We start from the raw sequence: 72,089 nt of genomic DNA on the forward strand, positions 1-72,089 counted from the left end.
TATGCAATATTATGAATCATTGTGTGTTCCTCTTATAGTTGGAATGAAGTTATCTGCTCCAAATTGGCCAACATCCCCATCAAAGATAGAAGACATAAGAAGAGTGCCCTACTAGAGTGAAGTGTAAATTTGATGTATGCTATGGACATACTAGACTAGATATTGCCCAAGTAGTGAGAGTTCTTTCCAGATATATGTCTAATCCTCGTAGAGTTAATTGTGATGCAATTAAAAAAGTTTTTAAATATTTACGAGGTACCTACATGTATTCCTTATGCTATCATAATAATTTGATAGGATTTGATATTTCCCTTGATATTCATTGTTATATAGATTTAGATTGGGTAGGTCATGTTGATTGCAAATATTTTTACTTAATTTGGTGGTGCAATCAGTTGGATGAGTAAGTGATAGGTTGTGGTTGCTTTGTACACTACTTAACTTGAGTATATGACAACTACTCATGCTTGTAAATATGTCATTTGACTTAAGATACACTGTTTCTATATCAAAATAAAACAAGGTGTGATGATGGTGTATTGTGATAGTGAGAGTATGATTTGCCCAGCTACAAACCAAGTTTTCATGCTATGACCAAGCACATTGATGTATAATATCATTTTGTTAGAGATACTATTGATGATGGTTGGGTGAAGTTGGTAAAGGTAGAGAATTTAATGAATATTGCATATTCTCTAATTATTGTTGTGAACATAGAGAAGTTTAGATGGTGTTAAAATTCTATGGGCCTCACAACCCATAGCAATTAAATTGGGTGTAGATGTACTCCCTTTTCTCTTGAAAATGCTTGACAAGTGGGAGACTGTTAAGAAAATTTTGTCTCAATCTTGTAATTACATAAAATCATTATTTATAGTAGGTGTATATTTGAGCATAGACTTGTCCATTTTTTTTAAAAAAGCTATGGTTTGGCTAAATAAGCATGCTAGTAAATTTTTGTTGCAAGATCATGTCTTTATTTGAAGATATTAAATATCTCATTTTTGAAAGTTTTAAAATCCATTTTGAATGCATTAGAGGCATTTGTTGCGCCCAAAAGTGGTTATAACTGATGTAGCGATTATGGATTGGTAGAGAACTTCATGGTTGTCAATGGTTTGAATGGTTTGTCAATCAAACTCTCGAATCAAAATTTACGGTCTTTAGAATCTGGGTCTCCTGAAATGGGAGATGTAAAATGTGTTAGACATATAAATGATTTGTAAGGGGGAGTTACACGTGTTTGTATTTGTTTTGGCATATCATAGGTTGCATTTTGGATTGGAGATAAGTCAGATGCCACTTTTTGGGTGGTTTTAGCTCAAGGTTTACATCTCTTATGTATAAGGTGCATAAGATGGAGGTTTCGTGTAAGAGTCTTATAGCTATTGAGTTACCTCTAGATCTATAATTGGTGATACTACTATTAAAAGATTATTCTATAAGTATTATAATCTTATTGATTTTGAAATAATATATTAGGAGGCTTTGGAGTGTAGGATTATTATCTTGAAAAGGTTTTCCCCATGTATATGATTTTGTTGTGGTATGCATGATATTTATGTTTAACTTTTGTAATTGTTACAAAGATCTGAAAAGTTTTTGAATTATCCTTCTCTCAAGATTAGTGTAGGGATTTGTTTTTCTACCTTAGATTCCTTACAAAAAGGAATGTGGTGGCCAATGCACTTTCTGGGAAGCCTACTTTATGTTCATTTTCTATATTTTTTGTTGATTAGAAAGGCTCTTTTGTTGCTAAATGTGCTAAAAATATATTTGTATATAATATTTTGGATGAATTAGTGGAGGATGATAGATACATAGTGATAGATGGGTTGATCTACTAGGAGAAGAAATTTTTCTTAGTGCTAGAATAAAAAATCAAAGAGAAGATTTTAAGGGCTTTCCGTAAAACACCTTAACTATACATCAATGATACTATAAAACATACAAAAAGATCCATGATAAATTTTCATGGAAGGTGATAAATAAGGATGTTCATAGGCATATCAAAGAATGTAGTTTTTTTGATAAAACAAATGGGAACAAAATTTTCCTGCAAGCCTACTTCAACTACTACCAATACCTGAACAAAAGTGGGAAAGCATTTCCATGGACATTATCATCAAAATTCTTAAGGTCCAAGGTAAATCCATATATTAATGAAGTGTGTATATTTATTTCCAATAATTTCAAAGTTTAAGGCACTCCAAGTAGCAGATAGTTTTTTCAACATACTTTTCAAATTGTGTGGGTTGCCAAGAAGCATTGCTAGTTATTAAGATAGTAGATTCCTTAACTCTGTTTTTAGGGATTTTTTTCACTTAGTGGGAACATAGCTCACACCAAGTACAATTTACCATCCAAAAATAGATGGTCAAATAGATATTGTCAACAAGTGGACAGAGAGGTACTTGAGAAATCTTGTATCAGATCAATGAAATGCTTGGGTAAAATGGTTTGACCATGAAGAGTATTGTTATAATAAATAACATCTCATGCTCATTGGTACACCTCCATTTTGAGCTTTTTATGGTCATGATGCACTCCCTTTTTATAATATATTGTATACATATAGTAGAGTACTTGCAATAAGTGGTATTAATCAAAGTTAAGAAATTTTAAAATCATAAAAGATGACTTGTAGCATGCTCAAAATAAAAAAAAGATGCATGCCAACAAGAAGAGAATATTTGAGGTAGGTGTTTGATTTTTTTAAAATTACAACTTTATAGAAATATTTATATTATGAAAAATAAGGTTAAAAACTAAATCCCAAGTACTTTGGGCCCTATAGAATCATCATGAGGATTGGTGAGGTAGCCTATGAGTTGGAGTTTCCTAAAAAAAACGTTAAAAATCATTTTTTTGCACATCTCATTCTTGAATAAAGTTTGTGGACAACAAATTGTGCTACCATAAACCTATGACCTTTGGACGATGAACAAAAACTGATTTCAATTCTTAAAGAAGTCTTGGATGCTAGGGAAAAAAGGTTGAGAAGTCCCTGTTCACTATATAATATTTAATAAAGTGGGAGAAATTTCTAGTTGAGGATTCCACCTAGGAGGGCCCTAAGATACTTGAGCATACTAATTTAAGTTTCTTTCTTAGACAAGCAATCTTTGGGAGGAAGGATTTTTCATGTCCACTTTTAAAAAACAATAAGTTTTGGATTGTTCATTAACCAATCTTATTTTTCTAGGTTAATAGGAAAGATAAAAAATAAATAAGTTGTTTAATATTTAATTTTATCCTAATTATTCACATCCTATAAGATAATGAAGTATTACATTTATCACTACCAATTATAGGGGGTGTTGGAAATTTTTAGAAGCATTTTTATAAACAATTTGAAAGTGGTTTGAGTGGGTAAACTTGAAATTCATTTCCCCTCCCAAATGAGGGCATGAGTTCTTGGGTAGATATATCTTGTAAAATTTATAATTTGGAATTTATTCATTTGAGAGAGATTATTCATGCTACATTGATTGTGTGCTAGGTCACCAGATCACCATTGGACTTACCATGTATGCATGTCCATTTTTAGGCACTCACAATTTACCCTAAGGTCAAACCCTAGGGGTTGTTAAATTAGACAGTTCACCAAAAAAATGAAAATGAAAACAAATACACTTTTTCCAATGAGTTATATAGGCCAATTAATTAAATACCATGGTAACAACTGAAAAATTGGGGGAACATGTAATAGACCAATAAAAGCAACCGTAAACTCAGCTCTATTACTAATTTCCAATCAGAAACAATCAAAGCATGCTAACAAATTCAACATAAAGCATAAATCAATAGTAATGCTAATCCAATGTCGAACTTGAAAGCAAGTGTCTTCTATTTCTCTTCTCCTCCTTTGTGGCATATGATGGCAGTGGTTCTCAAATTCATATAATACCTATAGAGTGGTAGCACGAGTATTTGAAGAATGTGGTTGACCATGATTGAGAATGATGTTGGATTTATAGATTTTTGGAATTTGAATCGACGATCAGGATTGGTTTGACAACAAAAAAATCAATATTGAAAAATCCATGAGACAATGTAGCTGGGAGATGATCACTCAATGTGATTGAATTGATTGACAAGTTAATTGATTTGATTGACTTAGTTAGTGAATATATGAATTAGTCAGAAAAAATGATTTCGTGCTCATTATGGGTAGATAAATCATTATAATTAAATGCTAGTTTAATAAATTAAATGTGAAATAATGGTCCCCATTACTGTGAGAAATATAGGAAAGAATTTCCAGCCAAATGTAGTGTATATTCCACATGTCTTAATACATAAATATACATGCTCATTATGCTTGATATTTGAAATTCTATGTAGACTTTACTATTCAACTCACAATTCACACCATGCAAGTTTGATCTTTGATGAATGGTCCTATTTTGACCAACTGTGCACTTTACTATTCAACTCACTAAAATCTTGTCTTTTTGTTGATAGTTAAATACTCGTAGTATGTGGAAATAAATTGGGAAAATAACTAGATCACAAGGGTGAATCTATGCTAGGTGAACCCCTTGATTAGACTAACTTTATAGTTGTTGAAATGATACAAAATAACATTATTTACTCATGCAAATGCCTTAGAGTGGTTTTATACAAAATGAAGTTTTGTTTAGTGCTCTAAAGTGAAGTGTTTCTAGAACAATACTTCTCTTTAATGCACAATACTTTTGTATATGAATTGGATGTGAATTAATGCACATTGAATAACTTTAAATACCAAGACAAAGATTAATTGTTCAAACAATCGCCAAGTTGACTCATAACAACTAGTGAAATAAATAAGAATCAACAAATCTTGAATTTAAAGTTTTAACTTTTTGAAGTCAATTACATGTGGTGTGGTATTGAACCAAGATCACAAAAACACAAGAAGATGTGTATATGTAGGTAAGATAGGATTGAATACACTAAAGGATGCATAAATGAGAGTGAACAAAGAATTGAAGAAAGAGCTCAACTTTACATAAAAGTACACCATATATTGATCTATAATTATATGAAATCATTACATCAAAATGAGTAAAAAACTAAAGCGAATTAACATGGGTGTACAAATTTCACCATTATAATGACAAAGGTTTAGACACATTATTTCATCTATCTACTTTAATAAGTAGTGCATGTGAATTTCAAATAAAAGTTGCCAAAGTCTTTATCATCATTATAACTACAATATCAATTTTTATGAAAACTTTTTCTTAATAATTTTAAGTATTTCAATTTTTATGATTTAAATTTTATTATGCATCATTTAAATACAATCTAAAAAATGTTATCAAAATTCTAACGATAATCACAATTCTGTATTTATAATTTTTTTTTCTTAATAACTTTTAAGATCTAAATATTTCAAATTTAAATGATTTCTACGTCATTGCACATCATTTAAATATTCTTATATGTATATGTGTATATCTATGTATTTACATATATGTGTGCGCTATACATATCATATATATATGTATATATCACACACACATATACACATATACACATACACATATACACATATATAATCAAATAAATACTGAATATTCATTTAATTAAATGAACAAACACGTATATCTACAATATGTATATGTACATATACACTTGTATGTATAGACATACATATACATATACATATACATATATCACCTCCACTTACAGATTAAATTGACTAAAAAGTCCAAGAATGGTTTCATTTTTTTAAAATTTTTTTTCGTGTCGCCCTGCTTTTTTTGGGGGCTGCGTGTAGATGGTCTATTTATGTCACACTTCCACCCTATCACCATCATGGAGTCCTACCATATTATGAAGTTCAATCAATTATCTTCGTAACATTATAACACACCTTAAAGCATCTATGATAAAGACATTATTACACTTTTATTGATCCACACTCCACCCGATGGACACTTTGTTCAGTACTAAACTAAAATAGCAAGAAAAGCTAAAGTGGGTGTCTAAATCCAAAATACTAAAGCAAAAAAAGCTAAAGTGGGTGTATAAATCCAAAATACTAAAGCAAAAAATTCCTTTCTCACAGAAAACTAAAGCTCCCTCATACAGCAAAGCATCTAACATCATTCCGTGCAATTCTTTTGAATTTTTTTTATACACGTGTCATGAGAATGTCTAGGATTTGAAATTAAAATCCATGATAATCTTATTAAGCAGGGGAATTCTTGTTTCTTGGGTTCTCTGCTGGAAAATATGAAATCAAGAGAGGAATTGAGGTTCATACCACAGAGAGGTGATGATAAATCACCCCTGCTATCTGAAAACGATTTATCTACTGGTTCAATTCAGCTCTCCATTCTCAAGCTGGACAGTACATCATTTAGTAAGTGAAGTTTCTTAACATGTAATTAAAGATTCAAAGAAATCAATCCTTGATCATGGTGTTGTGTTTGTCATCGTCTTGTTGAAGTTTGTTTATGATATGATTCTTTTTCTTAAAACAAATTTGGCAGATGTAAGAGTTAGCACCAGAGCTTCTGTTCATGAACTGAAGAATGCTGTTCAGACGGAGTTTGGTGTATCTCAAAATGAAGAACAAGGCAAGATTCCCTGGTACATCACTTTTTACATCAATCAAACTAGATTGAATGTTTGGTTTTTCGAAGAAAACGCTCTTGGGTGTTTATTTTTGTCAGTTCAATTCTTCTGGGTGTTTGTTTTCGGAAAGCAATTGGTTCTGGGTGTTTACGTTTTATCAAAAGGAATGTTCTCTGTTCAGGTTGAAATTATAGTTTTTCGGTTCTTATTGTCTTAGGGGTATTGTGTGGGGGAACTTTTGCTTGACGTACCAGTCTCATAAACTTGTTGATGACAGCATCTTGTTGAGCAGTTTTGGCATCAAAGATAGTGACCAGGTATGCACTAGTTGCCCTTTTTGTTTCGAAGATTTATGTGGATTTTACCTGTTATAAGGCTCAATATTTTGAGTTGGTTTCTATGGTTTTACAACCTTCATGAAATCGAAGAATTATGGCTAATTATATGTCTGGAGTTAGAGTCTTTCGATGTGTTCAATCTTAGTTCTCAACTGCAAAGAGCAGATCTAGGTATATAAATTATGTAGTGCATAGAGGAAATTTCTGATACCACAATTAACTATTTCATGTGCCAGTGAGGCTCAAGGTTCAAATGCTAATCCACTTATGAGCGTCTTAGTTCAAAAGTTGGCCGTGGAGAACTTCTCCAGCTGGGTGAGTCACTCAGAGATTACTCTTAATCGCATGAGGAACTAACCTTTCTTGTAAATGGCAAGCGCCCAATCTCCGTGTACCCACAAGAGCGTTTGCCCTCTTTAATTGTGCATGGCTCAAAATGGAGGACAATGGGTGGCTTTAGGTGATAGCTAGGAGTGGGTTTTCAATACAAAGTACCATGTTTTAAAATTTTAAATAAATACAAGAGATCTAAAAACTGCTGCTAAATGCGTAGCTGAAAATCCTGACGGAATGGACAAGGAGGGTTTGGCAGTCTGTCATATAGGTGTAGACAGGGAACGGCGATCTTCATTTCGTTTTTTCATCTTGTTTTCATTTGTAAAGTGCCATTTACATAATTCAAACCTTAGTCTCCATTTTTCTGTTTGTTAGGAGGCTTAAGTTGGAACCCAATGGATTGGAATAGAAAAGGAACAGCTGGAATCCTTTGCCAGCTGAAAACTAAAAGGGACATTGCCAGCTTGAATCCACTGAAATGTAATCGTGTGACCATCGTTAGATTCTGAACGTGTTAAAAATTAAAATAAATAAGGAAAATTAATATTCATTGCTAAGTTATCTTGCCAGTAGCGTGATTGCCAGTGAGCAGGTGACCAGCAGTGATATACAAAAGTGGTCATTTCATGTGGTCTGCAAGAAGAGTCTGATCCAGGAACAGCGTCATAAATTCACAAGCAAATAAATAATTTGGTACCATGCTTTCATGTTGTAAGTTCATAGAGTTCTTCTCTTTGAGTTGGTTATATGCCAATCTATGGCACCCATCATGCTCAAAAAATTTAATGGTAAAAAGGCTCTTACTTTCACACATAAAAGGAAGAAACAAAATATTCGATACAAAATGAAAGCAGTACACCCCTCAAGCAAAAGATATCAAAATTCACAAACAACCAATTATGTCTACTTGATAAGAATAAAATAAGAAAAGCTACCATAAAAAACTTTCCAGCACAGTGTAACTCCAGCAATACACATCCAAAGAAGTTGCTAATAAGTGGATAGAGAGAGCAGCAAAGACAGTGTGGACTCCCTTATGTGGATTTAGCCAATATATGCAATAATAGGAGATGGTTGTTGCACATTGCCACTGTCTTGGTGTATCCTAACTTAGCATTTCCCACACTTGTATATTGCAAGGGCTATTGTGGGGTACTAGTCACTATATACTTGTGGGTAACACCACGTATTGCATGGAGATCTTCTATGTGATCAGGGTTGGCTTTGGGTTCTATTCTGGACCCTGGATATGTGCTAAGATGGATAAAAACAAGAGTTAGCCTTAGATGGCTGTTTTGACTCCTCATGCAGCATATTCTGGTGCCCTGTAAATACATGGATGGGAACTAATTTATAGTACTTGGTCAGCACAATAGCGAGTGATTGGCTGGTGCAATTGCTAGAGTTCTATTTCCATCTTGCAAGCCAGGAACTCATCTACATGTCAATAGTGGACAGTATTTCATTCATATCAGTGTCAGTGATGACAACATAGTAATAGTAAGTCTTTGAGCGGATACTCTCTCCCATACCGGTTTAAAATTCCAATAGAAATTAAATGACATGATTTTAAAGAATTATTATGCCAACAATGAAAAACCCCCTATGAGAGTCAATTTCTTGCAAACAGGGTGTCACAGAAAGGGATATTAAACACCTTGTCTTGTGCTAGAGAGCCTGAAGCTTAGGGAAATATAAAATATTAATAAATGATGCTACGTTGACTCAGTTTAATCATACAATTAACTAGTGGGCTTGGAAATACCTGTGTTCAAGCCTATGTCATACAAGCAAGGCATGACTCAGGGACCAAGCAAAATGGGATCTTTTGTTTGTTAATTTTAGGATTAGACTGTTAAATTTAGATAGCAATGACAGAAAATCAACACAAAGAACACACAGAACACAAGGGTACCCTGGGAAAACCTCCCTCTTGGAGGTGAAAAACCCAGCAACAAATTCTCAGTTTGTATTATGTCAAAATCAGTAGAAGTCTTACAACTTTGCTACACACTTAAAGCAATATAATCAACAGATGATAATCTGAATTAGAGCACACAGTGAGATGAACAACACTTAGACTTATCTGAAGGATTCCTGCTGTAGGTGATTGCTGATCAGACACGGAAGTGCAGATCCTTCGCTTGGCAGGAGGACAGATTGCTATGGTGATTAGCTAGACATGAAGATGATTCATTGCATCAAAAGACACCTTCGCTATCCCTGAGAGAGAGTTCGATGTCCTTGGATCAGGTCACTTGTTGAAGGTATAAGATCACTGCTTGCAGAAAGAATTCGCTAACCAAGAATGCTGCTCCAGGTTTGCTGATCAATGAAGCTGATCAATCACAGCCTCAAGGAGAAGTTCGCTGCCCCTATACATGCATTTGTTGCCCTAGATAATGCAGTCTTCAATCTTGAATGAAGTTGCTGATGCAGAGGAACCAATTTGCTGATTACAAGATAGTAGTCGCCGATTGTTTGAACAGATGTATTTGATACTTGCAAAAGACTTCAAATATATATGTGTCCAATTCACCTAGACACCTCAGGTCGGCCCTTTCAACTTGGCGCCAAAACATAGGGTTAAATTACAAGTTACAACTATAGGGTCGGACCAATATAAATTCTGAGTTACATGTGATAAGGTCTGCCCTAATTCCATTTACAAGTTACAATGCCCAATATAGGGTTGGACTCATTTGCAAGTTACATTAGTCATTATAGGGTTAGCCCTATTCAAAAGTTACATGGCCCATTATAGGGCCAGACCAAATTACAAGTTACATAATGTGTTTGGGTCCAGCCCAGTACAAGTAATACTTATATTTGATCCGAACTAGCTATTATTTCAACATTGTTTGCTCGTATGGGGTGTGGTTCCCATACTCTTTCTGAATCTTTAGACAAATTTGACATTCACTTTTGGTGATTGGAGAGAGAATTAATGGTTGATCTTCACATTTGGGATGGAGAATTTTGTTTTGGAGAAATTGATTGTTCATGTTAGGCAGGAAGGAGAAGGCAGGAGTGCTAAAGGAGAATTCGGGGTTTAGTTTCGAGGAGGGTTTTACCCCAAGATTCTGTTATGGACATCTTCATTTCCTTGTTGATAAACAGTGATATCGAGGTGGTGATGTTTTTGAATTACTATTGATGCTGCAGCTGGATTTTATCCTTTCTGTTTCCAACAGAAACATATGCAGTGCTTTTGAATGCCAAACCCTCACAGTGATAATGAAAATAGAACACTTCACAATATTATGTACTAATGAATAACAACTATTTCTCATCGTGTCCTCTTGTGTTTTGTTTTATTTCTCTCTGTCTATTCTCAGGTAGTACTGAGCTAGAATTCCGTGAAAACAGACTGTAGGATTGTTGCCAATAAAATGTCAGTGTCTGATTAGAATGGTACCTTCTAATGGATGAAGTTGCCTGGGTCACAAGTTCAAAGTTGGCATAACTACATAAACTTCTATTCAATCATGTTACTTCTTGACAGGGTTTGGGTTCAACCTCCCTGTTTAATTATTTCAAGTTGTTCTTGTCAAACTTCAAGATGTACTTGTGGAATTCAGTTGTGCTTTTTAAAGATGAGTTACTTGCTAATCTATTTTTTTTGTGGCCTCTCTGAGTACTTACTTTGCCTTGTATGATCTAATAGCATAGTAAATTGATTTTACAGCATGAGTGCATAAAATATTAACATTAAATTAACTTAACGAGATGATTCATTGCATTTCAATCTATTGGCTTATAAAGCCATTTCTTGTCCTTTTCCTGTACAACCAGCTTACCTACCCAACAAACTAACTAACCAAACACATTAAACTATTAAATAACAGTTAATATTAATACATATAGAACAAAACACTTTAGGATCACAAGGATCACAAGGATCACAAAAGCCAACAAACCTCCTTCCCCCCACCACATGATCCAAAAGTGGAAAATCCAAAGTTCTGTAGCATCTTTAATCTGACTTACCTTGATACTCTGTAAACTTGATCTCATCTCTTGGTACTGATCAATTTGTGCTAACACTTGTACGTGTTCTCTTGATTCCTCGCTTTTTGTGTCATATTACAGGGTGAGCAACAACCATCAGTCATGTTCATCCAGCGCCTTGCCACTGCTTCCTGCAATCTGAAGATCCATTACCTCTTTCTGACACTATCTAACACAATTATGTCGAAGTCCATCACAACATGCCTGTGACTATCCATACTAAATGCAATGTGAGCAAGATTTGTCATTGCCCAACAACAATGACCATTATCTTGTACCCACAACTCTTAGGTGCATCCACGATGTTAGTTTTCTGAATGTATTGCTTGGCTATTATTCTCCTTCAATAGGGTGCAAAAAACAGTAGCTTTGTTTTTTCTATCCTTAGTTGAGCACATGTCTTCTATTTAGCATGAAAACACTTTTCTCATATTTAGAGGGATTTTAGAGATTAGCTGCTGTTTTTTATTTTTAGAACAAGGTACTTTCTGTCTTTTGCTTTATTGGCATTTTGTTTAGTTTTTTCAGGACAAAGTTTCTTTAACTAAAATTGGCACTCCATCGACATGGGTGTTTGTAAAGCATAGAAGCTTCTCTTATTCTATGAGAAAGACCTAAGGCACACAACTCATTGTAGAGCAAAAATGATAGAAGAGAGCATTTGAGTTTATTGTAATTCGTTTCAGTTTAATAGAAAAAAGATTTTTGAATGTTTACTGTTTAATTCTCAGTAGTGTGTGTTTGCATGTTATCTAAATCATGTTTGTTGTTTTGATTGAATTTTAATTTACAGTTAGGGTTAATTTTATGAGTGCAAAATCTGCTTATCACGGTCTGAGAATCTAACTAGGTATCAAAGAACATTGACTGAAATCTTCCAGATCTGTGTATGGAGTGTGTTGCTACTTGTGAGAGGGAGTTTTCATAGAATTTCAGCACCCTTTCTTAAGTGATTGAAGTGATCTGAAATTGTGAGATTTTGTAGGGGTGATTCCCTATGTGCTCTAGTGATTGGAGTATTGATTTGGACATGTCATAGGTTTCTGAGTTGAATTATTCCTAGTTGATCTATCTGTTTTCAATGTGTTTCAGAAGTTGTAGTCATGACAAGTCTTGGTCTTAGAGAGTGTGGCCGCCTCGAGGGTGCTTCTAACCTTAGGCCTTGGAAGTGGAGATTGCAAATGCTATTGGATGAATGTGATCTTTGAATTTTTTTGTGGAAGCTAAGGTTACATCTTGTTAATACATGGTAGCTTTGGTAAGATAAATGATTGAATGAGAGATAAATGAAGTCTCTCATTCAATCATTTATCCTATCGATAAACTATCAAGAAAACTTCAAGCTATTTCATTTGATAATCATTCCTCTTTTATATATCAAATCTACTTAGTCCATCAATATCGATAATCAGATTATAGCATGGCATATCGGTTTGCATTATAACTGTGATCACCGATGATTATCGGGTTAACCATTTATCCCGATTTATATCGGATATGTTCTCAGCAATAAACAAATAATGATTATCGAGTTGTTATCGGGTGGCGAAGTATGCACCGCTTGATATATATAACCATTAGTTAGTGATCGATATCGGTTAACTTAGACACCGATTGACATCGGTTAATATGCCACGCAAGCACCAACGGGCATACCACGTGAATACCGATTGGCATGAACACTAAGCTACGTGTTGATGTGTATTTTGTACACGACCAAACACAGAATAAAATACCCAGAGGTATCTTATCCTCTCTTGAGTAAAGTCTCCGAATGCTGAAGATATCGCAAAAAAGGATCAATCGGGAAACTTCAAGGTTCTTTTATGTAGGTTCTCTACTCGTGGATAAGCACCAGTGGTTGTTGTGTTTACTGTTTTTCAAGGGGCCTTACGTACTTTCAGAGAAAGCTTGTCCATGTGACTACTTTTCAAATGAGGGAATAGGATTTTCCTAATGCTAACAGGTTTCAAAAAAGATCAAAAGATAAAGGTTTCAAGGAGGCGAGACTAAATTAATCCTAAGAATGACTCAGTGATGATTGGTCTTGACGGGACTCTACCAATTTCAGTATTGCCAAGAGGTTACAACTCCACTGGAATTGGTGCGATCTTCTAAAGGGATTCAATGATTTTCAAATCACTAAAGGGGATAGATACTATCAGTAAGATACATATCAATGCCTCCAACAATGATTGAATTCTTAAACAATCTCGATGTTTCCAGTTGACCACACAGGGCGTTCTTACAATCAGTAAGGAGCTAGTGGTTTGGAATGTGAGTCTTATCAAAGATCAAGCAAAACATTCGTCCTTCAAACTTAAAACTTAAATGCTATTTCTACTAAGAGTGATTCAAGAAGATAAACAACCATGAAAATAGCCACAAGGATTGCAATAAAACACCATAACTTCAATATTTTATTGATCTCATAGCCAAATAAAACAACAATTGTTCAAATTTCTCTCTTCACACCTTATTTCTCTGTTGCTGATATTAAAACTTATTTCTCTCTAACTCTCTAACTTTTTTTCTAACTCTCTAAAATGAAATGAGTGAGGGCATATATAGCACTCTCAAATACAATGAACGGCCTGGATCAAATGAAGATCGATGGCTTAGATTCTGACACCTAAACCCTAATGAGGTTTTGTTACAAAAAAGTCCCCATTTAGATAAACATTATCAATCCATAGCCAATAAGAATTGGCACAAATAATGAGGAGACATAGACCAATAGGAATTAAGTTGCCACATCATTTTATAACAACTTTTCATCTAGAACTTTGTTCCCCTTTCTATGCTCTTTTCTAGCATATTCAATGAATCTGGACGTAATCTTCTCAATCTCAGCAATAGGAATCTCAGGAAGATTCTTCATCCGTTCTTCCAAGTGAAGGACTTGATCAAAAGTTGTGAGAAGGGTCGCCTCCCATCCAGGCTCAAGCTCTTTTGTTTTCTCGATTAGGAACATAGTAGCATGCATCTGATTTCATTGCTCTTCGGTGACTGTGTTCTCCTCTTTGCAAAAGATGATCCTGATCTTGTCTTCCAATTCTTGGACGTCTACATCCATCTCGATCTCAATTCTTCTGTCAAGGATCGTACATAATACCTCAAACACCTTGTCTTGAATAGGGTGGATGGTTTCCTCAACTCGGCCACATCTGGAACTGATATCTTCGAAAAGAACTTCCTTTATCTGGAGCAAAGTTGACCATTGCAGAAGGCTATGGGCTTCTCCATTCATTATCTTCTCTTGCGCTAGAACCTGTCTTGGAGTCCTTATCACTTGCAAGACCGGGATGACAACATCTCTAGTGTGAGCAAATGCATCCACAGTTACCAATAGATCATGGATGATCTCAAGAACTTGGATAGCACGGTGGACCGTCTTCATCATCCTTGTTGCAAATTCCGTAGCCACCTTGTAAGATTCATCAATCCAAGAACTCATGAGTTGGACCAAGCTCTTTACCCTTTCCGCCTCATTTATTGATTCAAGAGGAAGTGCATGCAAAGGAGATATTGCTGGATCCTGTCGTCTCAAAGGTTGATTAAGATGGCTAAAATAATTCCTCCAAGCACTGACCTCCTTTTCTAGTTTCTTATTCTTTTCCATTTCTTCTTTGAGTTTGTCATTAAGTGCTTTCAGTGAATCAGTTGCTTCCTCCATGGCTTGCACAGTGGTAAGTGGACCAAGATCAAATGTTTCCAGATCGTATTCTTCTGCTAGAATCTCATCTTCATACTTGTCCACCACTGGTGTAGCTATCTGCACCTTTCGGGTTCCTGCTTCATCTCTAATTACTTTTGACATCTTGGTGGCCTTCTTCTTTTCAACCTCTTCATGAGAACTTCCTATGAGACTTTCCAAGTCAAATATTTGTTCTTCCTCTTCGACCACAACTACCCTTGTCAGCCTCTCTTTTAGCCAATCTGGAATGGAAGACTTCCTTTCCCTCACTTGTATTTCTTTAGGCAGAGGTCTATCTTCTCTGAAAGGAGATGTTGCTTCATCATCACTCTTCTCTTCTTGTTGTTTGTTAGCACCAACTTGAAGAGATTGACTAGATGCATGCTGAGGTGCCTATCCTTTACCTCGGTTATCATTCTGCACCATGGATTCCATAGACTCATCAATTTCATACACTATCTGCCTTTGATCTTCTCCTTGACTTGCTTCCTTTTTAGGCCTAGAAGATGTGCTTGGTGGACAATCAAGATTCACCTTTTGTTTCTTCTTGGAAGGCTCTCTCTTCTCAGGTCCTTCTTTTCTCTTTGAACCTTTGGAATGAGAAGTATTCTCACTCACACTTGCCTCTCCTTCTTTTGGTCTTGTTTCCAAGGTGAATGTCATGGATACATTATGCTCCTTCAACTTTTGATGCTGTAAGTCCACCCATCTGCGAGTGCAAGATAAAACGGGAGCCATCAAAGCTCTTAGGTCTGAAACCTCTGGCTCATTCCAATCTATCTTCACTTCTTTATCTTCCTTCTCATAGGATGATTGGAGGTATCTACCACTGTCTTAGGCTTGATCGGCTACTCTGTAAATTTTGCATTTCCTGATGAGATCCAAGGGTAATCTGGAATGCATCTTTCTTTTGACCTCTACATCATCCTGGGCATTCATCCAAAAGTCCTCCACTTGAAACTCATGTTTGTACTTCTTCTCGAATGAAATTCTCCCTTGAGGCAAAGGATGTGAATGAATATAGAGATAATTCCTTCTCTGCATCTTCTGCGGCTTGAGTATCAGGACATACTTCAACTGAGTTCCCTAGAAGGATGGGTACGGGAATTCCATTTCCATGCTTGTGTCTTGATGCCTTTGCATAAGCTGCCAACTGCCTAGTCACCTCAAGTAGTATTATCTTGTCTGTAGGATATCTTGGCAACATGTAGGGAGGTGAAGGACATCCATGAACTCTGATGTATGTGAATTTTGGAAATTGAATGAACCATGCACCATGCTTCTTCACGAGCTCCTGCGCGTCCAGAGACAGTCGATTGTGAATCCCTCCTTGCAATGCCCTGGTGATATACATCGTGAAGGTGTCATTGACTAGCTTGTAGTCACTCCTTGGCGGATGATGCAGTTGAACATAAGAATCACAAACTCTTATTTCTTCGGGTCCTCTCCCAACAACTCCTCTGTGCGGTAGCCCTGCGTACTCAAAACTTCTGACTAAGGAATATATAACATATGAACTCATGTGAAATGACTTGGTAGGATTTAGCCTTCTCAATTGCACGTCCAGGTTGTTGCTAATGATTCTAGCCCAATTAAGCATTCCCTTTCGTTGGACGATCACTTGTATGAAGAAGAACATCCACTTGTCAAAGAAGAAAGCTTGAGAAGCACCCGTAACCTGATTGAGCAAGGTTATCAAGTCCTTGAATTCTTCTTGGAAGTCGATTCTGTGCGGTGTATTGGGAATCTTGTTCAAGTGAGGTCGACTTTTGAGCAACCAATTCTTGTTGATGAAGATCAGACAGGAATCAGGATCATCCTTGTAGATAGACCTAGCTCCTTCCAAGCTCTTGTAGATCATGTCTTTATGCTTTGGGAGATGAAAAGCTTCGCTTATAGCTTCCTTTGAAATGTAGGCTAAGATAGTTCCATCCTTGGCTACGTTCGTCCTTGAGTGTGAATCATAGTGCCGGGCACACTTGATCATCAATTCATGACACTTGACTGCAGGAGGGAAACCTACGGCCTTGATGATGCCACTCTCAATTATCTTCTTTGCAACGGGTGACGGTTTGCCAATGTAGGGCGCTTCCCGAAACTTCTTCACATTGAAGTTTCCTAGATTGGTGTCTCCGATATTGCTCCACTTGGACACGATATTGGTTTCCAATTCATCATTCTTCTGATCCTCCTTAATGAGAGCCTGCCGGGTAGTGGATCCACCGGTCTTGGGGGTCGTCATTTGATACCTACACAAAAGCTTAAAGTTAGGGTTCGAGCATAATACCTTAAGGTATGGGATTTAAGTCTTTTCAAGGAATTAACTAAATATTAATTTGAAAATAATGTGATAAATCCTAGAATTATGAATTTTCAAATTAATATTAATTGAGAATTGAAATCAGATTGTACTTAGACTTTCAAAAGATTGCTATGGAAAATCAAACTAAATCTTGAATAAATTTTCAAAAATCTGATTATACATACCTCTTCCTTGATTTTTAGCTATCAACCTTTAAAAAATGAATAAAGGAAAATGAGAATTTGCTGGACAAAGATGCTTGATCTGAATTTTAGACTCCTCCTTTTTGATGATGGCTTCAACCTTCAAACAGCTTCCAGCAAGAAGTTCGCCCTCAACCAGCCTTCAAATATTCTCCAAAATCTGGAAATTAACCTTCAACCAGCTCTTCAATCAAAAAATCTGCCTTCAATGAGCTAAATTTCGCACTTCTACCTCTGCTCTTTAAGTTCGCATGAGAGAAAGTGAATGAATGATTTAAAATTTTCAAAACACACCTTCCCTTTATAGGGTGCTCACCTTATTTTGCCTCCAGGCCGACTTGGTAAATGCTTAAATAAAATAAAATAAAACTCCTCTATAAGCATGGCCGACTTGTTTGCAAAGGCAAAATAATGAATTTTGAACGCTCAAGTGTGATTTTTTAATTTTTTTAAAATTAATTTCAAAGCTAAGGTGGATTCTTCATTTATTTCAAGGCTTAGAAAAATTAATTGATCAATTTATAAGTGCCTCAATTTATGCGAATTTGTCTTAGTCTCCCAAATGTGTTTAATTGGCAAATTTAATGAAAAGATATAGGCTAGCTTAGCGAATGCTAAAGCTTGATCAAGGTTTGATGAATTTTCATTCTCCTTAGGCACTAGAATGTTCATAGTTTAGGTCTCTCCAAGGAGGCTTGTTTGAACTTTTTATCTAGGTTTTGTTCACTTCATTAATCAAAATCCTTACAACCTAGATTTGTCATCACTTCATGCTCTTATCATCATAATTTTGCAATTTGCTTTTGACTTAGTCTAAACAAGGTGAATAATAGGTATCCTCATGGATTTCGCCTTGGACCCTTTGGAAGGGTCAGGAGGATTTTCTTGATTAGGCCTTAAATACCCCATTTTTTTCTCCAAAATCCTCCGGAAGGTGAACATACGCTTGTTTTGGCTTAACAAACCTAGGATTTCAACTTTTTAGCCTTTCATATGGGTAAATTAGGTGAGAATGGGAATTTCGCTCTGGACCCTTTGGAAGGGTCAGGAGCGAAATTCACCCTTTAGGTCACAACTCACCTTTGTTTGATCAACAACCTTCTCTAAGGCAATCTCCAGGGTCCATTCTCAACTTGGCAATCTCAACTTGGCAGTATTGGTTTGATCCTCCCTCACAAGGTCAAAAACGTCAAATTTGCTCAAAACCTAGCCAGGGACAGGACCCATCCAGAATTTCGCTCTGGACCCTTTGGAAGGGTCAGGAGCGAATTTCTTGTTTGCAGCTCATTTCCCATCATTTCATCTTGAATTCACCTCACAAGGCAAGGAAACATCTCTCTTCTCTCAGTCAATCCAATTTTGACTTGATTTTGCAAGGAGAAAAAGGTGATTGAAGGATTTTCGCCCTGGACCCTTTGGAAGGGTCAAGAGCGAATTTCTTCCTCTAGCCCAAAATCATCATTTCTGGAGACAACAATCAACTCAAGGGCAATCTCAAGGGCATCTTTCACCTTGGACTAGGCATGGTTTAGCACAAATTTGAAAGGAATATGTAGATTTTAGGATTTTCGCTTTGGACCCTTTGGAAGGGTCAGGAGCGAAAATCTTGTTTTAGGGTTATTTCTCCATCCTTTCAACTTCAAATCACCTCCAAGACTTAGAACACCTTGCCTCACTCCTCTCTAGGCCATAAAAATCAAAATTTTAACTTGTCTTGCAAAGAAAGTAGGTGGACTTGGGATTTTCGCTCTGGACCCTTTGGAAGGGTCAGGAGCGAAAATCTTGACCTGGCTCAAAAATCATCATTCTTTCAACTTGAAACTTCATTGCAAGGTAGAATCTCATCTTTCTTTGCCCTAGGAACAAGGTTTTAAGCCTAAGAAAGGTCAAAAAGTAGGCTTGTAAGGAATTTCGCTCTAGACCCTTTGGAAGGGTCAGGAGCAAAATTTCCTTTCTTGGCTAAAATCCTTCATTTTCATAGCTACCAAACACTCTCAAAGGCAAGGTCATGTTCATTGTCCTTCTCATCATGCCTTGGACATCAAATTTTCGCCAAATAAAGGAGGAAATGCATCCTAGGGAGATTTTCGCTCTGGACCCTTTGGAAGGGTTAGGAGCGAAAATCAAGATTTGGGCTAAATTCTTCATTTCTCCAATTCAAAACAACCTCAAGAGGCAAAGGCATGCTATCTCACTTCCATCCACACCATAAGAAACCAAGGATTTGACCTCCTCCAATGAAAAATAAGTGTTTTTAGGAATTTTGCTCAGGAGCAAAATTCATCTTTTGGTCCAAAATCCTTCACATTTCAATGCTTCCAAACATTTCCAAAGGCTACAAGATGTCCATCCTTCCTTTCAAGATACCCTGCAAATCAAAATTTAGTCAAACTAGGGAGGAAATGAGCTTTAAGAGGATTTTCGCTCTAGACCCTTTGGAAGGGTCAGGAGCGAAAATCTCATTCTAGGCTTGATCACTCACTTTTCCAACTTCAAACCACATCACGAAGCATACTTAGATCATTTTCCACCTAAGGACAAGGTTTCAAGCTCAAACAAGGTAGCAAATGAAGTTTATGATGAATTTCGCTTTGGACCCTTTGGAAGGGTCAGGAGCGAAATTCTCCTTTAGGCCAAAATCTTGCTCTTCAAAATCAACCAAGTCCATCTCAAGGCAAGAACATACCAATTGATCCTCAAACATGCCCTAGAAACCAACACTTAGCCAAAATTGGGAAGGAAATGTGGGCTACAAAGATTTTCGCTTTGGACCCTTTGGAAGGGTCAGGAGCGAAAATCAAGATTTGAGCTTGACACTTGACCTTTTCAACTCTAATTCTCTTTGAGAGGCAAACATAGATCCTTCTTCACGCATCTCCATCAAGATCTTGACTTTAGCCAAGGGAAAAATGAGAGTTTTCAAGAATTTCGCTCTGGACCCTTTGGAAGGGTCAGGAGCGAAATTCATCTTCTTGACTAAAATCCTTCATCTTCCAATCTTTACAAGGCTAAAACATTCAAAAACATCACCAAGCATGCCTTAGAAACCAAAAACTTGTCCTGAACAATGAAGAAATTGAGGTCTTCAAGGATTTTCGCTCTGGACCCTTTGGAAGGGTCAGGAGCGAAATCCCTATTCTGGGCTAGTTTCTCGCCTTGGTTCATCTCATTTTCTTCCAAATTTGATCAAATCATCTTCCTCCTTTCATAATCAAGACAATTCCTCATCCAACTTGGTCTAAGCAAGGTCCAACTAGGGTTTCAGGGCCAAAGGAAGGCAAGAAAGGAAGATTTCGCTCTGGACCCTTTGGAAGGGTCAGGAGCAAAATCACCTCCCAGGATGGCTTTCATCATTTCAAAGTCTAAAAACTCTTCTTCAAGGCAAAGAATGTATCAACTTCCCCAATTACGCCTCAAAAGTTAACAACCTTGATCATATCCTTTCAAAACTCCTTCAATCATCCTCAAGTGCATTTGTTCATCAGTTTCTGAAATCACTACTTCAATCATCCTCAAGTGCATTTGTTCATCAGTTTCTGAAATCACTACTTCCATCTCTTTTTGACCACGGACTCTGCTCAATTGACTTTGACTGGGAGGAAAACAAGATTTTGACAAGAAAACCACCAATCCAGACCTACCCTGTCCTGAGACCTATCATCCTATCCATCTTCATTCCCCTGAAAGGAAAAGATCCACTAAGGCAAACCTAGGGCTCTAGGCAGACAACTAAGGACTTCCCAAGACCAGGCTGGATTCAACTTGAAAGAGACCCTAAGACGAGCTCTTAGAGAGAAACCCTAATCTACCCAGCCCAGGCGACCACTCACTTCACTCCAACACCCAACAAGCAGAGAGAAAACCTAACCAAGGAAAGCAAAAAACCCTAAGAAAAAGAGGGGGTCCCCATTTTGATGGGGTGATGTGTGAAATGGTCACAACACTACGTAGACCCCGATTAGTATCAGGCTGGTGATTAATATAAACACCGATTGGTAGTATATATCAAAGGGTCCGATCAAGTAGTGTCTTGATCGGTCATGTTCGTAAGACATGACTGGTCAAGGCACTGCTTGATCCTCCCCTCTTGCATATATATATCAATTGATATTTGTGAAGAGAATATTGAAAATGATAAATACTCCTCTCACCTGCCAAACAAAGAAGATAGTCAGATTTATAATAGAGATAGATAATACATAGATATAGAGAATACAAATTAGAATACATCTTGCATATTGAATTGTAAATTGAACATCATTTACACATCTACTATTGATCTTGTGTAGTTGGCCAAACATAACAAAATGTTGGACAAGGTAAAGCGAATCATCCTAAGATTTAGTGAAGGACCATTTGATCCCTCATATTACAAAGAAGAAAACAAAGGAGATCTATGATGCTTTGACTACTTTGTATTAGAGTGTGCACATTTCTCACAAGATGCTACTAAAGGAACAAGCTTAGTGCCAGATGCACAAGTGCTATAGACATATAGGTCACATACATTATGAAGATCACTAAACTTCGAGATTAGCTTGCTATAATAGGTGTGAAGTTGGATAATGACAAGTTGGTGGTCATAGCTTTAAAGTGTTCTCCCTATCTTGAGACTCATTTGTTTGAGGTGTCTATGCTTGTGAAAAAGCTTGCCACTTTTGAGAAGCTTTGGGATAACTTTATCTTGGAGGAGACTAGACTAGAGATTGTTGTAGCCAAAGTGGAAGAGAATTAGAACCAAGCCCTCATTAGTTAAATGAGGAAAGGCGGTAAGAAAGGAGGACCTGAGAATGATTTGAAGGGAAAGAAAACATTGAACCATTTCATGTGTTTCAAATGCCATAAGAATGACCAATATGCTTTCACTGTCCTCAGAAGAAGGGGAAGGGCAAGCAACAATATTAGCAGAAACAATTTGTAGGGTGTGTAATTCAATAGTAGATAAATTTTCATCCATGCTTGAGACAATATTCTCCATTGTGTCATGCCTATCCCCAAACATTGTTTTTGGTGCAGGGCAGTACCTATTCCTTGGAGCATCAAGACACATGATACATGATTTACAATGAGAAGACTTTCAACAAACTTCAGGAGCAAAATGCAAGTATATAGGTGGAAACTGGTGATGATGCTCCACATCTCATTACAGAGACATTGTAGTGTCACACCCCTGTTTGAACCAAATTTTTTGCACCTTCCTTTCCAACTCAGTCCATTGGCATTTTAACAAACAGTTTTGTTGTATGCTGGTGATAGGTTTTCTGACTGTGGATATGAAGTTTATATTGCTGTCTTGAAGTTTAATGCTTGGATTTATAGTGATATACAACTTAACTTTTCAAGAGTAGAGCATAAATAAGCATTCAAAACCTATGAATAACATTTTATTCCTTATTGCAAATGCACAATACAGATTACAAGACAGATAAAAAAAGTTCTGAGTTCAAATTGTCTCAAGCTAGCTGAAGATACAATAATCAAATACACAATGAATGAGATACACACAGCTGACAATCTGAGAAGTTTTCCATGCTATTAGAGCTGCCTCCATAGGGCCATTTGAAATCCACGCCACACCTTATTGCCTACTTAGCAAGTATAATATCAAAATCAATCTTCAGCATCAATAGGTAAAGGCACATCGAGCATTTAGAGGTGATAAGACTGGAATATGGGTCAAAAACCTCACACACAGCAGATATGATGTTGTTGCTGCCAGTAAATGGTTGCCAAGCACAGGAGGAGCTCACGTCCCAAGCAGAAATTGGACTCTTTACCTTTCTTGGCGCCTTAGCAATCAAGCCGTCCAAGCTAGACTAAGCTCCATGCCCCAAAAAATAAAAAGGAAGTGCCCAACAATGAAAACTCCATGCACCCAAGGAAAAACAACTAGCAAAAGCTCCAATTACTACATCTTTACCTGGAGCTCCACGTCACATTTTAAAGCAGTCCAATTTTTGTCCTTTTTGAATGCTCCCCAAAGAAATTACGCCCAACAAAAGGTCTATGCTTCCAGTGTCAATCATATTAGTTTTTAAATTCCATGAGCTCTTATTTAAAGGAACATAAGTTTTGTCCTTTTCTGAGTGCTTAAGGCTGCAAGCTCAATTATTTCTCAGCTTCAATATTAATTTAATTTCCTTTGCTTCACGTGCACTGACAACACCAAAAAATTATCCAAACACTCTGCACACACTACACAATTTCTTCACAAATTTCACCACAAAAAACAGTCAAAAAAGCAAAACTGAAATATGAAGAGATAAATCTTATTTTTGAATCTTGCAAATCCTTAGCGTTCAAGCTGAGTCCTTGAATGAATCCTGCAACATCAACTAGGGTAGATCTCTTGCCATCATAGCCAATCTTCTTCGAGATGTCCAAACCCCAAGGGCTTCACCAGAGAAAAATAACATAATCTTCCTCCACCAAATGAGCCCCTCAAATGCCTTCTATACTTTTTTCCCGCTAACTTCTAGAAAGCAACATTTAAAATTCACTTTTAATTTAAACTTCCATTTCAGCTCCCAAAAATACCTTTTTAATTAAAAAAATGAGAAATAACACGCAAGGTCCTTGTTTTTTGTGTCCATGATTTAAAACACTTCATTGGTTTCGAGGAGCTATAACACTTAAGTGCCTTCTATACTTTTTTCCCAATCTCAAGGGCTTCACCAGAGAGAAATAACATAATCTTCCTCCACCAAATGAGCCCCTCAAATGCCTTCTATACTCTTTTCCCACTAACTTCTGGAAAGCACCATTTAAAATTCACTTTTAATTTAAACTTCCATTTCAGCTCCAAAAAAAACCTATTTAATTAAGAAAATGATAATTTGACTCGCAAGGTCCTTGTTGTTTGTGTCCATGATTTAAAACACTTCATTAGTTCTGATGAGCTATAACACTAAAGTTCATTTAAAATATTTTAATTTAATTTAAGCATCCTTAGTGAAATAATTAAAATAAGCCATTAATACACCCATTTTGTGGAAATTGTCGAGATGCATCAAAATAAAAAACGGATTTGATTGGAGTGATCTTGATGATGAATAATGATAAATGGAGCCAACTGGGTGACTTACTATAAATAGATGCCTTCTCCAAGATTCTTGGAGAGAACACTAGACACTGGTAACCACCTTAGAAAGTGGCATATGAGTCCTCTAGACCATTTGAACTCACTAGAATTATCAAATAACTCATTTGATAACGTTGACACTAGACACACATCCAGAAGGTCAATGCCAACTGCATTGCAAGAGAACCCAAAAATGGGGACATTACAATCCTCCCTTTCCAAAGATTGCTTTCCTTAGCAATGCCAACTTAATCCCAAAATCACTAAATTGAACCAAACTGAAAAAAAAGATCCTAGGCGCCCACGCCAATCTTAAAAAAATCACCATGCTGATGTTGCACGTCTTTGATCATAATTGTAAAATCGTTGTGCCAAAACTGCACTCTCCTCTCTTGGAACCCCCAAAAGTAACCATCATCAAAACCCAAACTGAAATACTTGTTAGGGTTGAAACCTATAACATGAAACTAACTACATATCAATTAGAGCTTGAAAGGCTTGAAGGGTTTCCAAAAATAGAAACTTTTTGAAAATAAACTATTCGAAAATAGAAAATTTCCAAAAATTGAATCTTTTTGAAAAAGGAAACTTTCCGAAAATGGAAATTTTCCAAAAAATCTCAGACGCTCGTTTTGCTCCAAAAGCTAATTAAAAATTGCCCACTTCTAGATTCAAACAAGAAGGCAAACTTGACCCTACAATGCTTCTGAGAAAAGAAACTCTCAAAGCTCGAGAAGGGGTTTGCTAAATCCACGCTCTGATACGATGTTGGAGTCAATCCCTCAACCCCCACAACTCCCAAAGATCACCTACAATCAAACACTTGTCATAGGACGAGAAAATCAATGGAGGCAAAAGATGAATGATCCAGAGAGATGAATCATAATGACTATCTCAATAACTGAATTAACAATGAAGTTACAATGAATGCTTATAAAGAAAACCTACAAGCTAAATAAAGCAACCCTAAGAAAATCCCTAGATGAGGATAAGAGATCATGACATGTGTCCTCATCGAGACACTAAAGAGAACATGACCTAAGTAAGCTTAAGTTCTAGAGTCCTAATTACTCAACACATGTGATAAGGCATTCACCATATTTATTTATAGCCATATTATGAAACATTAGAGTTGAATTGAGAATTCCTATGAATTGACATACAAATTAATCAAATTTCAATTTTTAATCATTTGAGTTACATTATCAATGCACATATACAACAAAAAGAAAAGGTCAAAAGGCTACATCCACAAAATGACAAATTGTAGACGACTAGATCTAGTGCTGCTATGCGATTGCTTCATCTTTGCCTAAACCAAAAATCAGAGTTTGAATTTGAGTCACTGCCAATATGAGGGATTGTCACATCCAATGGCATCCCAACCAATCCTTCTTGTGCCCTATCATCAATACGGTTGGCATCTTTAAGATTAACATCTCATAGTATAGCTAGAGTTTGTCAATATTGAAGTCACAAAGCTCAATGCATGGCCAACAACTTCTTTCCTCATAGAGAGTTAAGTAAATTCCTCTTGACTTATGAATGAAGATATATGTGGATGAATTTCTCTTTGTAGTAGAGGAGCTAGCAACTTGTGAAAGGACCAACTACTATGCTTTGGCTCAATTACTGTCAATTGTAGAGGCTCTTGCACCTCAAGCATCCTCTCTGACAAAATAAAGTAGTTGGAATATCTAGTTTCCGTGGGTTTGAGGAATTCTTTCCTTGAAAAAATCCTAAACAAGGTAAGTGAGGTGTGGTGTGATGGTTGCAAATAAACATTTGTATATCTCTTGCTTCTCCATCACACTCTTCATTGAATCTATCTTCCCCATGCCCTTCAATGCATGAACACAATATGAGGTCCAAAAAATCTGCTTGTAAGCAACTCCTACCATCATACCAGACAACTTATATTCATGTGCTGAAATGGTAACCACTTGTACAACATTTGAGGCTCCTATCTCTTTTATGACCTCCTTCAAAATTTGAAATTGGAAGCATACATCTTTGTGCTTCCGTGAACATTCAATTGCTCTAAGAAAACAAGAGCTAACTATACATGTGACTATGATATTGTGAGTGGTTGACGTCCAACATCAGTCCACAAATCCATGATAATTGAGGAGCCTGTCCTTAGTCTTCCTTATGTTCACCGTAAAAAAGAGTCACCTTATAATACTTTCTATCAAGGAGGGTGGTATGTAGTTTTTGTTCTTTAGGGTTACATATGAAGGACCAACGGCATGTGTAATTTTCAACATTTCTTTGAAATAGAGAGCATGCCATATGAAATGGGAAAAGAAAATGTGGCAATAGAAGAATCTACCACTTCTTGTGATTGCCCATTCAATATCCTCACTATTGTGTTCCTCTCACTAGTCTTCTTCTTTCCTTTTGTAGAAACCCCACCATTAGCAGTAATGGATGGCATAGTAGATTGTGTAGAATATATTGGATTACCCTTACATCTTTCTTTGACCTCCATAACCAATCTATTTATGTCTGCCGTCTTAGCAATGCTTATTTTTTTCACAAGGCTTAACCCCATGTTTCGTAATGCACAAAAGGTGTCTTGATACCATGATGTAGCTCTCTCTGAAATATTTGTTGCATAAATGACAACCAAACTTTACCTCCCCTTAAATTTTTCTTTTTATCTTTGTCTCGAACTATCACAAATTGTAGAAGAGGAATGGGCTCTTTTCCTAAGGTCTTTAGAGGATGGAAGAGCATTCAAATAGGTTGTGGCTGCCCCAATACCACACCACTCCCACACCCTAATGAATCCCCAACTCTTGTTTGTTTCATATTAACATTTTCATTTTCACTACTCTCATCGCTGCCCATGTTGTTTGCAAGAAAAATAGAGTGCAAATTGAAAGAAAAAATACTGCCTTAACTCTTTTCTTTGAAATTTTCAAAACTATGAAAGCCAAATAAATTTAGAAACATAACTTACCTCGCTGCTGCTTCTCTTCTTCTTCTCTCCCAATTCTCAAATCTCAATGCTCAATGCTCACAAATGTCAAAAGGCTGCAATGCACTTTGCTGTTGTCTTTTTGTTCTTTTTAAAAAATAGGGCTTTTTTAGTGTTTTGAAAGGGGTATAGGCCTTGTGGGCCCAGCCACCCCTCTCATTATTTTATTTTTTTAAAAATAAGGCCAATTGTCTCTAGATGACATATAGTTGTTTCTAGGAGATTTCTTGTTCGATGGCAGGAATAAGGGACACATCCCTGCATCCCTGAAATGTCTTGGGTAAGGGACATCCAGAAAAGCACCAAGGAGGTAAGCCCATGTTAAAGCCCCAAGGAGGCATACCCATGTTACATAGGTGAAAACCAAACTGAAAAATAAAATGGCGGCTTCTAAATGCAGGGACTCTGCAGCTGATTTTACAGATGATTAGTGCTCCTTTCAAAGTCTCTTTTCTTTCTGCAACATATTTTCTGAACCTTCTCATGGCTTGCTGGAAGTAATTTGGTTAGAGTTATTTGGCACAATTTCACCCACAAAATAGAATGTCATGTCCCAGTCATGATGCCAGTCAACCTTGATCATTATTGGAATTGTCTTACAACATAAGACTTCACAATTCCCCTCAGATATTGGCCCTATATCCTAATTAGTTAAGGGGAGGCACTGATCAGCAAAGGACACTTCCTTAACAAGTCAAGACATTCATAAGGAAGGGGTGTGACTCATCGACAACACATTCATATAAAGATCAACCCAGCAATCAAAAGGGGGACACGAATCAGTTGGAGAGAAACAGACTGCACTCAGAACTACATCAATGTCACAGGCGGATCAGAATTAAAGACATAGTCCTTAAGAAAGTCACACCAAAACTGACTGATTGCTTATAACAGCATCTGGGAATGATTACCAGTGAATTTCTTATGTAGATAGAAAACACATACAAATAGATTAACATGCAGGTTATATATATATATATATATATATACTGAACAATCATAATGGACAATCATAATGGCAATGAATATAGATACTAAAACAATAAGTAGGCTTTAGACAAATGTATATGCTGGTGGTATAACATGTTTGATTCTGGTAATGAATATATGAAAGGGATGAATACCTATACATTGATAGTGAACATAACCACTGTAATTACTTGCATGAGAACATAGGGAAGAGCAATAAGGGGAAATGGTGAGGACTCACTAGGTACGCCACCCATGGACAGTCAAGGACTGATGGGCCAAGAGGGACAAAGGATTCCGCTCTTGGGCCTAGGGTTGAGTGAGGACACCCTATTGCAAGATCTTTCCTACACACTCTTGTGGTTAATTATTGGGGGTCAAGGATACTCAAACGTAGGGAGGAGGGATAGCATGATGGAGGAGAACGTCGTAGAGGGTACCACATCATTCCCTACATGACATTAGTTTGGGCCCTTGAGATTAGTACATGACATGGAAGTATTAACCAGAGTTATATGACATGTGTATTTCTCTAAATTTCTGATATGGATATATTATATGTGTTTATACATGCATACATATATTGCTATCTAACTTGACCATAGACCCTAAAACAGGTTTAATTTATCTTGTCTTTAGATAAGGATTGTATCTATAAATTTATTATGTTCTCTTTATGTGGAATTTGTGAAAATCAGGGCAAATTACAAGACAATCCAAAAAGGGGACATAACATAGAAAAAAGTCAGCAAAAAATGGCTTAATGTGGTCTGCTTACTCTCTTCTCATGTCATACAAGGAAATGGCACAGTTCTTGCAATCTATCTGGTTTCTTGCAGTATTCCTTAACAAACCAAAATCATTTTAGCTACTGTGGCCTGTATAAACGAATCTGCAGTCTATATGCTGTATGCTGAAAATGCTAAGTGCAAATCAAACTTGAAATGGTTTATTGAGGTTTTAGAAAGAACTGGGAATGCTAAAAAGTATAATCTCCTTCCATTTCCTCCTTGCCCTGATATCATTTGTAGGATCCAAGAGCATAGGATATTGATTTTACTCTATGAGTGCACAAAATAATAAACTCTATATTAATTTCACATTGGGATTTCATTACATTTCAATATATTGGCTTTCAGGGCCATTCTAATGAAGTTAATGAAAAAAACACCTAGACACGTGATTACAAAATGATTTTCAAGACAAGATCAAGAGATCAACGTTGTGCTGGAAAACTTGGAAAATTAGGTATTCAAACTTAAACTGATTAAGCTATAATTTGGATCTGATTTATGGGGGTATTCAAGGACATATTCTACTAAATTATTACTGATACTAACCATCTCTTCAATACTTTAATTATGATATAAAACACTACCAATTAGATTTCAATCATTCTCAAACTTGCTGATTTTGTAGAAGTATGAATACCATACATGAGGAAATATGCTAAATTATAAAGATGGAACATGATTACATCAAACTTTCATGGGAGAACTGGGGCAGAATCTCCTCTTACAAGACTGATCTAAAACAGATCTACAACATTTCCAAGTGACACAAGACAAAAAAACTAACATTATGGAAACATCTACAAGAACTATGAATGAAATTGGACTCTCTAGCCTAACATTGTCTCTCTGATATGAGCCAAAACTCCACCTTTGAGCTCCCAACCTGCAAAAGAACTCTTCAAGGGCCTTCTTCTACCTTCAACCTGCAAGAAAAAAAATCTGGGAAGCTAATCCACACTTGTTCTTCACTCTTTTATCAATTTCTTCAACGTGGTGCCAAAACGAGAAGATTTCCAAAGAGTTTCCAAGAAAGACCAAGAGAAACAGGAGGAGCCCCTCCATAAATGTGGCACCCAACTCCAATGTCAAGAGCCAATTCAGCAGTGGAACTCCAACAAGAGTCTTGAGTGGCACCATTCTTCTGTAGGAGTCAAAGATGACATACAAGATTCAAACAAGACTCCTACAATGTAGCAACAATGACATCCAACCTTTTCTCTTAATTGCAACTCTTCCTTCACATGGGTGCACCAATTGGGAATGAAGATATGCAAACAAGGGTGGTGCATGCATTTTACAGCTCCTTTCAAGGTTAACTCTTCAGACTCTTCCCAAGTGCTTGGACTGCAAGTCAATAACTTATGTGGCAAGTGGAGTCCCCTGCAATCTAGGGCACCAATTTGAGAGAGAAATTGATTTATATTTGAATTTCCAAAGGTCTTTAGAGCCAACAAACAAAATAGAAATAATAATTTCTTTTGGTTGATGCTGATTGATCAATTTTCCAAGATACTCCTGCATCGCATTATTTCCCCTTTCCTGTACAACCAAGTTACCTATCAAAACAAATTAACTACCAACCACATTAAACTATTAACTAATAGGACAATAATGAATATAGGACAAAACACTTTTGGATCACAAGGATCACAAAAGTCAACATGCCTTTCCTTGGGTTAGAGCTTCTTCAACTCGCTTGCCTTATTTTTTTGTTTATCTGCGAGCACATCTCCAGGTGGCAGCCTTTGTGTTTCCTTAAACTCCTATCTCTAAAAGAGGGCATCTTCAGATGGGATAGCCTCTCAAATTGAAATATTTATGCTGAGACTAATCTAGTCCTATAGACGTAACTCTCATGCTTCTTTTTCCAGTGTTTTTATTATTAAATATTTTGATCCTTTAAGTATTTACTATTTTCAAGTATTTTACTCTGATGTAATAAGCTCAATCAGGAAAAGTACACAATCTTCTTTATCTGACAATTCTTTCAATTTCTTTGTTACCTTGGTATAATGAAATCCCACACTTGGAAAGATACCAACAATAATTTGGCATTTGTTAAATCTGATGAAATTATCTGGAGACACTATCTCTTCTTAAGGATGCATTTTTTTCAATAAATGGTTTCTTCGATAGAAACTTGGTTTCTTAGATAGAAACTATGTTTTTGAATTTGTAAGCTTCAGTTGTTATGGGCTGGATCTAATCTATTTTTTTTGGTTGCGATGGACACACAGCTTTGTTTTGTAAGACACAATTCACCTGTGAAGGAAGGGGATAAACTTTCTCCAAGAAAGCATGTCAAACTTCCACCATTCAGGAAAAAGTATGGTCTGGACACTTCAGTTTTTAGCTGCGCTTTTAAAAATTGTTGTGTAATTCCAACTGCATTTTGTCTTCTTAAATATATTACTAGTTAAAACATACCGCTTTCTGCAGAAAAGATTGTTACACCATTTCTTACCTTTTCGAACTGTCATAATTCATGTCAAGTGATTTAAAGTCATTACTCGCTAGGATTTTAGGATGAAAAGAGTGTCTTTTTGTAAAAGTGAAGAAATAATCATACATTGGTAAGTTTTGTATGACATGTTTATCAGGTCTCTATTAATGAGTACACAAATACATTGAAAATCAACTCTACTGTAGAGTTAGCCATGTATTGGATCAATTGTGTTTCCATTAATTTACGTGATTGTGTTAATGTTATCAGATTATTTGTGTCACCTGTTTTTTGTTTTCGCTATTTATTTTCCCTACTGGTCACTTTTTGTTTGATAATTTGCTCTGTTGATGCTGTAGTTGGATTTTTTCTATGTTACCAGAAACAGAATTGTCTGGAGCTGCAGAGTTCTGAACTCTTTTCTCGAGAAAGTTTCTGGCCTGTAACAAATGGCCATCCAAATTAGCAAAAATAATAAACTGATTATGCCCATTGTCCACCAATAAATTCAACATCTGTCAACAATAATTTTTTGTTTTCATCTGGCACCATGAGCTCCCACTTGATACAGATTTTTATTTAATCAGTCTCCTAGAGGGTGTACACAGATCTTCTGCTGTATACTTTATTATATATGTGTCCTCTAAATGATGTTGTGTGGTGAAACTGAAGTATGGAATGAATAAGGTTGTTGTCCAGTATGCACATTGTTTGTTGTTTATCTACTCTCATACTATGAATTTGAAAATGAAATTATCATTTATTGATAATTTCTAGGTTGCCGGTTCGGGTTCGGGTTCCGGTTCAGGTTTGAAGAACCCGGTATGCCGGTACGGCAAAGTTTTGAAAAGGGGTTTGGGTTCGTTAGTACAAAAACATGTAAATTTTTTTTATATATATATATATTTTGATATTTGTGAAGCCTATAAGCATGAATTAAAATATGCATGTCACATAGCATCATATAAACAACAAAACAAACATAAACTTGTAATCATAGGTAATCATAGCATCATGATCATACCATAATTGATAATAGCATCATATACATCAAGTTTAATATCAAAATGACAAAATATTCAAGTATCATTGTTTCAACTTTCAACAATATAAACTTTAAAGTTTAATCATCAAATGGATCATCTAATTCTTCATCCTCCTCCTCCTCCTCCTCGTCCTCATTGACATTGACATTACATGAGCCAATGCCACTTGCACTTGCACTATAAGTTGGCTCAATTTCCGAGTCATCAAGTGTCAATGCAAGAAGCTGAGAAGCAGGAGCATCCAAATCAGTATGCTCTGGCTCTATATCCCACATCTTTGTTTCCCCTTGTGTGTAGTCATGTTGTTTGTGTGAAAGAAGACGTAGGTTGGAATGCACATATACTAAATTCTCTGCTCTTTTTGATAGCAGCCTATTGCACTTTATTGAGTGGATGAAAGAGTATGTGCTCCAATTTCTTTTTGAAGCAGATGAACTAGCAACCTAAGAAGACAAAGTAAACAATTAAAGTTATACATCAATAAAAATAAAATTACTAGCAACCTATGAAGACAAAGTAAACTATAAATAAACTAAAACTTGTAAATTTAAAATTTTAATTAATTAAACAAACTTGTGATAAAACTTTTATAGCGAGGGGTTGTAGGTGTTGGAAGCATGTGCCATGGAAGTACCACTAGCTATGAGCATCTTTCTTGGATCTATGACGAAGTGCATCAACACTTAGACCATTCCCATTTGCGAATTCTATGAACTCATTTGTAACAACATCTCGCAAATCATCATCGGGATATAGTCTAAGAAATGCTGCCTTGTACCCATCAGATACTTCTAGATCTCTCCATGGTGGAATCCTTCTTGGTTTATCAAGAAACTGATTGCTATAGTACTTAGGTGTCAAGGCATAGGCAAGAAGGTGCAAAGGAGTGGTCATCTTATTCCACCTCTCTACAATAATTACTTCCAGTTCTTTGAAGAATTTCTCCTGAGGATCATTCTCTTTTTCATTTATAGTGACCTTTATTTTTTCAAGCATTGAATCAATGCCAACATAAATCTCACCTATGCAAGGCCTATCCATGTCTGTATAGCGAATCATGCTCATGATGGGCTCAGTGATACTTAGGAGATATGTAACAAGATCCCACCATTTCTCATTCAATATTCTATCCCTAATTTTTTCTGCCCTCTCAGTGCTACTTTGCTTCCATACAGTCCAATTGGTGCTGATCACCATATTGCATAGTGCCACTCTAACTTTCACAAGTCGTCTTAAGACGATTGTGTTCGATGCAAAACGGGTCTCGGTCTCAGCAACCTATAACACAAATTAATGCCAAATGATTAAAAAATAAAGCCAAACTTTAAAGAAGAATACACAATATAGCTTACACAACGATATTATTAACATTGAAAATTCAAAAAATCAGAAAATATAAAATTAAATTACTATTTCACTTACCTTCAATAGCTCCAAATTCGAATAGGTTCTAAAAATCCCTTGAGACATGTGGTGGTTTGTGACGAACATCTGGATGTTCTCAGCCTCTGCATACACATCTCTGATCCATTTTATTTTTTGCCCAATCCTTTGTAGCATAAGATTGAGTGAATGTACCGCACAAGGTGTCCAAAAGTTGTGATCATAGCGTTGCTCAACCAACAAACCAGCAGCTCTACAATTTTTTGCATTGTCCGTTATGACTTGGACAACATTGTGGGGTCCCACAGACTCAATGGCAGAGATGAGAATTTCTGCAATAAATTGGCCATCTTTTATTTGGCCCTCACAATCCACAGCTCTCAAAAACATTGCCCCTCTAGGGGACACTGCCATGACATTGATCAAGGGACTGTTTTTAGCATTTTTCCACCCATCTGAAATAATTGTTACACTTGTCTCAACCCATGAATCCCTTATGGGTTTCAATGCATCTTCAACCCTCTTCACCTCTTTCTCCAATAATGTTCCACGTACCTTCTCATAACCGGAGCCCTTATACCCTCTTGGTGCCTCATTAACACTTTTTATCATTTGCTTCCAATATGGGGAGCGAACAACATTGAATGCCAACCCATTTGCATAAATGCACCTTACTATAGCTTGATCAGCATTGTCTCTACTCTCATTTTGGAATGCGGTTTCTAAAGGCCCCTTTGTTCTTTAACGTGTCAAGGGTGGTTCACTTTGAGGTTCATTTGTGGCAAAGAAGGGGTGGTCTTCTACTACAATACTGGGATTAGAAGGGCCTTGCATTCCCTTTGTTTTCTTTGATGCGGTTTGGTTCAATCTATGGGCTTCCCTCTCTTCTGCCGCCTCATGCTCCCTAATATATTTCATCAGTGTCTCATTTGGTATAGGTTTACCATTTTTTCCAGGGCATTTTTTGATGCCTCTTCCTTTTATTCCACACAAATGGCCTACCACCCGATAATATGAACTATTACGTTCAATATCACATCCATGGCATTTCCAACGGAATCCCCCACCTCCCGGAAATTGTTTTATAATGTCCACATATTTCCATAAGGGAGAATTTGGATCATTTCTTTGTTTTGCAATTATTTGTTCATTGCCAATGGAGGAAGATGTAGATGCCATTCTAGTTCCTATGGCAAGAAATAAAATAAACATATTCAAAAACAAAAACTAAATAATGAAAAAAAATTCAAGTTTCATGTTTGACAATTTGTGAAACAAAAATAGTTGGAAAAAAATGTTTAAAAACCTACCTCTTGCAGCCAATGGAAGCTTGAAAATGTATGGAAATGATGCTGCAACACTTGTTGAAGCTTCTAAAATCAGTCTTCAACTCCTCCTCTTTGATCTTGGAAGCCAAATTTTGTTCAACCTTTCTTCAACCTGCTCTCATCAAAATTTTGTTTGCAACACAAATGAGGTGAAATGAGTCAATAAAATGTTTTAGAAGTGTTTTTAGGTTATAATTTTCACTTTTTACAAGGCAGAATTGAAAAAAAATAAAAATTTGCTTTGTTTTTTGACTTTATGGGCCACCCAGCAGCTCGGGTTCGACCCTGGTCGAACCCAGGTCGAACCGGACCCGTACCACGGACCCGGTCGAACCCGGACCCGTACCAGGTGTCCCAGGGGCGAACCCGGTAACCTAGGATAATTTAAGAAATAATTCAAGAGGGGTCCTCACCCAAACCTGAGGCACAAATAGGGGCCTGGTCGCTGGGCATGCACTTCAAGCCCAATGGTGCAGGAGCACCTAGGACTTAGGCAAATTAGCTTTCACAATTTTGGCTTGTACTGACCATAGCCAAGTCAGGAGTGAATAAGGACTCCAGGAGGGTCCAAGAGTTAGTATTTTGTGTCAATGTAGGCCTAGTTTGAGTTCATTCTTCTTAGGTTTGCATTTTTGTGTAAATAGTGAGTTTGAGTAGCCAATTGACCTTTTTGTTGGTCAAAAGTGTCAAACATGGTATAAGCATTAGGGAGGGTTAAATTGGCATTAGGCAAGTTTTAAAAGTCATTTATGATGACTTGGAATAGGTCTTGTAGGTTGGAAAGACCAAAAGTGCAAAAGTTGCAAAGTTGCAAAAAGTTGTCATGACAACTTTTGTCTTGAAGTATTTAGCGTTGGAGTTAGGGATTGTTTAATGCCCTAGGATGACTCCACACGTGGGAAACCTATATATACCCTCTCTTGCACGTTTACCAAGGTTGGAGAAGTTGGAGAAGTGTGTGATGTAAGTTCAACAACTGAAACTACTCATTTTCAGTCTTGTTGGCAGCATTTTGGCTTGATTTTACTCATTTTGCAATTAAATATGGATTGAATCCATTGATCCAGCAATAGATTGAGTTACTCCTATGTGTTATTGAGTTGTTGGTTCAATTTAGAGTCTTGTAAATACTGTTCATTGGTGTTTTCTTGTTCAAGTTTGCAAATAGTTAGTTTTGGCTTGTATATAGTAGTTTTCTTGTAAATATGGTTACCCCATGAGTTCCACACGTGCTGCCATCATGGCTAGTTGGGACATGGTAGGCAACCACCTGTACATTGTACATATGCAGGTTCAAGTGCTGGAGAGGAGTTTAAGTATGATTGTCACCTTATTCTAGGCGAGCCCAGGAGCAATCCGGTTAGAGGAAATAAGGTGAAAATGAAGTGCTAAGTGTAGGGGTGTGTGCCAAATCACCATTTCAGAGTTTGGAGGGGTCCGTGGAGTTGGGGCAGAGTTGTCTATGCAGGGAGAAGCTTTGACAAATCCTTTTGATACCCAAACCCCAACTTGTTCATTCACGGCCGGTTAAAGGCCTTGTAAACCCTTCAAAACCCTCATTTTGGGGTTCATACATTGTACGGTAAAACCAGGGGCCAAAACCACAAAAATCCTTTAGGGATAGGTGTATCTTTGAAGAAAATCCAAACTTATTTGGGGGTCCTTTGAATCGTTTTCCTTCAAGCCCTAGAAAACTGGATTTGGAGGCCTAATTAGGGCTCATTCCTTGTAGCCCTTTTCTAGGCAAGATTTTGGAATCGGTAAGAAACCTAATGATTGCAAGCCACTAATGGACCCCAAATGCATACAAAACATGTTAGTAGACACCTCCACACCTCTGCAACATCTTACAATGATAGGAGGTCATTTTGACAACTTGAAGCCAAGAAGCCATAATTGAGCACCTGAGAAGCACTGGGAATTGGTAGGGTTCCTAACCAAAACACCTGAAGTATACACCTTAGAAAGGTCAAGAATCAAGCCCTAGAAGAGATTGAGAAGGACTTGGAGGTCTAGAGTGCAACTAGGCCTGGTGAGTTGGTGGAATTGAGCAACACCAGCTAGTGAAGTGTTGAGCAGGCTAGGTAAACCCCATCACCCAAATCTGTGAGCACAGATGCCCAACAGGCGCACAAGGCCTGTGAGTTGTTTTAGCCCAGGAGGGATTTGAACCTTGGTGACCAACCAAACAATCACATCTCTCAACCAATGCACTATGCCCATAATGGTTGAATATGAAGTTGTATCAGTGGTAACTACACTGAAGGCGTGTACCACACACATATAGGAGGTCATGCATCCGGTTAGGATTAGAGAATAAGATAATATTTATTTGAAAATTAAAAATATTGTTTTAGATATTAAAAGCAAGATTTGAATTTAGATACAAGGATAATAAAATATTAAAATAACATTAATTTGAGATAACAATATTGAATATTTTTAATTATTTAAAATAATCTAGAGAATAAGATAATATTTCTTTGGAAATTTTAAATTATATTTTAGATTTAAAAGCAAGATGAAATTTAATTAATAGGATAATAAAATGAGATTTTTTAGATTTTATGTTACAGTTAGGACTAGAGAATAAGACAAGATTTCAATTACAGTTAGGGTCTAATTAGGGTTAGGATTATATATGATTTACCTTTAATAAAGGTTAGAGTTAGGGTTGCAGTTAGTGTTAGTGTTAAAAAACGGTTACAATTCATTTAATGTTGTATATAGGATTCATGTAGTACAAGTGTAGGTAAATTAGGTCATAAAGTCTCATAACATTTTTATGGTGTGCAAGTTTAATCTACAGTAAATCTTAAAATAACTCTTGCAGTACAAATAAATAAAAATAGGTGTCTCCATAATGATATTCCTTGGTGACTTTTACATAGATTTTTCTAGTGTTAGTGTTCAAAAAGGGTTACAATTCATTTAAGGTTGTATATAGGATTCGTGTAGTACAAGTGTAGGTAAATTAGGTCATAAAGTCTCATAACATTTTTTATGGTGTGCAAGTTTAATCTACAGAAAATTTTATTACAACTCTCGCAGTATAAATAAATAAAAATAGGCGTCTCCATAATGATATTCCTTGGTGACTTTTACATAGATTTTTCTAAATATAAGTATGCTAGTAATAATAAAGTTGAATATGTTGTAATTTTTCTTTTGGTGATACGGTGATATTTAAAATTTAAATATTCATGCAATGTATAAGAACCCACCCTGAAGTTTCTTTCTCAAAAACCTTGAAACCCTTGTTTCTTATTTTAGTAATATAGGTTTAATAAAATATTGACATTCTAGTTTGTTAAAAAATTACATGCATGATTTTTAAATTTGGCAATTCTTTTTAGTATGTACTATTTGTGTTCTTTGGAATAAATGAAAGCATTGCAAAGTAGTAGTTTTTGCTGGTGCAGTGTTTGTTGTCATGGTTAGGGCTATCTGAAGTTTATATATTGGTGTTCCTTGATATTTACGTATGTCAATGAACTGCAGTTTTCAATTTAAGGTCTTTGATTTATGTTTTGATTTATTTACTATATTTTATGGAGAATTATTAAAAGCATAATTGAAAATGGCATGGAACAAATAATGTACTACATTAACATAAATGGACTGTCTAACAGGTCTTCTGATAGGCCAAAGGTTACCAGAAGTGGGACATTTACCCAAATTGAGGTCCAGTGGACGCAAGTCTTAAAAACATGGCTTTCTTATTCAAAAGTCTGGATTACGCGTATGAAGCCAGATTGGAAGCATCTGCATCTAAAACAATGATATCAGGTGACTGAGATGTTCAGTTAAGTAATTTACTGGTACTCATGAAGGGTTGTTGAAAATCTACTCCAGTTCAACCCAGGAGTGCTTTGTGGTAGAATGATCATATACATTTAAACCATATTGTCTTGTAGTAAGCTCGATTGTCAATTGATAAAATTCACATGACAGGATGTTTCACTTTATTGGCAAAAGTGATTAGATGTTTTAGGCAATTGTGAATTTATTATGTGTTGTAACTAGATGTACAGAAGAATTCATTGTGGATGCTAAAATTGTCAAAGCTTTATATCTTGACACAGTTAATTACTGTTGCAACAGAGATCTTATATTCAACACCTTACTTGTTTGTTAGTTTGTGCGTAAGGCATTTATTAATATTTGTAAAATAGCTAACTGATGAGAGAAATGTTCTCTATGGTTGGTTTGGTATATTGTTTTTATCTTCATATGAATAAGAGTTATAGCTCCTTATCCAGTCTATGGGCATTGATTTGGTTTGATTTCCTCAAAAATAGTGCAAATGGTGGCAACCATTTATCATCCTCATTTTGAGGATCCATCATGTGGTGAAAAATGGAGTCATTTTGGTAAAAATTTAAATGATTGGAGGATACAAATCGCTTATTACAAGGATCAAGATGACTTTTGTTAATATTAAGTGCAACCTGGAAGTTATGATTACCGGCAAGCAAAGTTTTAGGTAGACCAAAATTTGATGTTCACGTTATGATTACCTGCAAGTGAAATCTAGGATGACTTAAACTTGATTTCCATCTGATTGTGCTTCTGCGCAAATGGCTTCCCAAGCTAGTTTATTGAAGCTTCTTTTCTGCATATGAAGATACAAATAGGAAAAATATCTTTGGCCTGTTAGACCCAAGCAAAATGGATGAGTTGAGCCAAACCTCTTGTAGAATTTCAATGGATGCTTAATATTAATGTTGATGAGAAATTTAGTTGAATTTTGATGGGGCTTCCAAAGGCAACTTGACGCCTTAGGGTGGGTGATCTTATCAAGAACCATCTTGGAAGACTTGTGGGAGTTTTCTCTGTCAACTTGGGGTCTCAAATCAATCATCTTGCTAAAGCCTCTGTGGCCTTTCTTGGAATCATGCTAGCCTATGAACCAGGTCTGCAATACTTGGAAGTCAAAGTGGACTCTTTGAACATTATCAAATAGCGTTTTTTAAAACTCACAACCCTAGCTGGTCTATCTCTACCCTGTTTGTGGACTATTATCAAGCTTAAAATTTTTCTTCCAATGTGAAGATCAAACACATATATTGTGAGGGTAATCATGTTGCGAATTTTTTTTGCTAATTGGGGGTTTGTTAATGAAGGGTGTACAAAATGGAATGGGACATTGTAGATTCTAAGCAAAACGGGATTGTAGCTTCTAAGAGAACTATTATCTTTATTAAGGATGATTGCCTCAGTAATGGATGATGTGAGACCCTCTGTAATCCCCACTCTTGTGTTTGCTCTGTGTGCTTTTTGATTTATATGAGATATGCTTTATCGAGTGTCTTATCAATCTATAATGTGATTCGCGTTGTGATTTGCACTGAACTTGCCAATGAGGTTTGGTGTTCTAATGGTGTATTCTGGATGCTTTTGTAGAACTGTTTATATGATATTGAGCTGTTTTTTATGAGATTATGTATTGGCATTGTATTTTTGACTATGCATTGGGGTGCATATGTTGTGCTCATGTAGATCATTTTAGTGTTTCAATATTATGTGATATTGTTAATTATGTGTATTTACTGTCTTTGGACTGACATATCTTCTTTATGTATGAGATATTTCTTGTGTTCATCTACTTGTATGGGTACAAGTACGAGTTTGTATGGAGTGCGAGGGGATGATCTTTCATCACCCACTTCGGAGGGACATGGAATGTCATGACTCACCTCCACCGGTGTGCCTGTTCTGTTGGAATAATGTATTTGCATGCGCGACTGTTTGTTTATGCAGTTCCAGGTACCGAGCATCGACTCCACCTGAATCTTCAGATTTGAGCGTGCTCTTTGACGCAATGGAAAAGTGGAAAATGAGTTATCAGTCAGACCCTAGACATTACCTTTGCCAGGTAACCTTGAGGTTGTGGTTAGTGTTGTGTTTAGTCAGTTTACCCTTGTGTTGTGTTAAAGATTGTAGTTGTTTTCTCTAAGTTAGTTAATGTAAATTAGTCTTTCTTGCTTGAAAAGAAATTAATGTGGCAATAAAATAGTACCTTAATACTTTTGATTATTCATTTAAGTTAATAAAATTTAAAAAGTGTTAGAGAAAATTAAATTAATTAGTTTTGTAAGAGGGAGATTAATTTTTATAATATATATATATAGTACCTAAATACTTTTTATTTATTTATCTAATTAATCAAAATGTATCTGGTACAAGTTTAAAATGAAATAAATGAATTAAACTAGTTTTAATAAATTAAAATTGCTATGGTTAAATAATTAAATGATTTATCTACCTCTTTTATAAAAATAAATAAATAATTCCTCCCCTCTTTAATAAAAAAAAAAATATAAATAAAATTGATTTTACTCCTTTATGGCAATTAATTGTTTTTGCATGTGGGGAGTTATAAAAAGAATTAATGATTTTAACGAGGCAATCTTGCATGTTGGGGGTAGTTATCCCATGAATTTTTTTTTTGGGGGGTTTTGAAAATGCTGAAAAGGAGAATTTTGTGGGGAAATGCGGGAGTTTTTGGTTTCAATCTGGAATTTCTTGGAATATTGGTGGAGGTTTTGATTTGGAATTAGCGGGCTCTTTGTTTGTATCAAGGATCAGTATCTTCTTACAGTCTTCTCGGACAACGTTTTGAGGTAGGAATCCTACCCTCCTCTTGTATGCTAAAAGTTATCTTCAGATTGTAGAAAAGAAATGGGGGTTTTCGTTTTCAGATTATAAAATTTGAGAAAAACAATTTTTAAGTGTTGGGAAAATATATTGGGTTTCAGAACTGGATTGAAATTTTTTTGTTAAAAATTTTGGGTACTGTTGTTAAATGGATTCATATGTGAATTAATATTGATTTCTTTTTGAGATAAGATTCAAAATGAGTCACAGGGGGATTGTTATGGAAAAAGATTTATTTGTGTGGTGATCTTGATTCCTCAACAAGGAAAAAATCCAAAATTTGGGGTTAGATCTGTATATTGGAAATTTGGTTTCGACGATATATATATATATATATATATATATAAAATTTAATGTAAATATTATTGAATGAGAATTTGTTGTGTAATCGCTATTTGTGTGATCCGTTTCTATGATTTTATAAACCTTTTTTCTGCTGTGCATATTGTTTGGTGCTGTGGTTAACCCACAGAGGTGGGAAACCCCCACCTTGGTGGGAGTTCATCCATTGTGGGCTATCCACGGTGGTGGGGAGACCCACACATCGTGGGCTAGTCACGGTGGTGGGATCTCCACCACCATTGTGGGCTAGCCACGGTGGCATATATATATATGTGTGTGTGTGTGTGTGTGTGTGTGTGTGTGTGTGTGTGTGTGTGAATATTCTCATGGTTAAATTTAGTTATGTGTAAATGCAAAACTTTTGCATGTATAATGAAGTTGGTCAAAAGAGTAAATAGATATAATTAGAGACATATTTTCAGTTCCATTCATTTTATAAAGGTTAACGCTTTTGTGAATATTTGTATACATTGATGTTGGTCATTAACTGGATAAATATACACATAATCATGATTTGGAGGATGTTGTTATTTTGACATGATAGTATAATTAGTTACATTAGATATATTTTTGATAAATATAATTAAGCATTGATAAAATAGTTATGAAGAATAGATTTAGGTATATTAGGGATAATCTTATTTGATTTGTGCATAGAATTATATTTGTTTATGTTCTTTTGTTAGAAATGGAAATATTGGGAAATTAGTAATATTTTGAGGAGAAAGTAGTTATATTTATATAGATGTGGACCTAGTGGTACCGCACGGTTGGGTGGAGTGCTATTCACACCCATTGGGTTGGCTCATCTTGCTTCATGATCAAGAGGCTCGAGAGAAGTTTGAAGATTGTTATTATTGTACTAGATTCATGTATTCATCCCATCATGGGACTCTTGGAGATTGTATCCTTGTGGATCCATTGTAATGTATTTGAAGTTCATATGTATATTTTCAAGCAATGTATCTGTATCTTGTACCTATGTAAATGAGCAATGTTGTAAGTTGTATAACAGTTCTTGTTGGGTTTTATTGGATGATGTTCTACCTTGAGTTACATCGTTATGGGGCCTTGAGGACGATTGCTAGTTGTTAATTGTGTATCATTATTTATCTCGAAGATTGTATCTCTCATGCATGAGTAATTTAATCTTAAAAAAAAAAAATTATTCGCATTTTCATTGCTTTTATTGTTTAGTCCTCTGGGCTTCATAGCGGGGCGTGACAATGCTATTATGTGGAGTTTTAAAATAAGGTATAGAGCTTGGTCAAATAATTGCTAGTTAAAATGCAATTTAATTTCTAATGTAGTGAAAAAGCATCAATTAAAATTAAATTAGCTTTTAATCTATATATTTCTATTAAATCATTTTCATTGTTTTAATTATTCATTCTATTAAAATATATTATTGGTCAAAGTGATTAATAAAATGTAACAAAAATAAGACTTTTTATCCATTCATTTTTTCTGAAGCATTTTTGTTCTAAAACCCCTCTTCCTCTGAAAAAAATAGATTTTATGAGAAATTGGGGATTTGTGCCCATTTCATTTGTGCTTAAATTTGTCATGCATTTCCACTCTATACATACAACATGAGGGGTAAGTAAAAGATTAAGTTTCAAAGGTACACAACATGATTTGCATAAACTACAATGGTTGTGCCAAATACTACCCATTATAATTTAAATGACATTTTCATTGAGAACCAAAAAAACCAATTCCAAGCAAGTAGGTCACATGAGAACAATAGACATAGGTGTTAGTTTTAACACTTTCAGATTAATATAAACTCAGAAACCCAGAATTTAGTTTCTAACTAAATTGATTAGATGAAAGATTTATAGTTTTCCAGGTTTAGGCATAACAAAGAAATGAACAAAATAAGAACAAGACACGGTTACCCTGGGAAAACCTCCTAGGAGGAAAAACCTAGCCAGAAGAGATCCTCAGATCTGATTATGAATTATATTCATATGAGAGTTACAACACTTATCTCAAGTACTTGAAGGTGTGTGTACTTAGGATTGATAATGTCTTCCACAAAACTGCACTTTCACAAGTATCAAGTAGTCACATCTGCACCTTTAACCCTTCCAATAGCAGTCGGGTCCAAACCCTAGGTTGGTAATGTATGAAGTCTGCTCTTTGATGGACAACAACCTTATCCCTTAGTTTGCTCTCTTCATTCAGGAATTTCGCACCACAACTGGCATGTGTAGTTCGCTGATATGACAGGGATAAATCCCTTTAATTGCAGATGTAGTCTTCCTCTTGAATTCACATTGATAGGCACATATATTTCGCATGGATGAAAAACTGAATGAGTGAATGATAGAGTGAAGTTGGAGTTTATTTATATGGGGAATAATAATCTTAATCATGTTGGCTTGCATTATGATTTAATGACTTTAATTTATTTATTTAACCGAAATCATTAGGATAGGGTTGGCCCAATACATGGTGGCGTGTTGGCTTGAGTGTAGCGTGGAATCTTCATTTGATGTCGTGAGGTATAGGGCCCAGCCCTGTACGTTGGGGAAAGGGGCTAGCCCCCTTGGGCAGATTCCAATGTTGCCCATGGCAATTGGAATCCGCCATCCCTAATTATAATCAACAATAGGATGTGGTATTGGTACCATAGGCTATAAGAATAACTTTTATTTGATGTGGTATTGGTACCATAGGTTATAAGAATAACTTTGAATAAACAAAATAGAATGAGAAAAAAAAAATTACTCGAGATTGTATATACACACATCAAAGCTATTGAAAAATGAGAAAGGTTGACATAGTTCAATATAGATTACACAACACACAAGGTGTTCAAGGCCACCTAGACCATAAATTAGCACATAGAGATAGGTCCTCCTTGTGAGAAGACTTAAGTGTGTAGTTTATCATACCCCTTTAAGATTGACTACCTTACTTTACATCATTCTTGTTGGAAGAGGGCTGTTGGAAGATGGATTAACCCTTTAAGATTGACTATATTACTTTACATCATTCTTGTTGGAATAGGGCTATTGGAAGAGGGATCTTGACTTCTAATATGTAGATGAATTTAAAAATGTATCCTTAAGAAGAGCCTCCTTGAAGATATTAGTGAGTTTCTTAGAAGAGAAAACATGTTGAAAATTCACATAACCCTTTTGAAATAATTGACCCACATAGTTGATATGAATTTCAATGTGTTTTATTTGTTGATGGTAAATTTATTACAATCATATGCATTATACTTGAGTTGTCATTGTGGATGGTTATGGGGGATTCAAAAAAATAAATTTCAATGCAAGAGTTTGAAGTCACACATGCTAACATGTTGCTTCCTTTGCATTAAAATTTTATCTTTGGTAGTAAATAAGGAGATATAGGTTTGCTCCTTTATCCTCCAATAATAGGCCTAGATCCAAGAGAGAATATGTAACTGGAGGGGATCTTCTACCCATCAAGGTTCCCTTGCATAGTCATCATAACAAAATCTTGAAGGATGAGTATAGTCTTCTAAGTAATGAATCATGAATTGAGCGATGCCTTTGATGTATAGAAGGATATGCTTTTTAAGTGTAGCAATCAAAGCAAAAATATAACTAAAATCTAACAATGAATAAACAAACCTATTCAGTTGTCATCTGATTCTTGTAGACCTCCTCAAAGGTTGAGGTTGAGGTTCTTCATCTTCTTTTGAACTTTCAAAGCTGATAGAGCTCTCCTCATCATCAAGTTCATTAGGAGCTCATAGTTCTTTCTTATGGGTAGAAGGAATCTGAACCACCTCCTTATTCCGTTTCTCCCCTTTCTCTGACTACAACTCAATAGTGGAAGGTTTCATCTTTATGAAAAATGACACTTCTACTATAGAGAACTTTCTCTATCATTGGATCCCAAAGATTGTACCCTTTTACACCAACACCATAGCTGATAAAGATAAACTTAACAATCTTGTTCTCCAACTTAGATCTTCTTTCACTTAGACCACACCTCCATAGGTGTCTTATCAACAAGTGTTGATGTAGATCTATTTACCCAATAATAGGTAGTGGCTACAACTTCAGCCCAAAATTTTTGTTCAAGGCCAACACCACTAAGCATACTCCTATCCCTCTCCATCAACTTCCTATTCATCCTCTCTGCAACTCCATTCTGTTGAGGGGTGTATGGAGTTTTCTTATGCTTCTCAATCTCATGGTCATTATAGAACCTATCAAAATATACCAAGCAAAATTCACCACCATTGTTTGTCCTCAAAAACTTAATCTTTCTACTAGTCTAACTCTTAACAAGAGCCTTAAATTTTTTAAACCAACAAAAGACTTTGGATTTACTTTTGAGAAAATAAATAAATGTCCTACTATACTCATCAATCAATGAAACAAAATACACATTTTGAAATTGAAGGAACATTAACAGGACCAAAAACATAAGAATGTATCATGTCCAACAACCCAAAATATTTGTTAGAACTAGAGTAAAATTGAATATGGTTTTGATTACCATGAATGCAAAGCTCACAAAAATGGAACTCAAGATTATAATAATCAAGTCCCTCAACGAGACATTTATTTTTCAAGGTTTTGAGACCCTTCTCACTAATCTAAACAAGTCTTTGGTGCCATAACGTTGTCTTCTCTACTAGGAGTTTCATCTCCAAATAATTGACACACTTAGGTAACCAAAAAGCATGACCATCAATTGTAGAAGCAAAAATTCTTTTCACAAATTGATCTGATAGTGAGGATGAAGAATCTAGAGCCCTCTTCTTGGACTCCACAGAAGCACTATTGCACTTAATACAAGTGCATGCATGTAGCTTATACAAGGTGCCTATCTGAACACCCTTACGAAGCACCGTAGAACCTTTAGTCATTTTAAATACTCCTTGCAAGAAAACAACTTGCACACCCACATCACCCAATTTACTTACCGAGAATATATTGTTCCAAACCTAGGATGCACATTGCACCATTGATCCCCTTCACACTTCAATCATGGAATCTAATCTTGACTCTTCCATGGCCAACAATATTTAGATGAGATTCATCGCCAAGATACACCTTCCCACCATCATATTCTTTATACTTTGAAAACCAACCTTGATGTGAGGTCATGTGAAAATATGCACTCGAATCTATCAACGACACATATTTTGATGCATGCTTTACCAAGGTTGTGATAAATGTATCACCATGATCCTGAGAGGATTTTGTTGAACACACCATATGACTAAGAGGAGAGTGGACTAAGAGGAGGGGTGAATCACTCTACAACTTCTAATTCTTAAATACTGATATTCAAACTTTAAATCACAAGCATACAATCTTAGCAACAACAAATTATGAAAGTATGAAGCACAACAAACACATGAACACTAGATTTACGTGGAAAACCCAATCAAGAAAAAACCACGCTGAGAATCAAACTCACAATATAAATATAATCCATTACAATGTTGCCTCTAGAACACCCTACTCCTAAGAGGACTTGTAGGATTAAGACACAACCTTAGGGAAATATATAAGTGGCTTGCAATACTAAAAATCACTATTTCACATAATTGAATTGGAATGAACAAGATCTCCTAATCATGAAATTGATCTTGATCCACTGTGTCAAGCGACCAATATCATAACGAACTCTTCTTATTCAAGAACACAATTCTGATCTGTCATGCTGAGAATATCATCATCAAAGATCCTTACCATAGTCTTTTGTACATCTCCAATACCAAATCTATTTGTAGATCTTCCACACCTTCGACAGATCAATTCACACCCTTTCTACACTCTCACCAATACATCCATGCTCCTTTATATACAAGGTTAATCATCAAAACCCTTAACTAGGTCGACCATTGATAGAATATATATTATTATATAAATTTGGTCGCCCAGAACTAAAATATCAAATGCGGTCCACTCCAAGAGATAGAGAGAACCCCAAAACATTACAATACACCATTTCCAAATGATTCCAATGAACCACACACACTAGCGCATCCTCCAAGGTTGACATCAAATGAAGCATGTAGATGAACAATGAAGCATGCCAACCAATCAGCCTAAAAACATTCTCCAATGAATGAAACTCAATACGGATCTACACACACCATGGTGAGACCCAAAAAATTAACCATACATATCCTCTGAAGAAAATCCAGATCAAAAGAATATGATCTAAGTTGGATACAACATCACAGTCAGCCAAAGACTAAAATAGATGACACCTGGAACTCAAAGAATCATAAATTCACTTGCCAATCAAGTTGCAAATCAAGTTGCACTTGACAAATGAATTAGAACATTTCATAGATCACATGAACAAATCCTCCAAACTGCAACACTTGAATCCACATATCTAGAAGCCACCAGACCTTTTCCAAACCCATTCTAGCAAACAACCTTACTATAAAAAACAATAGTAATAAGCTTAGCCAACTAAGCCATAAGGCATCTACAAAATAGATAGTGCAATGTACACAGAGAATAGATACCATAGCATATAATCTTCACAAATTAGAGGAATGCAAGACATTCTTCCACTGAGACAATAAATATTGTTTCCTGCATATAGAAGCTTCCACTATACACATATTCTATAAACACCATAATATCTTCATCAATACTAGAACATTGAACACTGTACATAAATACTCTTTCCTACATATAGAAACATTTTCTATACTATTCTTACTTCCATATCAATACAAGACAGGTTGACATCAATGACAACACAAGATAGGTTGACATCAATGACAACAAGTTTCCAACAAATTTATTTGAATTTGAATCAAAAGGTTGTTGGAATCAAGGAACACTGAGAGGGGGGGAAGATGAATCAATGTTATGCAATCTTTAACATTATTAATCTGACTCATCAACCATCTAGTGCAAATCAACAAAAGAAAGATACAAACACATAGAAAATATCCACAACACCACAACACCTGGTTTATACGTGGAAAACCTGGTTAATGGAAAAACCACGGTGGGATTGAGACCCACCATATTGATACTCCGTTAGAAGTATAGAAATATTACAATGGGGAATGCACATGCATTCAAGCACACTGCCTAGAGCTCACCGTTCAAATTACAATAAGGGCTACGACCCTGAAAGGCTCACTGCCTTACAAAATGATTATAAAGATCACATGGATGAAATAAACTAATGAATAGAATCTATCAATGCCTAATTATAGTTCCGGTGAAGCACACAACTCTTAAACACATACTGGTTTGCCACACTACTCTGTTATACTGTTCTTCGATATTTCAGAGTATAAATCTTTCACTTGCGCACGTGAATTTGCACACAACCCATCACAACCACTTTCCACACCACCACCAATACCATAAATGACAATATCAATCTCTCTTATATATTCACAACATCAAATTAGATCTTCTACATGTCAGCTCAAAAACACATAACACACAAATGAAATGTGTATACCAAGTCAGCTCACTCCAAACCAAAACAATCGTGCAGACCAAAAGGAATTGTCCACACACTACCAAAATTGTCTAACAACATTCCATGATCACAACCTAAGCACCAAAATCAATCCACATAATCCACACAATGATTATCCACATGAGACTACTGATGAACACTGTTCTATCCAAAAACCTATACACCGAACCTTCTAACTCACTTAAGAATCATCACCAGAGGCCACAAAACTGGGATATGGTACTAGATACATCTATCAGGATTCTCTTATCTTCACAACACAAACTATTCAACTAAAGTGAAGTACCGACCAAAATGCCAACCTTTGTTGGATGCCCTGTTGTAGCTCACCAGACAACCAATTCTTTGTTATGTCTTCCGGTAGGATTAGATCACACACTGTGGATAGAATCTCTGACTTGGGTTGCCATCAATGACAACATATGATGCCCAATGCAGTGTCTCTTTGCCAACAATGTCCTCCTTTGGCATTGATGGCAACACTTAGTGAAAAATGAATGTGTCAGAATTAGTACCAATATATGTACACTGTAAAACTCAAAATCTCAAAATTACAGAATTCCGGAACTCCCCCTAAGATGAATACAATATTTTTCACTACTTTAAACTCCCCCTTTGACATCAATGACAAAGGTAGGGATCCGAATGCCAAAATTCAAGCCAAAATTCTATATATAGAAATATATACACATAGACTTTACTATCTTACAAAAACTTGAAGATGTCTGCAAAAGCGTTTTTCAATGAATTCAGATCACTGTCCCTCCCATCCCTTCTTGAGACATTCCAGTACTGATAAGAGACCACTGAAGAGGTACGCTTGCGTTTCTACTGATTTGAGATCAGAGGGGTCTTTTGAGCCTAAGACATCTTGTGCCTCCTTCAAAGCAATGAACATTGTGTCCATCTTGGGAGTGATTAAACCCCAAAGTTCACAAATCCTGCCTATAACTTTTTATTTATCATGACTTAAGCTCTTGACCTTGTCAAGTAATGATATCACCCGATCTTCATGACTGGCCACATAGACTGACAGAGGATCAAAAGATTGTGATATACATGCCAATGTTTTCTCACTCTCCACAATTAGTTTTTCAATATCTGCAACAAACTTGAAGGTGACAGACAAGACTTGTAGATACTTCCTCCTTTTGATAAGGAATCTTGGATGCTTTTTACACATGTGTCTAACAAGCCTCTATCATTGGTAATCATTTTCATCAATGTCCTGAATCTTTTAGCTTCAAATTCATTTTTAGCTTTGATCTCAACCGACTTTTCTAATGATTCAAAATGGGTACTCACCAAATTGATTAAATTCTTTAGCTGGGTAGAAGGGGACCCTGATGTATCCTTTTGAAAGGTAGAAGGATTCCAAATGAAAGACTCAGTGGCTCACTGTCCTCCATATGAGATTTTGACATTTCCTCTCTGGCCTTAGCTTGTGAAAGTGTTGCTAGTTTTAGCTTCTCGACATGAGAGAGGGTTTCCAAATTGATGGACTCCTGTGATAGTGCTAGATCATAAAAAATATGCTTGTCCTTCTCAAGGAATTCCTTCACATCCTCGGTAGTGTCTCTTGGCTCAACCTTTGCACTCTTTGCATCAATTTATGCCTTGACCTCTTTTAAAATTGTAGCATCAACCGCCAAAGCTTGAGTCTCCATGGGATGATCCAGAGGATTCTATGTATCCTCATCCACATTATCATCACTTGTTTCCTCTTTATCCTTATTTAGCTCATCGTTCTGCTTATCTTTATCCATCTCTTCCTTTTTTGGAGCACTTTCATCAGCATGATTATCTTTGGGCTATTCTTTTTGTGATGCTGGAGCAAATGAGACTACCTCATATTGATTTTTCTACAAAATTGGTTTAAAGATTTTCTCTATATCCTTTACGACTTCATCTGTTTGACCAATCATAAGCTTATTGAATCTGGTTTTGCTTCTAAAGTGTGTCTTGGCTTCTTTAAGTATTCCGTTCATTTCTAAAACTGCTATTACCTGACACAAATTTACAATTACATAGTCTCTTAACCTTTCAGCTTCCTTATTTGCAGTGTCTCCTCATTTCCAGAACATCATACAAACCTTTTGGTATCTATGACATTATTTCTATTAGAGCTTTACTGTACACATTTAAATATTTGACAATGGCTTCCTCTAATGCCCTTTTACCATTATCATCAAAATTATTATACCTTTCAGTCATTGACTTCAAATTTCCATTCTTGACAACTTCATTAACAATTTCATCTAAAGACATAGGAGGTTTGATTGTAATTTTTTCTCATCTATTCCAGAGGTTTTTGCTTTCTTACCGGATGGCTTCTCCTTAGCAACTTTAGAGACCTTAGTTGATTTTTTCTTTACCTCCTTCACAACTTCATCAGATTCTGTTTCTTCATTGTCCTCAAATTCCTTTGTGTTCCTCTCTTTCTTCCTCTTTTCTCCTTTGCCAGATGGCTTGGCAAAACCAGATGAGGGTGCAAATCTCCTTGATGGTTTGGGCTTGGGAGCAGAAACTAGTAGTTTGGCCTTCTTCTCCTTCACAGTCTGTTCTTTAGATAAAATGTTTCTTTTCCTTGCCATCCAGACCACCTCCTTAGAAATCCCAATGCGTTCAACATATGCCTCAACCTCCTTCATCACTTTCTTCTGGATCTTAGGCTTCTTGAACTCCTGGTACAATTTTAAATCTTTCTCAAAAAAGGTTCCAAACCACTCCTTTGATGGATATACCAGTTTGCTTAGGAGGCATTGTGCGTAAAGCTCAAGAATTTCTTCATCCACCTCATACCCCATGGGTATGATCCATGAATTTCTTGGTTCCACTGCTTCCATCAAACATTGGTCTGTGTCCACCATGAAACAAATAGAGTCCCAAGACTTCTCAACTATGGACTTAGGGATTCTCTCCCTTTCCTTCATTGCACTTTGGAAATTCTTAAAACAACCTCGGAGAGTGGCTTTTCAGGTCTTGATGTCTCCAATGCTGTGTAGAAAATCTATGATCTAGATGGCTGCACTTGACCTATTCCCAGTACTTCATTCATGAAAAAAAAGTATAGACACAAAATTAAGGTTCCATACTTGAATGATGCTTCTTGTCTTGTTTGATCTTCTGTATGTTCTTCATCAACTTACTCTGGAGCAATTCACATAGATCATATTTCTTGTTTTCTCGGAGCATCTCATATGCAACATAGATAGTTGTTCTGGAGACAAATCCCTATTGGAGCTGTAGATATTATATCCTATCACCATGGAGGCAAACTTAACATCATATTCAAGAATATCACTTATAGTCATTACCCTTTTATCAAATTTTGATCCAGTTGCAATAGTAGCCATCTGATTCTTCACTATCCTCAATGAGGGTAAGTCACTGGTTGAGCATAGACCAGTAACAACCTTAATAGTGTTCTTTGTGATTTTGAAAGGCTTGTTCAACCACATGAACTCATCGTGTATTCTTCTCAGCACATATCATACCCACTCAATTTCATCGAATGACAAAAATCTGACAAATTGTAGAAACCCTTTGTCTTCCAGTTCTTTAAATTCATATTTGGGCTCGAAATTCTCATTTAGCAGTTGGTTAATGTAAATATTCATCAAATGAGAGATTCCTAACTCTTCGATGGGGCAATATGTATAAACCCTAATATCTTCGATATGCAAAACACCATAGGGAAGTGATGAAAATGTGCCTTTTCAGATCATCTTCAACCAAAATAAATGGATGTTTCTTGAAGTTGGGCCGAGCTCTATCGGTGGGTTGCAATTCCAGAGGTGACCATTTCAGAAAATTTAGACTTGAAAAGTTTTACTGATAAATACCTTTCTCATTGGATTAGGGTTTCACACAAGAAATCTTCTTGCGGCTTTGATCTCTTGGATTTTCAGCTCGCAAAAGCTCTCTTCTCTTCTCTTTAGATGCAAAGTGAGAAGTGAAAGTATAGAATTACATTATATCATTCACAAACCTAATTTTTTAGTGTAATAAATGCACTTTACCGTAACACTTCTAGATACTTTGTATTGCACAAAAATATTTTGTGGATCTTCATTGGAGCTCAAACTCTTCTGGAAATCCTTTCAAAACTTCTGCAATAATCAAATTCAACTTTTGCAACCTTTCGGATTCAGGCATAGATCTCAAAAAGGGGATTTATAAGATTTTCATGAAAACTCCCCCAAGGCCGGATGCCTTAGCTTAGTTACCGGATGAAGTTCTAACACCATAATCAGTTGCGGACCCACTTCCTACATCAATACCACTCTTCTTAACCCATGTCTTCTTCATCCGATCTCTAATCTCCTGCACTTTTGCTTTGCCCTTATCATTTGCCTTCATATTCTTGTTCTTGTCTACCAGACTCTTCCTATTCACATTTCTACTTCTGTAGTATCTAATAATGTGATCAGATTTGTTGCAATTGTAGAAAACAATAATTCCTTGAATAGGTCTGAAGTTCATCTGATTTTCTCTTGATCTGCATTGATTAGCAACATGTCCAAACCTACCACATGCATAACATCTAACATTCCTTCTATTTTGAATATTGTTCATCACACTTCTGCATTCATTTGACTTATGTCCATACTTGTTGCATTTAAAACATTGGCCAGAGAAAGATGCACCATTATTATTCATCCTATTTTTGTATTGACTAGCCATATGATCAAATTTATTACAAACAAAATAGTTATCATTAAACTTATGAGCATTAAGTTTCCTTAACAGAGGCCTTCTAGAATTGTTCGTCAGATGTGTTGATTTGGTATTGCCTTGACTAGATCCAGAGATTTCACCTTTCTCAAATCCAAGACCTCTTGTGTCATTAGCATTCTTCTGGCTTTCAAGCATCTCATTAAGATTGGTTGAACTGATTCTGAACTTCTCCTTGTACTGATTTGTAACTTCAAAATCATATCTAAGAAGAAGGATTTTCTTTTCAAGATCTTCCTCATGTTGTCTGGGGTCTTGCAGGTCAAGCTTTAGTTGGCCATTCTCACAATCCAGTCTGCAACATTCTTCAGATTTATCTTTCAAGGATTGAACAAGGTTCTCCTCATTCTTATTTCTCTCATCAATTTCTTTTGTCAATTTCATCACAATAGATTCCATCTCATTCTTCTAAATTGCATCATCTCTAGCAAGTTTCTCACACTCTTCTGTCTTTTCCTTCAAGACTTCACCATCCATGCTTTAGCTTTATTTTTGCTTAAGTTGATCAACAAGCTCCTTTCTCTTTTACTTGGACTTATTCAGTTGCTCCTTCATTGATTAAATTAAATTTTTAGCATCCTTAAGATTCTTTTTCAATTCCCAGACTTTGGCTTTGGACTAATCAAGATCATCAATTGCAACAAGTGGCTATTGTCTAAGACTACCATAATCCATTAAAACACCTTCCCAGATCTTCCTTAAGTTGTTAGGCTTCTTCTAAGGAACTTGGATCTCATACCTATTGTTGGAATCAAGGAGCAATGAGAGGGCAGGGGTGAATAAATCTTATGCAATCTTTAACATTATTAATCTAATTCTTCAACCTATTGGCAACAACAACGAAGGAAAAGTGAGAAGGGGGGGTGAATCAGTTTTCACCGGATCTACAAACTTAGCCACAAATACATATATGACTAACTACAAAAAAAACAAAGATAAGTAAATTGATAACACAACACACAACACCAATATATTGACGTGGAAAACCTAACTAAGGGAAAAACCATAGTGGAAACTACCCACAATAAGAGGATACTCTACAGTAGTATGTGAAAGTAATACAATGGGGAATGCACAGGGATTCAGGCACACTGCCTAGATCTCATTGCTCAAAAGATAATGACCCATAAGGCTACAACCCTCAGGGAAGTCTCAATGACTTACAACAAGATTTAGACTACAATCTAAAAGAAATGAACAAAAAGAATAACATCTCTAAATGTTTGATGATAGTTCCGGTTAAGCACAATTGTCTTCTCTTCAACACCAATATCTGCTTAATCACAATGCTGAAGGATGAATCACTTGTTCACACATACACCACTCTCTGATAATGCAGACACTACCTTGATACCCAAATTACATGACAATATCACATATTTATATAATTCATCAACCTTGACAACAAGGTCGGCTAAACCCTCAATGCATAATTACAAAACTACAACACATGATACAAAGATCGACCACCAAACCAATATAATGACATAACATGGATCTAAATCAAATTCTCAAATGCTTAAAACCATCGGTAATCACGCCAAGACCAATCACAACACACTACACAACTGATAAAACCACATAACACAAAGAACATCAATGGTTCAGGAAAATCACCAGTACCACACACAACGATCAATGCGGATCATAAAAAAAATAGGACTCAATTAGGAAACACAAAAAAGCACATTAGAATCATTAGTAGCAGTTGCACCAACACTACTTATCAAATCTTCATCGATCAACGTCTGAGCCTCAAGAATACTCAAACAACAACAACTGTCATGAAGAAAAGATAACTTGCGGGTACCAAATCACGATCCATCTGTAATGAAGATACACCATACCATCCCAAACAATCTCCCAAAAACTCAGCTCAAGATCTGATCACACCGAAATATACCAGAGGAAATATTGAACTCTGCAAAGCACTGATCAGACTAACAAATTACAAAACCGGATCATTTGAAATTATCAAGTTAGCTTCCTGGATCACCAAAACCAATACAAGAAATATAATGATACTAGAGATACTCCATACACCAAACCATGATCCCAATAAACCAATCTGCAATCATTGGAGCAGGAATATGTTGACGTCAAAGACAACAACATATCCTAGCAGCAACAATGTCCAACAATCTCTCCCTTTGGTATTGATGGAAACATATGAATGTGAAAAAGAATCAATGCAAAGAAAGAAGACATCTCCAACAAACTCCCCCTAAGATCAAGTAGATAAAACAGTTTTTCACATGCTTCTCTCCCCCTTTGACAACAATGCCAAAGATCTGAAAATAGAAAACCAAACTTACTCTCCCCCTTTGATAAACAAATCATGATTCTCTCCATCATAATAGATAAACAATCCAACTGACTACTCCACTAGAGGAGCAACACCAACTTGTCAGTTTAGACATAAGAGACACGACTATGAAGTCCACCAGATTGATGCAGCTCAATGCATCTAGTTCTGATCAGGAGGGGTAGATACCCCTAATTTTTCTCTCAAATAAACAAATGTATCTGTAGGCAAAGGCTTAGTGAAAATATCAGCAATTTGTTCCTTTGTAAAATATTGCAACTTGACTTCCTCTTCACTGACTTTTTCTCTCAAGAAATGATACTTGATAGATACATGTTTAGTCTTTGAATGTTGCACCGAGTTCTTTGACATGTTAATAGCACTGGAATTATCACAATATATGATAGTAGTCTCATCATAGATAACTCTGATATCCTTCAACATTTGCTTCATCCAAACTACCTGAGTGTAGTTACTAGCAACAACAATATACTCAGCTTCAACAGTAGATAAGGACACTGAATCTTGTTTCTTACTAGCCCATGAAACCAATTTCTTGCATAAAAAGAATGCACCATCAGAGGTACTCTTCTGGTCATCAACATAACCAACCCAATCAGTATTAGTGTAAGCACATAACATGAAATCATCATTCCTCAGATACCACAAACCATAATCCACAATCCCTTTCATGTATTTGAATATTCTCTTCACAACAGTGACATGACTCTCTTTCGGATCAGCTTGATATCTAGCAGCCATGCACACAACATGCATAATATCTGGTTTAGTTTGAGTAAGATATAGTAGTCCACCAACCATAGATTTGTACAAAGACTGATTGTCTTTCAGAGATTCATCATTTTTAGATAATTTGCAGCCAGACACCATAGGAGTTCCAACCGGCTTGGAGTCATCTAACCCAAACTTCTTCAACAATTACTTCACATATTTAGTTTGAGATATAAAATACCTTTTCGAGTTTGAGATATAAAATACCTTTTCCTATCATAGACATCTCAAATTCCTTCTGCATATCACCAAGAAACTTCATGTCAAGTTATCATCTCATCCAAAGATAATATCATCAACAAAAAATTCAACAATTAAGATGTTATCCTTCTCAATCTTAAAGTACATATTACTATAAACAATACCTTTTTTAAATCCCAATTTCAGCAAATACTTATCTAATCTAGCATAGTAGGATCTAGGGGCTTGTTTCAATCCACAAAGAGCTTTCTCTAGTTTGCATACCATGTCTCCATTATTTGATAATGAAAATCCATCAGGTTGCTCAATATAGACTTCTTCCTCAAGATCACCATTTAGAAAAGCTGACTTGAAATCCATCTGATATACCTTGAAATCTTTATTAATCAAAACAACCTAACAGCTTCAAGTCTGGCTATGAGAGAAAAAGTCTCCTCATAATCAATCCCTTTGTTCCGTGAATATCCTTTGCATACCAACCTTTCTTTATTTCTAACAACATCACTAGCTTCATTCAATTTGTTTCTGAATACCCATTTAGTACCGATCACATTCTTATCTTTAGATCTAGGCACAAGCTCCCTTGTGTTATTCTTTTCAATATGATTCAACTCTTCTTCCATAACCCTTATTCAATTGTCATCTTTGCAAGCTTCAACAACATCTTTAGGTTCAATTTTAGAAATCAAACATACCTCTTCAACAACTAACCTTCTTCTAGTCATCACACCTTTATTTTTATCTCCAATTATCTGATTTTTAGAATGATTCAATCTTACATACCTCAGAGTCTTTTGTTTACTCTGATTTTCAGGTTCTTGCACCTCTCCACCAACAACAACAACATCTGGATTAATAGTCTCTACCAAATAATTCTGCTTCAATTCTTCAATCTGAATAGGCGTTAGAACATTATGTTAAACATCATCATATTCACAAGCTCTGATATATTTTTCATAGTTCTCATCAACCTTCACATTTGCACTTTCCACTATCTTTCTTAGTCTCTTATTGGAGCACCGGTAGGATTGTCTCTTTGTTGAATATCCCAAGAAAATTCTTTCATCACTGCTTGTATCAAACTTTTTAATATCCTCATCTCTCTTGATATAAAACTTTCTACCAAAAATTATGAAATATCTCACAATAAGAACATGACCAAATCATAGCTCATAAGGAGTCTTACCGGTATCATTTTTAACATGTACTCAGTTGAATGTGTAAACAACAGTTCTAACAACTTCTCTCTAGTAGATCTTTGGAACATTCCCTTCAAGAAGCATAGTCCTTGCAGCAACCAAGACAATCATGTTCTTCCTTTCAACAACTACATTTTGCTGAGAGGTTCTAGGAGCAAATAATTGTCTTCTAATCCCATACTTCTCATAGAATGAATCAAACTCACCAAAACAAAATTCTTCTCCTCTGTTAGATCTCAAACATTTCACATTTAGTACTGTCTTAGTCTCAACCTTTACTTTGAATATCTTGAATTTATCTAATGCTTCTGATTTCACTTTCAAAAAGACAACCCACATCATCTTGAAATAATCATCAATTAGTAACATAAAGTATCTGTCACTCTGCACACTTCTAACATTTGTAGGTCCATATAGGTCAGTATGCACAAGATCTAGCAATCCATTAGATGTATACTACTTGCTCTTGAAATAAATTCTTGTTTGCTTACCCAACTAACATTCTTTACATACCGGATTAGCAGGATTAGCAATTTTAGGTAGATCTCTAACAACTTGAATAGAACTGATCCTAATCATTAAAAGAAAGTTAACATGACACATTCTCCTATGCCATAACCAACTCTCATCAATATGAGCAATGAAGCAAATTATCTCACCAACATTCAAATGATATTACCTTTAGTCTTAGTTCCAGATGCAATTTATATACTAGAGGCATTTAAGATCTTGCATTTTCCATTCTTGAATTGTAAATCATAACCTTTGTCAACCATGTATCCAACACTCAAAAGATTATGCTTTAAACCTTCAACATACATAACATCATTAGTATTATGCTTACCATCAAAGGAAATAGAACCTCTACCACGGATCACACAGACTTTGTCATCTCCAAATATTACTATTCCACCATCATATCTTTCCATACTCACAAATTTTCTTTTATCACCAATCATATAATGTGAACAATCGCTGTCAATCACCCATTCATCTTTTTCTTCAACTTTAGTAGCTAAAGCTTTCTCCTCAATTGTGTAGCTTGTGGAATCAACATGCACCGGTAAATCTTCTTTGATAGAAATAAACACAACTTCATCTCCATCTGATTCTTCATTTGTAACACCTTCTTCAACAACATAGCAACAATTCTTCTGATGCTTATACTCCCAGTTAGACTTGTAAGACTTATCATACTTTTCATGCTTCTCACATGTATCATTTCTATCATTCTTATCAAATTTTCCACATCTATTATACTTAGACATTCTCTCTAGGCATCTAGAAGCAAAATGTCGTACCTTATTGCAAGAGAAACATTTCAGAGGCAATTTTCCATCATACTTACCATCTCCCTTAGGCAATCTTTAGGCAATCGATGCTTCAAGATAATCCAATTATCTTTCTTTCTCTTTCATTTCTCTTCTCTCTCTTTCATATTTGGATATTCTACATTCATTAGGATCATACTTCTGCTTTCCGGATATAGATGCTCTAAACATTGCCTCATACTTTCTATGTGATTCACTAAACTCGCTTAGTTTAAATGCAACAATCTTTCCAAACAACATATCTCTTGTCACAATAGTTACACTCCGGATCTCATCAATAGTAGCTACCTTATGTTTGTAAGTAGGAGGCAATGATCTCAACACCTTAGCAACAATTTAATCTTCTTCAAGGGTTCCACTAGTATATCTAATACCTAGGACAAGATCATTCACCTTAGCCATGCAAATGTTTATGTTCTCATCTTCTCCCATCTTCAGCATCTCATAATTCCCTTTCAAACTTTGTAACTTAGTAACTTTTACATGTTTATCTCCTTCATACAGGATTTCAAGCTTATCCCAGATCTCATGTGTAGTTTGAAGTCCCATTACATTAGTCATCTTTGAATCAGTCAGGACACTCAACAATGCTTCCTTCGCTCTAATGTTATTTTTCAGCTCCCTTGATCTCATCAATAGTAACCGGTCCATTCAGAGGAATATAGTAGGCATTCTTAGTGATCTTCCAATAATCCTCTCTAAGACATCTTAGGTGCACTTCCATCCGACTCTTCCATATAGAATAGTTACTACTATAAAATCTCAGACTCTCCTTCTTAAAGATAACATTTCCACTTCTAGTTACCATCCCGGATCTCCTCAAGCGGTTAATCTTGTTTTAGAGGATCTAGCTTTGATACCAATTGTTGGCAACAACAATGAAGGAAAAGTGAGAGCAGGGGGGGGTGGGGGAGGGGGGTGAATTAGTTTTCACTGAATCTATAAAATTAGTCGTCAATATAGATATGATAAACTGTATAAACAACAAAGATAAGTAAATTGATAACACAACACACAACATCAAGATTTTGACGTGGAAAACCTAGTTAAGGGAAAAACAACGGTGGGAACCCACCCACAATAAGATGATACTCTACAGTAGTATGTGAAAATATTACAATGGGGAATGCATAGGCATTCAAGCACACTACCTAGAGCTCATTTCTCAAAAGATAATGACTCGAAAGGCTACAACCCTCAAGGAAGTCTCACTGACTTACAACAAGATTCAAATTACAATCCAGAAGAAATGAACTGAAAGAATAACATCTCCAAATGCCTGATGACAGTTCCAGATAAGCACAGTTGTATTCTCTACACCAATCTTTGCTCAATCACAATGTCGAAGGATGAATCACTTGTTCGCACATACACCACTCTCTGATAATGAAGATAGTATCTTGATACACAAATTACATGACAATATCACCTATTTATATAATTCATCAACCTTGACAACAAGGTCGACTAAACCCTCAACACACAATTACAAAATTACAACACACGATACAATGATTGACCACCAAACCAATATAATGACATAACATGGGCCTAAATCAAATTCCCAAATGCTCAAAACCATCGGTAATCATGCCAAGACCAACTGCAACGCGGTACACCATCGAGATAACCACATAACACAATACATCACCGGTTCAACAAAATCACTAGTAACGCACACAATGATCAATGCAGACCATCAAAACAAATAGGACTCAATTTGGAAACACAAAAAAGCACGTTAGAATCATCAATAACCACTACACCAACACCGCTTATCAAATCTTCATCGATAAACGTCTGAACCTCAAGAATAATCAAACAACAACAATTGTCATGAAGAAAAGATAACTTGCGGGGCACCAAATCATGATCCATCTGTAATGAAGATATAACAGACCATCCCAAACAATCTCCCAAAAACTCAGCTCAGGATTTCATCACACCAAAATATACCAGAGGAAATACTGAATTCTGCAACGCACTGATCAGAAAAACAAACTGAAAAACCGGATCATCTGATATGATCAATTAATCTTTCCGGATCACCAAAACTAATATAGAGGAGTATAATGATACTAGAGATACTCCATACACCAAAACATGATCCCAATAAACCAATTTGCAATCACCAAAGCATGAACATGTTTACATCAATGACAACAACATATCATAGCAGCAACAATGTCCAACACAACCATCTATTGCAAATCAACAAAAGAAAGATGCAAAAACATAAAGAAAATATCCACAACACCACAACACTAGATTTATACGCAGAAAACATAGTTAAGGGAAAAACCATGGTGGGATTGAGACCTACAATATTAATATACTCTGTTAGAAGTATAGAAATATTACAATGGGGAATGCACATGTATTCAGGCACACTACCTAAAGCTCATTGCTCAAATTACAATAAGGGCTACAACCCCGAAAGGCTCACTGCCTTACAAAATGATTATAAAGATCACATGGATGAAATGAACTAATGAATACCATATATCAATGCTTGATTATAGTTCCAATGAAGCACAAACTCGTAAACACATACTACTTTGCCACACTGCTCTGTTTTGCTATTCTTCATTTTTTGAGAGCAGAAATCTTTCACTTGCGCACGTGAAACTGCACACAAATGATCACAACCACTTTCCACACCACCATCGATACCAAAAATAACAATTTCAATCACTCTTATATATCCGCAACATCAAATTAGATCTTCCACATGTCAACCCAAAAACACATAACATGCAAATGAAACATGTATATACCAAGTCAGCTCAATCCGAACCAAAACAATCAATGCGGACCAAAAAGAATTGTCCAAATGCTACCAAAATTGTTTAACAACATGCCACGATCACAATCTGAGCACCAAAATCAATCCACATAATTCACACAATGATTATCCGCATGAGACTACTAATGAATACTGTTCTATCCAAGAACCTATACACTGGACCTTCTAACTCACTCAAGAATCATCATTGGAGGCCACAAACCTGGAATATGGTATTGGATACATCTATTGGGCTTCTCTTAGCTCTGTAACACAAACTATTTAACTTAAGTGAAGTACCAACCAAAATGCTAACCTTTGGCGGATGCCCTATTCTAGCTTACTGGACTTAACCAAATCTTGTCTTTTGGTAGGATCAGATCACACACTATAGATATAATATCTAACTTTGGTTGCCATCAATGACAACATCTGACGCCTAGTGCAGTGTATCTTTGCCAACAAGGGTCTCTTTTTTATTTTTCTCCCTACATTCTTTTTCAAAAGTGATTGATTTTGCCGAAGTTCCAACATTTTGCTTTGGACTTTCCAAGAGACTTGGATCTCCCATGAGATTTGGTTTTGCCTCTTTCATCTTTCTTGTCCTTCTTCTTGCCTTCTCTTTTGATCTACCATTAAGCACAACAACCTCCTTAGCTGACTTAGAATTTTTCCTTTGACTCTCCTCAAAAAGTAACAATTCTACCATCTCATCCATCTTGAACTTGGTGGTTGTACCCCCAATAGTGACAACGGGGTGGTCCCATGAATAGGAAAAAAATACAACAAAAGCATGCAATGATCCTCCTTGATCTTATCACCGACATAACATAAATGAGAAATAATCATGTTGAACGCATTGAGATGATGAACAATAGATCCTCCGTCTTCCATCTTTAGTGGGTACATCTTCTTTCTCATAAAAAAGATTGCTTATTAGGGATTTTGATAAACATCTTCAAGCTTCTTCCAAATTTCTTTCACAATCTTGTCTTCATGAATATTTAACAAGACAAAGCCTAATAAATAGAGCCTTATGAGGCCCTTATATTTTCAATCCATTGTATCCCAAGTTTCTTGACTCATAGTTTGAGTTTTTTTCTAGATATTTCAGCCCATAGATCTCTATCCATAGACATATCCTCCATCTTTAACTTTCAAAATTCAAAGTTATTGCTATTAAATTTCTCCATATCAACTTTTATGGATGTTCTTTCCATATTCTTCCCATAACAAGATTTTGAAAATATTCTGCAAAAGTTGCAACTCAAACTAAGATCAATATAAAAACATGCTACCTAACAACGAGGCCAAAACTGTAGCCCCAACCATTGCCATATTGAGTGCATTTACATGTCACCTGATAGAGCATAATCTGTATCATTATTATTTGAAGGCTTTTATTAACCTTCTCTTATGTCTACATCCAATGTTTACCCTTATTTATTGTGTACTTTCCAATGCTCATTTTATCGACAAATTTATTATTCTACAACTCCCTATATGTATCCCATATGTTGCCCATGCTGGATAGACCTTGAGTTATGATTCATTTATGGATCATATTATTAGTTGGTAGCAGCCCATTCATAGTTGTTCATTCTTCTAAATATTATATTGAGTTTTTAATTGTTAGTCACTCTTTCATGAATCCAGCTCTGTAGAGATGTAAGGAGATATAAGTCTAAAGTTGTGAAGTTTTGTGTCTACAATAGATTGTAATAGTACTTGAATAAGTTGAAGCTCAAACTCATAGATGTAATGTTTATTTTGAGTAATATATATCAATGTGTTTATTTTTTTTTATTTCTCCCCCCTCTATTTTCCTACAATTGGTATCAAAGAATCAAGATCCTGAAGAACATTGAGATTTGAGGGTTTCCAAGAAGCTAGGTTGATCAATTATTTTGTTTGTTTTTGAAAATAGTAGGAGTCATTATTCATAGATTTCAAAATGCATGTGCCAAAAGGATTGAAATGGCCAAGTAATGTCTAGTTTTTTGCAAATGGAGATGACAAGCATGTAAATGTAGAACCCTCAATATTTAAAAAGGAGGTGGATTGTTGTTGAAGCTGTAATAAAAGATCAAACATTGCTTGAGAAAAATTTCATGAAGAATGAAGTGCCCAATGACCGTGGAATCAATGGCAAAAAAGTTGCCACTAATATTGAGAAATGTGTTGAAGTAATTTTGAAGATTCTTTTGACGAATCATTTGTTTGAAGGTAAAGGTTATGCTTTTGCCTTTTGTGAAGTAGTTCGTGACTTCTTGTTGATACTATTTGAACCTGATTATTTAAGGTGATTTGAAGATGTAGTTGTTGTTTGATGACAAAAGTTTCTTATTTTGAAAAGATTTTAAGACTGCTAAAGAGTGCCCAACCATCAATTGAAGAAGGAGACTTTTAGAGAGATCAAAAGCTATCAAATTGAAAGAGGCCATTGATTTATACACCACATATCATAGAGATCATTGGAAAATTGCTACAAAAAATTTGAAAAATAAATGCTAAAGAGTCTGGAGAACCCAATGGATCAAAAGTAGTGTTTATGTTGAAGACAAAAAAGTTTGTAGTGGTGGCTATAGTTGCATAAGAATGATCATGGGCATCAAAAGAAAACCACTACGTTAGAAGTTTGTGGAAGTCTGAGGAACCCAAAAGTTTCTTGTTCTTTTTGTTTAAGATATAGAGATTGGTGAAACCTGAAAATGAAGTGTTTAAAGAAGACCATCGCTTGGAGAGTGAAGTTGTAGCAAGTCATTTCCAATTAAAGAGAATCTTAAAGCTATTTGAAAGGCAAAATCCATGATGTTTCTGGAGTTGTAGATTGGAAAATTGTATTAAGATTGTAAGAAGGAAGTTGCTTATTGCAAAAGAAGTTGTTAAATGATTTGAGTGATTTAGAATTCTTACTGTACTTGATTTGTTTTAGGGGGTACATGATCGGTTGTACCTATACCCCAAAGTTATTTGGTCTAAAGATGTAGAACTTAGCCATAGGCAAGTTTGATTTCCCCAACTACTTTGTAAACCCTGTCGAGTTAGGCATTCATGGATTAGTGCAATAATCATGTAGTGTGTATCCTATTGTGCATAAAGAGGGTGTGGCATCAAGTTGTGAAATTAATCACTTGGATAAGTATGAGGGTGGAAAGTAGACTTGTACCTAGACTTGATAGTGAATCAGAGAAGTTGAATATTTGATTAAGGGGGGAATGTGAGATGGAGTAATCTCAAAGTGTGAGGGACCAAGGTAATGATTACTAGAGAATTTTAACATATTGATGAACCATGCATGTGAAAATGATTCCTATATAAGTAACGAGTACAAAAACTAGTTAACCATGTATCTTGGTAGATGGATCACTTTTTATATGGACTCTATAATCAGTTTTAATGCAGTTACAAAAGGAGAAGCATTAAAGTTTGTGAATGAATCCCAAAGTGATGATTAGAAGGTGTGCAATAAAAATTAGTTTCCCCATCATGATGGTTTGTGGTTATCTAAAACCACTTGTTGAGTGGTTTGTCAGTTGAAACCACTTGTATTTGAGGTTTGTGGTAATCCAAAACCATTTGTATTTGAGGTTCATGGTCATATGAAACTACTTGTATGTGAGGTTTGTGGCCAACCAAAATCATTTGTGTAGAGTTTGTGGTTAGCTAGAAACCACTTGAGAATTATATTGGCTAGGGGTAAGTTGTGAAATTCCAAGGTGATTATGATGAGGGTAAGTTAGTAAGATGAATAAACACTCTAAAGCTTAGCTATATGAAAGGAACACAACTAATTTGGCTCCAAAACTGTAGTACAAAGTCAATAACACGAAGGTTAACACACATTATACACCATTGATTTTGAAAACAACGGCTACAATTTTTTACTTGTCAATATCACGGTGTACAAATTGACGGTTTTGGAGCCAGAATAGCTGCATCCATATGAAAGATAGTATTTGATAAGTGATTTCAAATGGGCACCTAAAAATTCCTCAAGCTAGGACCCATATTTTTTAGATCAATCTCTTCTTGTTGTGAATATCCTTTGCAAATCAGTCTAGCTTTATTTATGACTATTTCACCAACTTCATTCAATTTGTTTCTAAATACCCATTTAGTACCAATAACATTTATATCCTTAGGTCTAGGCATAAGTTCCCAAGTATTGTTCTTTTCAATTTGATCTAACTCTTCTTTCATATCTCTCATCCAATTTTCATCTTTACAGGCTTCAACAACATCCTTAGGTTCAACTTTAGAAATTAAACATACTTCTTCTGCAACTAACCTTCTTCTAGTCATCACACCTTTATTTTTGTCACCAATAATATGATTCTTAGAGTGATTAAATCTTACATTTCTTGGAGTCTTTTGAATTTTCTCATCTTCAGGTTTCTGTACATCATCACCAATAGCATAACATCCAGATTAATAGTCTCTACCAGATCATTCTGCTTAGGCTCTTCAGGCTGAATAGGAGCTAAAATAACATGTTGACCATCATCATAAGCTTTGATCTCCTTCCCAAGGTTCTCATACACTCTCACATTTGCACTTTCTATTCTTTGTCAATCTCTTATTATAGCACCCGTAGGCTTTGCTCTTTGTAGAATATCCCAAAAAGACACCTTCATCACTTCTAGCATCAAACTTTCCAATATCTTCATCTCTCTTGATATAAAATTTGCTACCAAAAACTTTCAAATATTTCATAGTAAGAAGATGACCAAGCCAAATCTCATAAGGGGTCTTATTGGTATCACCTTTGATATGAACTCTGTTAAATGTATAGACTGCGGTGCTATTAGCTTCTCTCTAGTGGATCTTCATAACATTTCCTTCAATCAACATGGTTCTTACAACATCCAAAATAGTATGGTTCTTCCTTTCAACAACTCCATTCTATTTTGGGGTCGTAGGAGCAGATAGCTATCTTCTGATTCCATGCATCTCATAGAATGAGTTGAACTCACTAGAACAAAATTTTCCACCTCTATTGGATCTCAAACACTTCAACTTCAATCCGGACTCAGTTTCGATTTTAACTTTGAATATCTTGAATTTCTCAAATGCTTCTGATTTCTCCTTCAAAATGACAACCCACATCATCCTGGAATAATCATCAATTAGCAGCATAAAGTATCTATCACCCTGCACACTTCTAATATTTGTAGGTCCTTACAGGTCAATATGCACAAGATCTAGCAGTTCATCAGATGTCTACTATTTGTTCGTTCTTGAAAGAAATCCTTGTTTTCTTACCCAATTGACATTCCTTGTTGGCACTATGTGAACCAGCATGAAGACATAATGATATTGTATGTTGTCATTCATGTCAATATGAGACATGGTGTGAACCAGCACATGTGATAGGTGAAAAGAGAGAGGAACTAGCATATGTATGAACCGGTTTATATGCCAAAGTGAAGCGGCATATTTGTTCAAGATGAATCGGCATGTAGTTACGGGTGTTACTACCGGTTGGTAGGTAGTTTACACTTCAGGATTTCCAGTTGGAGCACCTCAAGCCTGTGTGACTCAATCGGTGATCTTCGTGTGATGAGTTAGCAGTATAATGGAGAATAGATCGTGTTGCCATGTAAGCTTTGTGTGCATGAAGGATCTAGCATGAAGAAGACTATTCCTATCTACCTCGGGAATGTGCGAAATTTGTCAAACGGTGATAACGCGTGATAGGTTATCAACCGCCATGAAATCAATGGAAAATGGACGATGAAGAATGTCTTGAGATCGATTCAAGACTGTTGCATTTACTACGGTATGATTCAATGGTCAAGATTGAACCGCTTGAATTGCTTAACCTAACAGGTTTAGGGTTTAGGGTTTTTGCTACAGACCTGTCTGTTTCCTATAAGGTCGATGTTGTGTTTCTTTCTAGGGTTGTTGGCAAAAGTTGTAAATGTGTATCCAAGGGAAGTGATATGTGATTCTTGCCAGACCAAAGGAGAGAAGAGATACCAGCAAAGTGAATGTGCAGAAGGAGAAGAGGAGCCTAAATGGATCTGCATTAGCATTGAGTGCTGTTAACAGATCATTGTAATTCTTGTTGATCTCTAACCACTTCAACAGTTGTAAAATCCCCTAACAGGGTAGTCTTAATAGGCTTGATTCAAATCCCTTAACCGGGTAACTTGAGGTTAATGAGTTTTGAGAAGCTATAGAGCTCTGGAGATCCTTTAGCTATTGAGTTCTTGAAATCCTCTAACAAGGTGACCCTACCGGGTTTAACCCTTAACCGGGTATTATAGCTATCCCTTAACCAGGTGATCCCTAATAGGATCGGTTCCTAGCAGAACCTATTGTAATGTCTTTAATCGGACAAGGCTCCTAACAAAGCGGACTTCAAAAGAGTTCAAAAGCAACTTGTGGGTATTCATCCCCACCGTGGTTTTTCCCAGTTGGGTTTCCACGTGAAAAGTATGTGTGTCATGTGTGATGCTTCTATCTTGTGATGCTTTGTTATTACCTGTTGAGCATATGATGGTTCTGTGTTTTATGCCTGTCTATAAAACATACTGAACTAACTGTTGTAATGATCAGATGATATTTTACTTGTTCATGCATAAAAGTGAAATGGTAGTGTTGTTTTGAGTTAAGTGAAAAGCTAAGTGATCAACTGGTCAATGCTTGTTTTAGACACTCTTGGCTTTATCGGTTGCAGTTTGTGTGGAAAAGGTATCCCTGTTTGTCAGTCATTTGGAGCATTTGCTGTCAAACTGGTTTTGGACTGTATTTGTGTTTGTACTGATTCACCCCCCCTCTCAGTACCGGTTTGGTACTAGTGGTTCATCATTAAGTTATCATTCCTTACATACCAGATTAACACATTTAACAATCTTAGGTAGATCTCTAACAACTTGCATAGAACTGATCTTGATCAATGAATCAAATTTTACATGATATATTCTCCTATGCCACAACCAACTCTCATATATCTTAGCAATCAAACAACTTTTCTCACCAACATTCAAATGAAAAATGTTACCTTCAGTCTTAGTCCCAGATGCAATCTCTATACCAGAGGCAATCAAGATCTTACATTTACTATTCTTGAATTGTAAATCATAACCCTTATCAACCATCTGTCCAACACTCAAAAGATTATGCTTCAAATATTCAATATACAAGACATAATTAGTGTTATTCTTACCATCAAAATAAAGAGAACCTCTCTCACGGATTACACAGGCTTTGTCATCTCCAAATATAACTATTCCACCATCATACCTTTCCAAGATTACATTTTTTTTTAATCACCGGTCATATGATGTGAACAACTGTTATCAATCACCCATTCATCTTTCTCTTCTACCTTAGCAATAAACACAATTTCATCTCCAACATAATAACAGTTCCTTTGGTTCCTAAACATCCGGTTATACTTATAGGGCTTATCATACTTTTCATACTTCTCATATCTATCATTTCTATCATGCTTATCAAATTTATCATGTCTGTCATACTTAGCCATTATCTCTAGGCATCCAGAAGAAAAATGTCCTATCTTATTATAGGGAAACATTTCAAAGGCAACTTTCCATCATACTTACCGACACCTTTAGGCAATCTCCAGGCAATCAATCTTCAACTTCGTCAAGTTCTCTTTCTTGCTCTGCTATCTCTCTTCTTCGTCTTTCATATCTCGATATCCTACATTCATCAGGATCAAATTTCTTCTTACCGGACATAGATGCTGATGCTTTAAATGTTGTCTCAGACTTTCCATGAGATTCACCAAATTTGCTTAGCTCAAATGCAACAAGTTTCCCAACCAATATGTCTCTTGTTACTGTGGTCACACTCCATATCTCATCGATGGTGGCAACCTTATGTTTGTAAGAAGGAGGCAAAGATCTCAACACCTTAGCAAAAATCTCATCTTCCTCAATCTTTCCACTGACACATCTGATACCAAGGACAAGTTCATTTACCTTAGCCATGTATGAGTGTATGTTCTCATCATCTCCCATCTTCAATGTTTCATACTTTCCTTTCAAACTTTGTAACTTAGCAACTTTCACTTGACTATCACCTTCATACATGATTTCAAGCTTCTCCCAGATCCCATGTGCGGTGTAAAGTCCCATTACATTTGTCATCTCAGAATCAGTCAGGGCCCTAAGCAATGCTTCCTTCGCTCTGATGTTATATTCAACTTCCTTAGTCTCATCATGAGTAGATGGTCCATTCTGAGGAACAACATAGACATTCTTAGTGATCTTCCAGTAATCCTCTCCAAGACATTTCAAGTGCACTTTCATCCAGGTCTTCTATACTGTATAGTTGCTTTCATCAAACCTCATACTGTCCTTTTTGAAAAGAATACCTTGAGCTGTCATCTTGGATCTCTTCAAGTGATTAAGCTTCTACCGAAGGATCTGGCTTTGATACCAATTATTAGCAGAAATCAAGGAGGAAGACTGAGAGGGGGGGGGGGGGGGTGAATTAGTCTTCACCGGATCTAGAAAATTAAACTTTAAAACAAGAACTGATAAACTGCAACAATACTTAGATAACCAAATTAAGAACACAACACACAACACACAACACCAAGATTCTTGATGTGGAAAACCCAGTTAAGGGAAAAACCACGGTGGAAACCTACCCACAGTAAGATATTCTCTGTGAGAGTATGTGAAAATATTACAATGGGAAATACACATGCATTTAGGCACACTGCCTAGAGCTCACTTCTCAAAATATATTTGCCCGGAAGGCTACAACCCTCGGGGAAGTCTCACTGACTTACAATATGA

The 72,089-nt window shown here is 36.0% G+C and overlaps 1 protein-coding gene across 2 annotated transcripts; it reads left to right on the forward strand.

Moving 5' to 3' along the window:
- Positions 1-6,025: 6,025 nt before the first annotated feature.
- On the forward strand, positions 6,026-39,624 carry LOC131039647 (U11/U12 small nuclear ribonucleoprotein 25 kDa protein). Of its 2 annotated transcripts, XM_057972437.2 has the most exons (5): positions 6,052-6,358; positions 6,489-6,588; positions 6,791-6,890; positions 31,525-31,613; positions 39,120-39,624. In XM_057972437.2, exons 1-5 carry the CDS (start codon positions 6,229-6,231, stop codon positions 39,268-39,270), a joined length of 570 nt encoding a protein of 189 aa, XP_057828420.1. In that variant the 5' UTR covers positions 6,052-6,228; the 3' UTR covers positions 39,271-39,624. The 2 variants fall into 2 exon arrangements, with proteins under 2 accessions (XP_057828421.1, XP_057828420.1); XM_057972438.2 differs by lacking the exon at positions 31,525-31,613 and having other exon boundaries at positions 6,026-6,358.
- Positions 39,625-72,089: the final 32,465 nt, after the last annotated feature.

This window comes from Cryptomeria japonica, chromosome 5 (assembly GCF_030272615.1).
Source record: "Cryptomeria japonica chromosome 5, Sugi_1.0, whole genome shotgun sequence".
Classification (NCBI taxonomy): Eukaryota; Viridiplantae; Streptophyta; class Pinopsida; order Cupressales; family Cupressaceae; genus Cryptomeria; species Cryptomeria japonica.

Bases quoted from the DNA above. Each gene is read 5' to 3' on its own strand.
- LOC131039647 (XM_057972437.2), top strand. From the start codon at position 6,229: ATGAAATCAAGAGAGGAATTGAGGTTCATACCACAGAGAGGTGATGAT. The intron at 6,891-31,524 runs GTATGCACTAGT...ATGGACACACAG, and splicing joins GCATCAAAGATAGTGACCAG to CTTTGTTTTGTAAGACACAA. The intron at 31,614-39,119 runs GTATGGTCTGGA...ACTGTCTAACAG, and splicing joins CTTCCACCATTCAGGAAAAA to GTCTTCTGATAGGCCAAAGG.